This window comes from Paroedura picta, chromosome 3 (assembly GCF_049243985.1).
Source record: "Paroedura picta isolate Pp20150507F chromosome 3, Ppicta_v3.0, whole genome shotgun sequence".
Taxonomy (NCBI): domain Eukaryota; kingdom Metazoa; phylum Chordata; class Lepidosauria; order Squamata; family Gekkonidae; genus Paroedura; species Paroedura picta.
Window position 1 is genome coordinate 66,945,808 of NC_135371.1, and position 52,379 is coordinate 66,998,186.

At 46.2% G+C, this 52,379-nt stretch overlaps 1 protein-coding gene across 1 annotated transcript; it reads right to left on the reverse strand.

Moving 5' to 3' along the window:
• Positions 1-1,906: 1,906 nt before the first annotated feature.
• Positions 1,907-43,559, reverse strand: FAM193B (family with sequence similarity 193 member B). The gene is made up of 9 exons (XM_077326234.1): positions 43,267-43,559; positions 27,553-27,792; positions 26,894-27,110; positions 25,731-26,127; positions 23,274-23,469; positions 22,344-22,580; positions 19,125-20,133; positions 17,647-17,722; positions 1,907-4,027 (listed from the first exon to the last, which is right to left on the reverse strand). Exons 1-9 carry the CDS (start codon positions 43,462-43,464, stop codon positions 3,931-3,933), a joined length of 2,667 nt encoding a protein of 888 aa, XP_077182349.1. The 5' UTR covers positions 43,465-43,559; the 3' UTR covers positions 1,907-3,930.
• Between the last annotated feature and the right edge of the window lie 8,820 nt (positions 43,560-52,379).

Below are 52,379 nucleotides of genomic sequence, written 5' to 3' on the forward strand. Positions count from 1 at the left end.
GTGAACATTTAAGCCTAGTATATGCTGTGATCATAAAAAGTCAAGAATGATCAAAAGGGGACTGAAAATAGTATTGCAAGTATCACCATGCGGTTGTTTGATGGTCTGGCTTCATTTGGACCATTATTTACCACTATGATCATAGAGTATAAAAAGATTCAGAAACTAGATAAATGACCTGAAACTCCAAAGAAAAGCCTAAAATGGTTGGAACTTTTTAGTTTGGATAAAGATAGCTAAGGAGGAAACATGACAAAACTATGGACAGTACTGAAGTAGTTAGAATTCTGCTTCATTATACTAAATTTGGTACACCCAGTAAATTGGCAACAGATTGAGGAAAGGTGAATTGTTCTTTTCTCATATTGTGTAATTTTCGAGCAGAACTCACTAATTCAATGGCCATATCTTTAAAAACAAAACTAGGGCATAGATTTATCAGCAATGGGAATGTTCCTGTTCAGAGGCCATGTACCTGGTATTAACCAGATTCTAGAGACAAATATGAGAAGACTATTGTCCTTCCAATCCTGCTTGGGACTTTTCCAGAAGCATCTGACTGACAGCTACTATAAACAGAATCCTTATGTATTTGATAGACTATCTTCTGAACTAATAAGATCTCCCCCCCCCCCCAATCCATTTCTTCCTTTCGAGTTGCTCCAGCTGTGATTCTTGGCTAAATATATGTAAACGCTATAAACATCAATGTAGTAGATTTACAATAAAACACACAAATGTCCCTTATTCTTGCTATAAAATGTATGTTCCCCTGAAGTTCTGGGTCATTTTTATTTGGCGTGCCAAACAGAAACAGGTCTGCCTATATACTTTCTTTAGCCAAGGTATCAGTTATGCCTCCCTCCTGAAATATCGTTGCTAGTCCCAACTGGATCTAACTATAGGAAAGGAGCTCGTGGTTATAGGATTATCTAGCAGCCCATCAAACTACAAAAGTAAATTAAACCAAAGAGGTTCTTCCTTTTCCTATTTCCATTCTTTTAAGAGCATATGGCAGCTGTTGTGAAAAAGAACAGGATGATTCCCATCTGCTGTATTCTATTCTCACTACTTCATGCTCTTTACTCTGCTGTTCTTTTTCATTGCAACAGGTGTCCACAAAGCTAATAATTTGGTCTAGTAGTAACTAGGAATTCAATGGTGCTAGGAGAGCCATACTCCATGGGAATGTTTGGCTTTATGCAGATCAATTTTTCCAATTCTTCAGAGCGGTTTACGGGAAGAGTGATGCGTTGCTTCACCAATGTAGTACAAGGAAGACCATGCAACTTTTTGCACAGTATAAAATACTATATTACACAATAAAAAAGCAGCCATTCATGATGCACCTTACTCAAGTAAACAGCATCTCAGGAGATAGAAAGGCCTCTCTGTATTTAGGCATTAACAGGACTAGAGCCCATCACACATGAGAGTCTGTAAAGTAGCCACTGTCTTCCAGCAACACAAATAGTTCTATCTTGCTAGAATGAAAGGGAATGAGGTCAGTATAGATTGCAGCCCACATCAGGCTTTCCATTCTGGCAGCTAGTCTTGGGCCGAAGCCAGGCTTCCTCTAGATCCAGTGAAGTTGAGCCACTGCCCAAGTTCCTTGCCTACTGGTGCTAGCTATGGGCAGCACAGTACACACAGCTACTGTGTCCAAATGTCAGTTTATCTTTCAGCACGAAAAATTTCACAGTATCAAAAAGGAAATAATTATGAAGACACCCAGATAAACTAACATGCCTGTGATTCATGGCATGGCTTAAACTAGGGGTAGTCAAACTGCGGCCCTCCAGATGTCCATGGACTACAATTCCCATGAGCCCCTGCCAGCGAACGCTGGCAAGGGCTCATGGGAATTGTAGTCCATGGACATCTGGAGGGCCGCAGTTTTGACTACCCCTGGCTTAAACCCTCTGGGAATTAATGGGCTCGTCTCTACTCCCTGCCTCAGGGGTGGGGGAGAGGGCCTGGGTAGCACCAGAGAGCTACCACAGCTTAAACACTGATGCACTTTGACCTGTCAAGTACATGTCACAAACCATCTTGGGAAGGATATGCAAGAACCCCAAGTCCAGGCAATAGAGTAAGGAAAGAAGGACCGTTTGCCGCTCTGTGTTTCTGCTAAGATGCTGGGAAACCAAAGGCAAACTCCCCTGGAAAGGCAACCAGTACATCAAGTGGGATGGCCCTCAGCTACCGGAGTGATTAGGAGTACTGGGTGATAGTAGAATTCAGGGGAACAGCTAAGGCCTAATGAAGCTCAAGAATGAACTTGACAACACACTTCTAAAGGAAGCAGCCACAGATGTTCAAGGCCAGAATATTGTGGATTCAGCTATATGGACAAATAAAACAGTTTGTCAACAGAGCTCTACCCTTTATCAAGAGATGGGGTCTTCCCTCTGGTCCTATTCATCTTAAACTACCAGGGGCCTTAGTATTGGCACTTTGTTGAGGCTGGGCTGTGATGAATGAAAATTACGACCTTTTAATCAGTACCTGGTTCCCCTGTAATAGCCCAGAAGTTGCAGGGCTCCTCTCAGGCATTTGTGGGATGACAAAGAATCCCTCTAGTAGCAGCAAGGCATTTGATATGACATTTCAAGCATCCAGCGGTACTGAGTTCTGGCATGAAACCAGGCAGAACTGTGACTGCCCCAGCTCTCATCAGGGCTACCAAGCATATCTGAGGGGGGAGAGGCCTTGTGGGTACTCCAGCTGAGGAGATTATTCTGCAAGCAGGCAAGAGTTGTAATCATCTGGGCTGAGGGGAAGAAGAATCACTGATCTGAGATACATGCTTAGGAATGGAGTTAATGGTCAATGTTGCTTGGACCTAGGGTTGTATTATGTGGGAGAAATTTCCCACACAAATGTCATTTCCATTGAAGCAATCATAAGCACAGTCATGTATGAAGCACACAAGCATACATACTACTGCAGGAACCTGCAGCCAATTGGTGACTTTCTGCTGTGTGTAAATACAGGAATATAGGTGCAGAACTCATTCCATAAGAAATGGGGAATATGTAACGCCCTACATGGAAGTGAGATCTGGCTGACTATCTTGTGTTATACAGGCTTAAGCTCTGCTACAACATACCTGAAGTCCACTGTTTGGGGTTCGATTGTTCAGATGTTACAGGGGTTATTGGCTTACAGTTGTGTACTTAAAGAATAATCAGCTCACCATCAGCAAACAGGATCTTGGGAAGACAACCACAACTGCACAGCCTGGAATGCCAGCTGAGATTATAGTGTTCCCTGAGAGGTAGGGTAGTCCAGCTAGGGTGCTCAGGATATGTGCAGTTTTCAGGAGGCCATAGAGCCAATTTCATTACACCCCAAAGTGCTGCCGCCCTGATCATGCAAATAGATGATTAGGTTCTCATACCAGAGTCTAAAAGCCCTGGTAAAAGGCAGTGCCCTGTGCACTTTACAGATTAAGAATATTTGACTTCTGCTAAATTTGAGAATCCACTGGAGTAAGGCTACCCCCCCCCCCCAACGGTTACTGAGTTGCTGCAGTTCGCCACGCTCTCAACTACAAAATACCCCTAGGGACCAGAAAAGGCAGAACAAACAACAGAAAAGTTGGGTTTTTTAAATAAAATAAAAAATTAAAAAGTCCTTTATTGGGTGCAGCCTGGTCCCTGTGCCACGCTGGGCCTTGGCCGATCAAGGCTGCCCCTGGGCTTGGGGCGGCTCAGTCAGCATCTCCCCGAACGTCAAACACTGAGAGGTGAGGGACACAGGGGCCATCCAGGCCAGGCCTATAGGCTAGGAATGGGAGCCCCATGGATGAGCGGGGAAAGGGGAGCAGGGATTGGTGAGGTCAAGTGTCTCTCTATTGGGTTTGGGGAAGGAGAGGCAAGGTGAGGTGTGGGACCCTGCACATACACCAGGGGTGCACTGCACACCTCACTGAGCTGCACTCGAAGTGGTTTTCTTCAGGGTGAAATTGGTCCAGTTCACAGCCACCTTCTGTCGGGTCTGCTTGGCTGAGTCCAGGCAAAACCTACAAGCAGAGGAGGTAAAATAGTGAGAGGGGCAACAGGACTGGGAGCTTATTACATACAGATACTATAAACATTGCTTGTTGCCCATAAGATTACTTTGATTGCTAGCTGATTGGTCCTGATAAATTAAAGTGTTTATGAACATTCTATGTCCTGAGTAACAGAATTAGTTGGAAGAAATTGCCAGTTCTGTGAGAATATATAAGATAAGTTTGGAAAGAAGCTATTTAAAGGGTAATGTGCTTTTGAAAGGAAGGAGAAAAAATGGTGTGACATGTTTAGGCCCTAGTAAAAACTTTTGTTTTGTTCGGTGAACATAGGATATGGTCTCTTGATACAGCTATCATATAAACAATATAAAGTAGCAATGAAATCACAATAACTTTACCTTTTACACCTGGGAGCCAGTGTGACAGAGCTGCTAGTGTTCGACTATGACTGAGGAGACTAGCTTTGTAATCCCTCCCTTACTCAGCCATGTGCCCATTAGGTGGGCATAGTCTAGTTACTCTCAGCCTCATCTTAAAGGGCTGTTTTGAGGTCAAAACAGGAATCTGAAGAACCCTATACATGAAATTCATGGAGGGAAATTAAATAGTTCTGTTTTGGATTTAGTCTGTCATTCTGCTAAGATTGAGAATGTTGTTTTATATGTGCTGCTGTATCAATAGCAAATTTACCTGATCACAAGAAGCTGCCTTATGCTAAATCAGACCATTGATCCATCAAGGCCAGTGCTAACTACTCAGACTGGCAGGGGCTCTCCTTGGTCTTAAGCAGAGGTCTTTCACATCACCTGATCCTTTTAGTCTGAAATGCTGGGGATTGAACCTGAGAATTTCTGCAAGCCGAGCAGGGGTCTTCCTCTAAGCCACAACCTATTTTTGTTTTAATTACTGTTCTTAACTCTTTTTAAACTTGACTTAGGTTGTGAGAGTTGTAGCCTTTAAGTATTCAGTAAAACTAAAGTGTTCAAGGGTCTATCTGTTTCAAAACAATATAGAAATGAAACTGTCATTCTCACTTATTGGCTCATCTTTGAAATAATTTTTTAAAAATTTCAAATAGTTATTGCAGAAAGAGCACTAATTCAACATATTAAAAACGCAGTCATCAAAACTGAAAAAGATCACATTTCTAACTGCACATGGAATAGACTAACATAGAATGGATCAAACACATTTTGACCCTCAATTATTGTGAGGAATGCACTCATGTATAAAATCAAAATCAAAAGGCTTGCTGGGGGGCAAAGAAAAATCTGTTAGGTGCTGCTCCAATTAGTCTTTCTAATGTAAAGCTATCTGATTTGGAGACTGCCTTCTAAAAGCTTTGACAAAGCTTTTCCTGACACATGTGGGAATGCACTGGTGACTGAGTGCTGGGCAAAAGCAGAGAGTAGTGGCCTCTGGAAGTGCATATTTTTGGTGTTTCATCATCTTTTAAATATACATACTTAAATATAACTGTGATTATTATAACAGGAACTGCTGGCAAAATACCTTCAGCTCATCCTCCCACATTGTTATAGAGGCAATGCCCCTTCAAGCAATATGCCATTCCTCTCAACTTCTCAGCTGAGCATAGGAAGGGCGGGATACAAAAATAAAGATTATTACCATATTACTATCTTTAAACTGCCCGTGGTGCCGCGGGCGCCACGGACTAAATAAATGGTTAAGCGGCTCTAAGGCGGGATGTATCCATGATGAGGAAGGGTCCGGATTGCTTTTGCCCAGTCCTGATGCGGCGTGGGCTGCCCTGGGCGGCGGTCTTTTGGCGGCGGCGGCCTGACAAGGCGAGATGCGCTTCACGCTTCTCGCCGCGTTAGGCCGCCGTCCTACAGAGCCCCTGGCAGTCGCGCAGAGCGCGGCTGCTGGGGGCTCCCTGCCCGGTGGCCTGACGCGGCAAGAGGCGCAAAGCGCCTCTCGCCACGTCAGGCCGCCGCCGCCAAAAGACCACCGCCCAGGGCAGCCCACGCCGCATCAGGATGCCGCAGAAGAAACACCGCCGCCCGGGGCAGGCCCCCCCCGCCTCAGCCCGGTGCCGCCGCCGAAAGCCCGCCGCCCGGGGGAGGACCCGCTACCCGACGGAGCCCCCGCCGACAGTTAAGTGCCGAGCGCCCGCTGTGTTAATCATACAGCGGGCTTGATTACTAGTTTATTTAATAAACAGCTCCAGCCATTTTCATTGTTTTCCACCTCTCCAAAGAAGATGCTTGAGGTAACTCACAAAGTAAAGCATTAAAAAAAATCATAACGCAGCCAAAAATAATTTAAAATAGTCCAGCCAATGGAAAATTTGACTCAAGCATAGATGGGACAATGAGTGGACAGCAAAAAGAAAATTAATTCCAGTTTTACTCAGTCTAGTATCTACTATTAACCATTAAACTTAAGTCACCTTATTATAACGGGCTTGTGTAAAAGAAGACCTGTACAAAATGCCAATGAACAACTGCTGTCAAGTTCTTGTTCTCAACACCCCCTCCAGAGAAAAATAATAATAATAATCTGCCTTAAAAGACTGAAGAGGCATAATACTCAGGTAGGTTTAAGTCTCAGAGCCAGTTACTACTGAAAAAGAAGTATCCAACTGCAAAAGGCCAAAGAGATGACTATCTTAAGCCCTGTTATTACAGAAAAAAGAGGGTCTCTGGGAGGATCTAAATAAACCTGAGCCAAGAAACATTATTGCTCTAAATGCAGAGATAGTAATGCACTCTCTTTTCTTTATTACAACATCTATTTGTGAGAGGGTCCAACATTCATTCCCCCCCTTCTATCAAATAGCAAAAAAGAGAGCTGTACTAGAATGCAGCTACTGCAGCTGTCTCTGTCTCTAATATTGGGTATATTAACAATTTTGCTTGCATTGGTATTTTCAAATATGGTAACTATGCCAAGTAGTGCCATATTATACAATGTTATAAAGGTTCTATTTGGTATTGTAAGAAACTAACAAATATAAGCAGCCACAGGAATTAGTTTCAACAATAAAAAATACCATGGCATATCTGGCAAGCACAACTAAATAACAATAGAGAATTCAAAAGTCCATCCAAGGTTGCCTTCTTTTATTCATTGCAAATGTTTTTGTATTGATAAAAAATGCAACTTGAATAAAAGATGACAATTTCTCGTGGACTTTTGAATCCTTTATTATTATATAGTTGTGTTTGCCAGATAAGCCACGGTATTTTCTTTGATATTGTTTGAGAAGTAAAATGTTTAAGCTTGATAAGTACTGCATATATTTCAGTTTTTGCAAAATTTCTATTCTTTTCCTCCAAAACTGTTACAAACACTCCTCTCCACCCCCATGGCTACAAAATTTCCAGAAATGTTACATCCCTAGATAACTGATGCCATTTTACACGTATGTAATATGGAAGGTTCCATTTTGTCCCCCCTGCTTTTTAGCACCTATGTGAAGCTGCTAGGAAAGGTGATCTAGAGATCATGCAGACATTCAGCTTTATCTTTGGATTTTCAGCAAAATCCAAGAAGGCTATCGAGAACTCATACAGGAAGCAGTTTTTGGATAGATTAGGGCTAAGAGAAGAAGAGCTGGTTTTTTTATACCCTTGCATTTCACTAGCCAAAGGAGTCCCAAAGCAGCTTACAAACACCTTTCTCTTTGTCTCCCCACATCAAACTAGGTGAGGCTAGGAGCGCTCTCAGAACTGCTCTGCAAGAACAGCTCTAAGAGAAATAGCCCAAGGTCACCCAGCTGAATACTTGTGGGGGAACAGGGAATCAAAATCCGGCTTACCAGACTGGAAGACACTGCTCTTAACCACTATATCATGCTGGTTCTAACAAACTAAAACTTAATACCTACAAAATAGAGGTGCTTCTGGTAGGGGTAAGGTCTGAGGCAGAAACAGCAATAGCTCTTTTTCTGGATGGGGGTGCACTGCCCTCAAAGAGCAGATTTGGGGATGCCGCTGGGCTTGGGCCTTGGGTCTTCTGCTGGATAAACATGTGGCAATGGTGGCCAGGGGGACCTTTCACTAGCTATGGCCTTCCTGGGTTGGAAAGATTGTGCAGGCCCTAACAACATCTTGATTAGATTGCTGCAATGTGAGGTACATGGGGCTGCTCTTGAAGACTGGAAGCAACAGCTGGTATAGGAATGCTGTGGGTAGAATATTGGAATGGGTTGTACGGATCATATCTCTCCAGTTGTCTTTCATCTACACTGCCTCCCTATTTGGTTCCGAGCTGAGTTCAAGGTGCTAGTATTGACCTTTAAAGCCTTGGGTGACTTGGGGCCAGCATATCTTTGGAGCTATCTACTCTCATACAGAGCCTGCCGGACTGCTCTGTTCAATTTTGGATGCCCAGCTGAAATTAGAGGGGTGGCAACTCAAGAAAGGGCCTTCTCAATCACACAACAATAGAACTCCCCTGGAAGAAATGACCTTTTGTAATGGTGGCAGGGTGAGGGATATGGGCACAATGCCTTTAAGAGGCCCATGTAGCAGCATTCTGGTAGTGTCAAGGCCAGTTGCATGTGTATGGCCAGAAGGCCCCCAACCAGCTTGGAAGAGGGTAGTTATTGGGGGCTGAAGCCCCTCAGACAAGAGACGGCATGCCATTAGACAGGCAGGACTTGTGAGCAGGGCATGTGCAGGTGTCCCACTTGGTAGTCCTGTTAGGGGACAATTTACAAGCAGTTGTGGAGAGAAATTGGGCAGATGAAAGCAGAGTCACATCTTGTACCATGACTCATGGAGGGCGGGAAGGGAGCAACTGAAGGCAGGGAAAGGCAATGAGAGTAATGTCCATGAAACATCTTGAAGGACCTTATAAGCAACTGGCAGAATAAAGGTTCACAAACACAACTTTCCTCATGTGTGCAGGTACAGGCAGCTGCTTAACTTGAAGAGCACCTACAGAATTAAGCTTACAGAAGCTTCAAGTCAAGTATCCTGGAACAGGATCCGGACACTACATCTGTCTGCCAGCAGATGAAGACTTTTGTTTGGTGTTCTCACTAATATTAGCCCTCCTTGAGTGTTTATATTTTCACTAGATCTAAAACCCATTTCACTTTGTAATGAAATGGGCCCTAGATGGCCTGAGAGCAGGCCCACCCCCCACCCGAGGCTCTATTGAGCCTTCTCCCGGCCAGCGGAGTAGCCTCGCCGCATCTGCGACGCGGCGAGTGTGCTCCGGCAGCCGGGAGAAGGCTGCAAGGGCCACCCCCCACCCGAGGCTCTCCCGAGCGTTCTCCCGGCCGGCGCCTACCTGTCCCCGGCGCTGGCGGCTCCCGAGCGGCCGCCGAGGGCAGGAGGTTGCGGCGTCGGCGTCCAGGGGGCGCGGGGCGGCTGTAGTGTTGGCGGCCATCTTCTGTGCACGCTGGGGCCGCGCGTGCAGGGCGTCAGCGGGTAAGTGCATGGGCGGCGGGGAGCGTGTGGCCGGGGCCGTCGTGGAGCAGCGGGCCTGGCTGCAACAGCGTCGTCGCAAGGACAGTGTGCGAGGAGGTCTGGAGGTGGAGGCAGCGGCGATGGGCAGGCAGGGAAGCGTGATGGAGGCGGCGGCGATGTGGAGGCGGCCGGAGAGGTGGCGAAGCGGCACACCGGTGAGTGGGAAGTGGGGGGGTGGGAAGGTTGCGGGCGCTGGTGGGGTGCGAGGGGCATTTGGGGTGGGGATGAGAAGCGCGGGGATGGGTGGCTTGGTGGGAGAGGGCGTAGGTTTAGGGCAGGGGGCGGCCAGAGGGGAAGCAGTTTCCCCCGAGGCCAGCAGTGTGGGGCGAGCCTCCTCCGTGGCGGCCATCCGGCAAGGATGGCGACTCGGGAGGACTGCACAGTTGGAGGCGCAGCGTTTGGGAGACGGGCCAAGTGTCCAATAGGGAGGCGCGCAAAGCGCGCCTCCCAATTGGACACTTGGCCCTTGAGCGCCACTCGGAGGAGCGAATCAGGAGCCGCTTCGCGGCTCCTGATTCGCTCCTCTGAGTTTTTATCCCGGACAGAGCCCGCCCTAACTCCTCCCCACCAGCCCTTACTCTTTTATTTAGTCCGTGGCGCCTGCCGCGCCACGGGCGGTTTAAGATATTTCATATGTTTCATTTCTTTTACATATTTTAAATGCATTTGTATTTTAAATACTTTTTAATAACTCAAAGGTTTTAATGTTCATCACTTGGGGACCCTGAATTGGGTGCAACGGTGGGAAAGAAGTGTTATAATAAAATAATTAGCTATGTTCACTTTAAAGTTATCCATTCCTGTACAAACCCTAAACTTTAGAATGCAATACATATGAAATAAACGTCCTAAGGCAGCAGTCTGCAACCTTTTTCGGACTGCTGCCAAGGGGTGGGGGGAGAGGGTGACAAGGGGCTCCACGCAAGCGCGGCAGCCGCCGTGCAAATGAGCATGCACGTTTGTGCCTGGCGGTTCCACAAATGCGCATGCTCGGCAGTTGCACACATGCACGGGCCTGCCGCACATGCGCGTTTGCACTCCCGGTGGGCTGCAAACGTGCATGTGCGGCGGCTCTGCACATGCATGCATGTGCGAACTGCCGGGTGCGTGCGTTTGTGGCCCCACGGGGCACAAACGTACATGTACGTCAGGTCCGTACATGTGCGGTTATGCCGGCGGCTGCACATCCCTCCCTCCCTCCCCCCGCAGCAAGAAGGCAGCCGATTAGCTAAAGATGTCGTCCTGAGGAGATTGCGGTGCAATCACTGGAGCCTGACAGGAGCCAATTGTGGAAGCAATTGGCAGAAAAGAGGAGGGGTACGCAAACCCCACCTCATTTTTTCTACCCAGGAAGTCCTAGTGAACTCTTGGGGCCGTCCCCAATCCTTTAGGGATTTTATCTCCCCGGATTACAGGCTGTCAGCGTTTCAGGTCAAGAGGACCGCCATATTCTATCTTGGACTATTTTTCTTTCTCTCTCTCTTAAAAGAAACTGCTTTAACCCTCCTCTACAATTTACTGCAAGTGAATGCTGTGGACTGAGGGGAGGACAGCATCTGGTAGCCTCAACGAAAGCCATTAATCAACGCTTCAATAGATAACTGCAAGTATCTCTCCGTCTTTTCGCCTCTCTCTTTCCCTCTCCCTCGCCCTGCCTCATTAGCCACCTCGACTCGAGGCAGGCTAATTTTCTTAAGCAGAAGAAGAGGACTTAGATTAACTAACAATAGCTTTTACTACAATTGTTTTGGTTTCTGGAGATAAGAGCCCTGAATGGGAAGATCCCATGAGAACTCTGCTCCAGAACGAGACTATTGGCTTCACTGACTTCAAAACGTCATCTACTAGTGCCAGGAAATCTTGATGTGCGACCACCTCATAAAGGACACCTTGTTTGGCTATACTAAATGCAACTTGCTGAAAGTGCTTTAGTTCTGAATTGCCCTGTTTTTAAGAATGTTGGAGGACAAAACAGACTTTCACTTTTGCCTAGGACTGTATAGAACCTCTCCTGGCTATTTGCAATATTGTCTGAGATTGGCTGCTGACTTATAAGCCTAAAACGTGTCTATGTTAAAAAGAATGGCCCATCTAATAGAGAAACAAACCCAAGATTTGAAAGCATTTACAGAAGGATTGCTTAAGAATATTTCCAAGGAGATCCAAGATGGCAAGGAAGAAGTTTCTAACAGGAATGATGGATCAATAACAGTGGTTGATGACAGCACTAAAACAAGGTGGGAAATCATCAGCAGAAGAGAAATTTGAAATTTTGGAGATGGAAAAGGGGATGTCGGAGCCTTGCAGCCTAGATAAGGACACCCTTCTTAAAAAGGCATACAGCCATTTCAAAGCAACAGTACACAAGAATCAACCAAAAGATACATGGATCTGTTTTGAAAGTAATCTATTTAAAGGAGCTTCTCAGGAAAAAAATTGTACTGATATCAGAGTCCAGGAGGTGCAACTGCCTCAAGATTCATCGGTGAATACTCTGCGGAAAAGAGTACAACTGCACTTTCTACGCCAAAGTCTAACTGGACAGAATATAAGTCTACGGGAACAACAAGATGCAGCAAGCCTCGATATGAGACCCCCTTAAGAAGACCGGGGAAGGGAAAGGAGAAGCAATGTTTGAAATCTTTTCTTTATTCTTCTTCTGTACACTTTTAAGGCAATATAATTGTAAGTGCTGGAAACGTCATGATAAAGTGGGGGGGTTTTCCCCTTTCTTTCTTCTTTATTAGTGTATTGTTATAGGGCCAAAGTTCATACCGTTCTACAAAAAATGTTCAATGTTAAGCATTTAATTCAAATCTGAAAATATGGTGTTGAATATCTGTCAGGATGGCTCTTAGACTGTGTCAAGTATAAAATGTTTTATAGGTGGTATGTGACGCTAAAAGTGACTGTTAAAATTGCTAAAAACTATGTTAACAAATGTTGGGAATGTAAAAAGTAGGCTTCTTTTCCTAAATGTGGTGGAAATGTGAAAAAGCTTATAGGTTTTGGGCAAAAGTTCATACCATTGTGTAGTTAACGTGAGGTCTTAGATTTCCTAGGTAAGCTGAATCTGTATTATTATTAAATATATCTCTGCAGTGCCTCCCAGCCTAAACTCAAAGCGTAACTAAAAGGAGACACTTAATGGAGTGGGTTTAAGTGTAACAAATGAAGACTATATTTTACTGTTCTTTGTATTATCAACTTATACTGTATTGTTTCTATATTTCTATCTTTATGAAAATAAAAAAATATATTAAAAAAAAAAGAAGGTGGCCGATTTGGTCGCGGCCTGGCGAGTTTCTCGCTGCGGGGGAGGCAGGGACAGGGAGCTGCAGCCCAGCACCGGGCCATGGCCCGGGGTTTGGGAACCACTGTCCTAAGGTATACATTTCACATATATACTAGTTCTCTGCCACCATAACTCCCCTGTCCCTTTCTTGATTGAAGTCTGACACCCAGCACCACCATCTTCCTTACTGAAGCACGGGGTCTGCTACCAGAGAAATTGTGGAATTAGAGGGAAATATGGTTCTCTTCGTTTTCACTTTGTTGGGTATTGGTTAACTTGGGTTTTTCTAGAGTTTTATTGATATAAATTCTTACTGTATTTTAACCTGCTGCAAGCCAGCTTGCCTGAGAGCAGTGGGCAATAAATTCAAATAATTAATTAATTTTCAGCTGGCTCGTTTTCAGGAAGAATGCAGGATTACACAGTTTTATGTTATTGTGATTTCCCCCCCAACCATTTAGAGGCCTTTCATACTATTGGGTTAAATGTTATTATTGCCCTAATAAGTTCATGGCTTTATATTTGCACTGCATGTATTATGTAGTAAAATAAATCTATATTTAACAGTGCTGTAAATAGAACACCAGACAATGATTATTCTAGATTATTTGGCCTCAATACTTGAATACCTGGGACTTAAAATCCTATTGAGTTTAAACTATTACATTTAGGTTAAGATCATAAGAAGACCCCTGCTACATAGTCCAGTAACCTGTTTCACAGAATCGGTGGCTGTGGAGGACCAAACGGCAGAGACGTCAAGGCCTTCCCTTGATGTTGCCTCTAAGTATTGGTACCTAGAGGTCTGCTGCCTCTGAAAATGAAAGATACTATCCTGAAGTCACTTTCTTGGAAGTAAATACCATTGAACTTACATGAGACTTCAGGGTATGGCAGTGAGTAGTGGTTCTGTAATACCTTAGGACTGCTCTCAAAATAACCTTTAAGCACATAAAATTTACTTAGGTTTTTGTTCTTCCAAGTTGACATAATAGTCCCTTCCCCCACAGATTGCCCTATCTCAGGCTTTTGCCCTGAGACTAAAATTTTGGGGCTTATTATCAGAGTGGCAGGTTGACATCTCAGCTTTTAAGGCTCATTTCATGGCAGTTCTCAGGTAGCCCAAACACTGAGATGGTATACATATCTAATACAACCATACTCGAGCCCCCTCCAGACTCTGCCCCATCCCTCGTGACACTAGGGTGGAGGCAAAGGTAAACAACCCGCCTCTGACACTGGTGCTGTGCAACGGCAGGTCAATAAACAACAAAACCTCTACGCTGCAAAACCACTTTGTAGAGCAAAGAGCGGACCTGGCGTGCGTGACAGAAACCTGGACCAGGGACGGGGAAATGGTTGCCCTCGAAGATCTAGCCCCTGCTGGGTTTTCTGTGCTCCACCAGTCCCGGACAGCGGGGCGGGGAGGAGGGGTGGCAACCCTAACCCGAGAGGCTTTCTCCTTTAGAACCCTTCCTGCGCCGTCAATACCAGGCATTGAATGTGTTGGCCTCTGATGGGGATCAACCGAGAGCGTGGCCATCTGGCTAGTGTACCACGCGCCCAACGCACCGCCAGATGCCCTGCCTGCCCTGCTAGAGGCGGTGGCGGCCTGGACACTACAGTTCTCCAGTCTACTAGTCCTGGGGGACTTTAACGTCCATGCTGAGCTACTATCCTCTAGAACTGGACAGGACCTAGTGTCATCCATGGCAACACTAGGGCTCTCGCAATTTGTTGTTGGCCCCACCCATCAAGCAGGTCACACCCTGGATCTTATTTTCGGCGCAGGTTTGGATGTGGATCTGGTCACAACAACAGCCGTGCCATGGTCAGACCACTATGCTCTAAAGGCTCGGCTAAGGCTCCCACCACTTCCTCAGTTGGGCGCCGAGCAAATTTTAGCTCGCCCACAGAGACTTATAGATCCAATAGGATTCCGGAATGCTCTACGGGAACCAATGCCTCCTGGCACTTCTCTCAATGGCCTGGTCAGTGACTGGCATAACAGACTGCTGACTGCCATTGATGAGATACCTCCGCAACACCCTCTCCAGCCCCCGTCTCAAGCGAGCTCCCTGGTACAGCGAGGAGCTTCGCAACAAGAAACGGGAACTCAGACGGCTAGAGCGAGTTTGGAGGAAGACTTGTGACGAAGCCTCGAGAACATCTTATAGAATGCAGATGAAAGCCTATGAGATGGCGGTGAAGTCAGTAAAACGCAATTTTTACTCGGCTACCATCGCATCTGCAGACTCATGCCCAGCTCAATTGTTTAAGGTAGTTCGATCCCTCACTGCCCTGATTGAAGGGCAACAAAACAGTAGCCAATTGGACATCAGCTGTGAGGCATTTGCGAGTCATTTTGCGGACAAAATCTCGACACTCCGCCACGACCTCCCTCCAACCTTAGATACAAAAAGTGAACTAGAGGCCCCTTGGCCGTCTTTGGAGAAAACTATGAGTAACTTCAGACGACTCACGCTGACCGAAGTGGACAGGATTCTAGCAACAACAAGACCAACTACATGCCCACTAGATCCTTGCCCATCCTGGCTCTTGAAAACAGCTGGCATAAAGATAATGGGCCCCCTCCGGGAGATAATCAACCTATCACTAACAACAGGAGAATTCCTGGAGGGTTTGAAAGAGGCTGTGGTACGTCCACTGTTGAAAAAAACATCTCTAAACCCACAAGAGCCTAACAACTACAGGCCCGTCTCGCACTTAGCGTTTCTGGGCAAGATGATAGAAAGGGCAGTCGCAAACCAACTGACAGAATACCTGGAAGAAGCTTCGGTCCTAGACCCATCCCAGTCAGGCTTCCGGCCTGGCCATGGGGTAGAGACAGCGCTAGTTGCCCTGACGGACGACCTCTGTCGCCAGTTGGATCGAGGCGGGTCGGCACTGCTGATATTATTAGACCTCTCAGCAGCGTTTGACACAGTCGATCACGAGCTTCTAGCTCGCCGCCTCATCGATGCTGGAATACAAGGGACAGCCCTTCAATGGCTGATCTCCTTCCTCCAGGATCGTGGACAGAGGGTTGCAATAGGAGAGAAAACATCAGGCCGCCGGCAACTTACTTGTGGAGTCCCACAAGGAGCGGTCCTCTCTCCTATCCTATTTAACATCTTCATGCGCCCTCTCGCACAGCTGGTACGGAAGTTTGGGCTGGGTTGCCATCAATATGCAGATGACACCCAGCTCTTCCTCCTGATGGATGGCCGCCCTGACTCTCCCCCAGAAGCATTAGCCAGCTGCCTGGAAGCAGTGACAAGATGGCTCAAGCAGAGTCGTCTGAAGCTCAATCCTTCAAAGACGGAGGTCCTGTGGCTAGGTAGGAAGGGCCCATGCGAGGAAGCGCGCCTGCCTACCCTGGATTGCGTGCAGCTCTCTACGGCTCACTCCGCCAGGAACCTAGGCGTAATTCTGGACACTTCCCTCACAATGGAGGCCCAAGATCACAAAGGTAGCGCGGCTGGCATTCTACCATCTCCGCCAAGCCAAACTACTAGCGCCCTACCTGGCCCCGGAACACCTAGCCACAGTGATCCATGCGACGGTCACCTCTAGACTGGACTTTTGTAACTCGCTCTACGCAGGCCTGCCCTTAGCCCTGATCTGGAAACTACAACTAGTTCAAAATGCAGCAGCCAGGATCCTCACGGCAACACTGTGGAGGTCCCATATCCGGCCTATTCTCCATCAGCTGCAATGGTTACCAGTTGAATTCCGGATCAGACTAAAGGTTCTGGTAATTACCTTCAAGGCCATACGCGGTCAGGGCCCAGTGTACCTGAGGGACCGCCTCCCCACCTATGCCCCCAAAAGAGCTCTACGCTCTACTGCCTCCAATCAGCTAAGGATCCCTAGCCCTAAAGAAGTCCGTCTGGTCTCGACCAGGGCCAGAGCATTCTCTGTTGTGGCCCCTACCTGGTGGAACGAGCTCCCAGAGGAGATCAGGGCCCTGACGGAGCTTAAACAGTTCCGCAGGGCCTGCAAAAAGGAGCTCCTCCACCAGGCATTTGGCCGAGACCAGACGTAATCTACAGACGTAATCTACAGCGACCAAGGGCCCCTGCTCCCACCCACCCCTCAGAATTCAATCAATAAGCCACCCCCCTCAGAATCCCATCAACAAGCCCTGGACCTGTTTGTATTATGATTGTTTACTGTTATACTGTGTTATGTTTGGTTGCAATTGTTGCTTATCGATGTACATGTTCTACAGACTGTTTTATGTATGGTTCTGTTATAATGTAAACCGCCCTGAGCCTCCGGGGAGGGCGGTATAGAAGTATGATAAATAAATAAATAAAATAAATGTTTAAACTGTAAATGTTTAGCTGTTAAACACAGTATCTCTTTAAAGCTACAAGATTTCCACTATGCGCTTTTGCACCATGTGATATGAATACAAAGCAATGTGGTAACTGCTACCATTAATACTGATAACTAATGTAACTTCACTGGTCTCCGACCACCACCACCCATGATATCATCATGCCTTGGTCAATGAATCTCGGTGTGTGGGATTACGAGGACCAGGCCTTCTCCTCCAACTGCGTTCCTGCCCCCTTTCCATGCAATTTCTGGCTATGGGATCATCCCTTAGACTGTGTCAAGTATAAAATGGTTTATACTTTGTTTTAAAGCGGTAAGGGCAATGCCCTAGGAGTTGGCACCTTCTCTGCTCAGTAGAATTATTTATCTGATGCAACACTCCAGGAGCCACAAGCACACAAATGTAAGCGGAAGAGACATAGCGACCATAATTACCTCTTTCCCATGCCTTCTGACCCACACTTATCCATGGGCAACATTAATTCTCTTTATGTACAAAGCCCAGGTTAAGAGATACAGTAGTCCATGTGGCCAACCCTTACCTCTTGAAGTACTCCACTTCTCTGTCAGTCTCATCCATTTCTACACCATCCACATCTTTCGGCAGGAACACATCATCTGACACAACAGCAAAGGAATTAGTGAGCCTCCATGCAAGAAGTGGCAGTGATTAGATAACCTCCCCTTCTAAACCAAGAATGTCCCTCATACCATTCAAATCCCTGTGCCTAATCTAGGAGGCCAAAGCAGAATGGACCCTTGGATGTGGCCCCTGTACTCTACTCCAGCTTTTTCATACAAAAGCAGTGTAGAATGGGTTCAAAGGAAGTTTTGAAGTAATTACAGGCAGATACCACAAAACATGCAATATTCCACATTCTTGTCAATCTCAATTTTAATAAAAACCAACCTACATTTAACTCTCAACTAAATAAAAATACAACTGGGGGGGGGGGGGTTGGCTTTGTTTGGACTGTAACTTTCTAAGGCTCAGACAGCTCCTTCCCTTCATTCAGCCCATGACCAAATTCACCTCTCATCACTTACAAATATGTCTCCTTCCCCATAACAATCCTTTCCAAACTAGTCACAATTCTATAAAAATAATTTAATTTGCATAATTTATCCCAAGTAGAACAGCAGGCTATACCTGATAAAGTAGTGTGTTAGGATTTCCTTTTTTCTAGTGTGAGCCCATCCTCTGATTGTAGCCAATGAGTCCGATAAATGTGTTATACACATAACCTAGACAAAAGCTAGCTGCTGCCCTCCTGCACCAGTCTTTCTGATGGCACCTCAAACATATGAGCAGGCTACTGTACACTATGGTTGTGATGGGCCCTAAAGAGCATAAGACGTATCCCAGAAACCTCTGTGCCCTGGACACTTAAGTGCTCCATGCTGTTCCAAATAAACAGCTTATCTGTAAACCGTTCTGCAGGAGTGGTAGTAATAAAGCGGTAAGGGCAATGTGGGAGGAGAAAGGGGCGGGGTGGGGCGAGTCCAGGATAAAAACTCGAAGGGGCCAATCAGGAGCCGCAAAGCGGCTCCTGATTGGCCCCTCCAAGTGTCAATCCAGGAGGTGAGGGGGCTGGGGGAAGAGCCTTCGCCGCCGGGAAAGGAGCAGGGCTGCCGTGTCAAAGATGCTCCTTTCCCGCCACTGAAGCCGGGACACAGGCTTTGGGGCCTCGGGGGGGAGGGGATTGGGAAAGGCCTGCTCTTTCCCCCGGGACGAAGCCGGGGAATCGGGGGGGGGGGATGGCTTCCCAGGACAAAGCCGGGGCCTCAGGGGGGGAGGTGGGGGAAGGGGGTGGGGGGAGGGGAGTGCCTAGCCCGGAGAGGAGGGGGGCCCTCCTGCACCCAGCCGCCTGCCCGCTAGCACCCGTTGTATTTGGCCTACAGCGAGCCTTAAACCTAGTTTATTTATAATTATAATAATCTCGGCCCAGTGGTCCCGGGGCAGTGGACATCACAGCTTCCAAACTGCACAGACTCCCTCAGCAGGGAGGACAAGACTCACCAATGGAAGGGCTTGCTTTTTCCATTTTGTTCCTGCTCTTCTTGCCTTTGCCCTTTGGCTGGGGCAAATCATCCAACGCAGACGTGTGGGGCAGATGCCGCTCCCCTGCCCCTGAAGGAGCAGACTCTAGCTCTGTCTGGTCAACTCTGCCTTCGCCTCTCCGGCTTTTCCCGTCAGTGCTCTTCTCCTTATCTCCTTTACAGCTGCTGCATCCCCATCCCTGGCCCTGGCGCAACCCTCGGGAGTAGTCACCTTGCTCTGTGCCGTTGCTTCCTCTCTGGGTTTCAGGAGCTGTTCCCCTGGGTTGGTTCTTTGGTCCCGTCCCCTTGGAGCCAAAATTATCCCCAGCAGTAGCAACAGACTCCCCTTTCTTGGCTGGGCAGCCCTGACGTTTCCCCTTTCTCTGCTTCCCTGGGGCAGACACTGGCTCTTGCAGCTCTGCTCCCCTGCCTGTCACCACCTCCTTAGGCTCCTGGCTGGCCCCACTCTCCTGGGAAGAGTCTGTCGGCTTGGGCGACTGAACCCAAATCATACGGGAGAGGTTGGGGACAGCACTGAGTCGCTTCACCACACCATTCTCAGATACTGGTGGTGGCAGCAGCCCCTCTCCAGGACTCTCTGCCCATCGGGGGCCTACATCACTCCGTAGCAATGTATGGTTATGTGGGGCACCCAGGCTGAGGGGGGACAAGTCCAGGTCAATCTCTTGCAGCTCGGAGGAGCCATTGAGGTGGGAAAGCAGGTTCTTCTGTTCAAGCACAGCTGCCTTCTTGGGGAAGTCGTTGACGTCCAGATTGAGGTCATAGACGCTGAAGCTGGCCCGGATGGAATCCTTGATGGTGTTCTTGATCTCCTGCAACCGACTACTCAGAAAGCTATTCACCCGCTCCAGCTCGAGCTGGGGCCATTCTAGGAGTTTCTCTTTCACCAGCTCCTGGTCTTGACCAGTCGGTGGGGTTCGGTCCATTCGCTTCTGGGCTTCAGCTTCCAACTGAGCCTTCTCCTTCTCCTACAACACAGGAAATCAACATGAGTGTCACAGTCCTAGCAACCCGCACCCACAACCAGTCACTAATGAAAAAAAAGAAACGCAAGGAGGAAGAGTGGCTGTCAGCCTCTGGCTGAACTGGATCAAGAAGTCCCCTCTCCCTGCCTTCCAGTTTCTCACAAGAACTTCTTTTCTGCAGCTGGATGGCCACTCCACACTGTGCACCTGGGAATTACTGTTGGGAATCAATGAGAAGGCACCTACAGAGTCTGTGCCATGGTAACAAACCTCAGGGAGAAAATTTATTGCCAGCCATTTTCCCTGTGCATGCAGGAGCCAGCAGAATTACCCATATCCTAGTCCCTCAGCTCAGCTAACAGCACTACAGCATGAGGAAAAAGAAGGAAGAGAGTGAGTGGGAAAACATAGGGATAAGCTTTCAGGCTGCCTGGCTCAACTCTGTTGCAACTCAAAAACCCAGGTGAAAACAATTGAATGGCTTGTTTACAGATCAGTTATCTACAGATAATAACTCCTTAACCAACTTCAACTTCTGATTTGTTTACACATTCCAGAGCATGAATCAGAATATGCAATGTGTCAGGAAAGAGAAAAGCAATCTGTGATGAGATCAGAAACATAATTAACCTCTTTCCTCCCCCTAGATGGTTGTTGCATGTTTGCAAAGGCAAGAGAGACACTGATGCATACAGATTTCAGAATTCCCAGAGATAGCAGGTAAGGTAGTACACCTGAACATATTACACAGACAAGGGCTGTTGATACAGATTAACAGCCAAACCCTTTGGAAAACTTCAGCAGCCAGAGCTATAGCTCAGGTCTCAGTTTCTGAAGTCATCAGAATTTGCAGGGCTGCTGCTAAGGTATATGCAATTATACTACATGCATTATACAGGAAGTGGGACAAGTACAAGGTCCATTTAATTATAGTTGTATTTATTTATTTGTTTCATAATTTATTGCCCTGCCTTTCTTCCTGATGGGGATCCAAAGCAGCTTACAGGAACATCTAGATCAGTGGTTCTCAACCTGGGGGTTGGGACCCTTTTGGGGGTCGAATGACCCTTTCACAGGGGTTGCAGCAGGGCAAACAGCTTGGCCGAGGGTGGGCACCATCCACACAACAGCCTGGTGGGGTAGATCAAGATAGAGCATTCATCTGTCTGGAGCAGTGGAAAAGAGCGAGATCGGTATGGTGGAACAAGTGGCAGAACTGAACTGAGAAACCCCAGGGAAAAAAAACAATTTACATACAATCATGAACAATGGATCTTCACGCCATTGGTCACTTTTGGTTTAATTTCTGTGAAAGAACACTTGCATAATTTTATGGTTGGAGGTCAACACAACATGAGGAACTGTATTAAAGGGTCACAGCATTAGGAAGGTTGAGAACCACTGGTCTAGATTTTAATTGACAGCGATATTAACAATAAACAGATGTAATCAAAGAAAACAACATAAGGATGCATCCGGAGCAGTCTCCGAATCCTGCAGGTTGGCTTATTACACAGTGGCTACAAGCAGTGATCCCTTTAGCTCTTGTCCCTTGATTCACATCAAGCTTCTGGCCATGCCAATCAGACAGGAAGGCTGGCCTAGATCCAACCTTTGGCTGGAGGCACTTCATCCAGTCTAAGGAATGGAAGAGCCACTGAAGTAGTGGAATAGTGGGACATACACTCACATTTATCCTAGCCCTCTTCAGTGCTGTCCTCAAGGCAGGTAGAATAAAGCTTGAAGGTTATATCAAGTCATGTCATTTTTTAGAATTGGTCCAAGCCCATAAAAATCTAAACACGGACCCAAGTGGGGGGGAATTTGTTATCAAATAGATTCAAGTGTGTAGCCGTGTTGGTCTGAAGCAGCACAACAAAACAAAATCAGAGTCCAGTGGCACCTTAAGACCAACAAAGATTTATTAAAATAGTTCATTTTTCTTTTTCATCCCACTGTCTCCCCCCCACACACACAGGAACAGAAAATAACTGCTCCACTGCTTTGTGAAAAAGCTGTATTCAGATAGCATCTAAGCAAGTGCTCTCCCAGCGCCATCACTAGCTGACGCCAGCACATTATTGGAATTCACATTAGCCTTCTACTAGGGAGTCCTCTTCCCAAGGATCATGAAGACCCATATCCTCTCCCCCTTTATCTCCTGGAAGCTCCAAACCTGTGTGTGCGGCCCCTCATACATGCACACAGCCCACCTTCTTCTTTTGCTTGTGGCGTGCACGTTTGGCAGCCTTGGCACTGTTCAGCGGCTTCGGCTCGGTGCTATTGATATAGTCTAGGAGTTCGTCCACATCCCGGTGGTCCACGGCTGGCTCTCCCGAACTACTGCTATGCCCCAGCTTTTGAGGAAGCTCCTCTTTCCTCTTGGTTAGCCGCGAGCGTAGCTTCTCCCGGATCTCAGCGTAGTTCCGGCTTGTTGGAGCAGCTGGAGGCTGTTGAGAAAGTTGGGCTATTGACTTGAAACAGGTACAGCAGACTGGATACCATGAGGCTGCCACTATCTCAAACCACCGGAGTGCTCCCAAAGTCATTCCATACTTTCTCCATCGCCACCCACTAGGACAGATAAGCTGCTAGTTCTGATCACACAAGCTACTGCAGAGGTCCAGGCTGAAACAGAAAGCCTGCTGGCCTGAGTGTGACCACAAGGATTTATCTCAACTAAGGATCAGAAATTATTGGGCAGAACTGTCAGGGAGTTCAAAGTTAAAATACTTGGGTGTGCTTTAATGTCAAGACTTCAAAGGCCAAGTAATAATACAATTTTATTTTTAGCCCACCCTTCCAGTATTGCTCAGGGCAGGTAACAGCATTAAAAACATCATGCAAAAGGTAAAACATTATTAACTAACTAATGCACACAACTAAAAAATGCCAAAAAAAATGGTGGGAGGTGTTGGTGTCAGGAGCTAGTGTTTCCATCTCTCCCACTCTCCCTGTGGTGAGGCCAGCATTTATTGGCAGATGACATTTTGGACCCCAACCGTAAGCCTGGTGGAATAGCTCCATCTTGCAGGTCCTATGTAATGGATTAAGTCATACATATGCTGTCACACTGTGATCTCCCTTACCCACCAACAACTAAAAACAACTACAAGTGACATCATGGTAATGCTTCCACTTACCGCATTGTGGCCAAAGAACTCACAGTAGCAGCAGTCACAGAATTTCCCATCTTTCTGAGTTGTGGAGGATGAGGTGCAAGAGCTCCTCTCGGAGCTACTATCCTCATCCTCTCCCAGCCCCTCGTCTGCCTCACAGGACTGTGGCGCATGACAGCTTGTACCGTTTGGGAACTTGTGGCCTTTGCAGGCAGGATCCCTGCAGAAGGAAATGGAGGCAAGGAAAGGCAACTGGGTGAGACGTATTCTCAGTGAAATCTCTCCCACCTCAAAACTGCCATCCAGATATACAAGAGACTTTCGAGAGAGAGGCTCCAGCACAGGGGAACCCCACATCAACATGGGAACTTGACCTTTCTGAGGCAAAAATGTTCCAATGCTAAGATATAAGAGTTTTATAGGGCTGAAGATATATGAAGTAATGTAAGATGATCAAGCTCTGCAGGACTTCCTGCCTGGCTGCCCAGGAGATAAAGCACTCTTCAAAGAAGGCCAAATTCATTAGCCTGTGATACTTGGAGTGGGATGAAAAATGTTACATCTGAATGCAAAATCCCTGTGGACTGAATTTGCAAGAAATATCCCCAAATAAGTTCGATTCCTACTCACAGATCTTTTCAGCCCTAGTATTCAGGAATGCTGAATTCTGAATGTAACCTTTACACCTAGATGCTTCAATGGATATTATTTTGTAAGAGAAAAACATTGTGTCCAAATGCGCTCCGTGAAGTACATGAAAATCCAAATGTCGGTGCCATGTTTATTGACCATACAATATTATACAGAGCTGGCACCTCTACTTGAACAACTGCTCCCTATCTAAAGGACCATATGAAACATTTGGTTCATTCAGATCATCATGTGAAGGTTTATCTACAGGTCCTCCTAAATCCACACAATTAAAGGGTATATTGTAAGTCCAATGCTAGGAACTTCACTGCAAGGCACATATGGACCCAATTTTGATCAGGACCACAGCACACAAGAGAAAGGGCTTAAATTCCCCCATCAAAAGGCCCAGAGAAATACTATTTTCCCTGGTGGGGTCTTCATATGCCCTGATGGTATACACCTAGGTGATAGGACAAATAGCACTCCTTAAGTCAGCCTTTCTCAATATTGTTTACCATTCTTCAGGCTTCGCGAAACCCCAGAAGTGGCACAATCATGCAGAATATGGTTGGGAAGCTTAGCTGTGTACACACCCATCTAGGCCCCCTCCCCTCCCCACAAGGGCCATCACTGGCCATTGGGGGGCATGCAGGTTATTTATTTATTTATTTATTTTATTATATTTATATATACCACCTTCCCCTGTGGCTCAAGATGGTCTACAATGAAAATTTTTCATAGTACCATACAAGGAACATCATCATTGGCAACATAGAACATTTCAAATTGTGGAATGTATAACAATAAAATATTCAACACAACATTTAATATTAGAACATTTCAACTCCGTAGCTGAGTAGTTGTACATTGCTTGCTGCTCTGCAATTTCAATTTTCCATCTATGAGACATAGTAGGTGGTGGGAGGGAGCATGTAGTCAGACACTAAGGCTTTGCTCTGGATGCCTCCACAAGCAGAGATTGGGTAGAGGGCAATCCCAGGCATCCTTCCAGGAGAGGGATGTTCATGTACTTAAAGTATTTATATGTCCACGTTTTTCCTAAGCATTGCTATATACAATGAACAGAATTCTCTCTCCCAAAAACATTTTACTGCTATCGAACTCTAGCTTTGGAGACATTTTAATGTTCTCAGACATTTGCTAGTTGATACTTTATTTTGTTGGGCTGCTCTTCCTCTCTTTGCAACTGATTTTGGGCTTAATTTTACAGACTGTTTTAATTGAAGATTCTCATTTTGTAGATTGCCTTATGAAGTTCTTGCAAAGCCAAAAGGCAGGGAAGCTATTTCCTAAATAAGTACCTGTGCATTGGTCCTTATTGGTTTGACAGATCCCATCTCAAAATGGGTCGTAGTGAGTAACTTTGAATTCCAAAAAGGAAACACTCAGCCCTCCTCTGCTTTGACAGCAACCCCACTTGTGTACAAGAAAAGAAAAATCACAGACTATCTCAGTTCCAGTTCTGGAGAACCAGAATGAATGCAAGGCTCTTGTGGAAGCCACAGTTTCTAGCACCAAGCAGGGCAAGGACAAGGCACTATATAGCACAGATATTTATTTATTAGATTTTTATACCATTGTCACATACGGCTCAGGGCGGTTTACATATAACGCAAGGTAGTACATGGAATGACCTAAGTATATGGAAGGGGACCAACTTTCAGTTTGCATGGGAATTCTGAATTGATGTAACATTCTATAGGCTCTTACTCTTAAGATTACATCTTCAATCTAACAACCCAGTATTGAAGAAAGCAAGGCAGCATTAACTGATATATAGTCCCAGTGAAGCACTCCCATTTGGAGACCAGAATCCCCAGTAGTCACCTGTTGGTGCTGGGCAGTTGATGTGAGGCAGTAGGAGGACCCAAGGAGCCACTGCAATGGCCGTTGCATGGGTGAGTGCAGCCTACAGGAGGTGGTATCTTCAGCAGCGGCACATTGGCAGTGGGTAAGTGTGGACTCTTACAAGATCCGATGGGAGGGGATTCCGCTGCTGGCTTTGGGGCTGCTGCGTGTGGGCTGAGGGCTGGCGCAGGAAATGGAGCTGCCTGTGGTGAAGAGCTCAGATGGACGTGAGGAGGGGAGCTGAAGGGCCCGGGGTGGGCAGGCATCTGCTTGGTAGGAAGGAGTGCCGGTGGTTGCGAGGGAAGGCCTGTGGGGCTGTTGGGAGGAGCAGTGAGGTCCACGTGCCGGTGGTGCTCCGCAGAATGGAAGGCCTCTCCTGCATCCAGAAGGGAACAGAGAAAGGTTAGATGGACTCCCTAAGATCTGAAGCTTCCACATACTAGGCATATTGCCCCCCCTTCCTTGTAGCAGCTAAGCCCACACAGTGCATACTTGCCCCCACACACTACCATTTCCTCCTCTGAAAGACTTCCCCCTCCTTTAATACCTCCCAGACTGTAACACCGTTCAATCCAATCTCATGTGTTGGCCATGTTCCCAGCCAGAAGACTTACTTTTAACTGTGGCACTTTCTGAAGTGTCATCAATGACATAAAATGTAAGGTTCCCTCAAAGCATTTTAGGAAGTCCAGCCCCTATGTGCTCTGTGCTCAGCAGTATATTTCCCTAATCCAAACCCAGGGAGGTAACTCACAGGAGGGAGAAGAAACTGACCCCTGGCCCTTTAAGATATCATGCTGTAGCCCCACATTCAGCCAAAGACAACAGCACCGGCGGTGGGGGGGTGGCTTGATTGTGAATACAACAAGGGTGCTTTATATCCTGCGGATTTGGTCTGTTGGCCTTACCCAGGCCCCGCACATACAGACCTGGCGGGGTGGGTCTTCGGCACATGCTCTTGAACTGCTTGGGAAGCATTTTGCAGAAGTCGAGTGAGGTAGGCAGAGGTGAGCCTGGGGTGCCGCTAGGAGCTGGGGAGAGCATGTGGCTGTAAGGACAGGCTTTGAGCCCACCTCCCACAGCAGGGGCCTCCACAGCGAAAGAGCGAAGACAAGAGCTAAGCTAGGGCAACTTGAACTCACCTGGTACAACAGGTGTCCCCCCAAGGGAGCTCCCATGGCCTGCCCCATTGACATGCTGGGAGTTCCAAAGCCCCGAAAGCTTGTGCGCAGACAGGAATGAACTGGGGTCCCAGTCTCCTGAGTTCCCGTGGCACGAGGATGAAGAGGACGAAGACGAGGACGAGTGGGAGCCTGCCCCGCAGGACTGTGACTTACAGGCCGTATGAGACAGAGAGACCTGAAGAGAGAGGGCTGGTGACTCTAACAGCAGATCCAAAATACCAAATTATCCTATTCTTTCACACATGACAAGCCAACCTTTGTCCCAGAATATTCTTACCCTGGTGGGCACAGGACAACTTCTGAGGAGAAGGAAGAAGAGGGCCTATCTACTATTGCTTCTGTTCCTCTTCCTCTTTCCCACACCCACCAATTGGGGGAAGTGTCAAGGAAGCAAAGACCAAAAGGCCCCAGCAAAGAATACATTCATCAAGGCCGTAACTGACAGGTCTCACAGCCTGAAGGCCAAAGCTATATAGGTGCAGCTGTCTGACTGCAGAAAGGCTTCCTGAATACAAGCAGAGATACATTCCCAGCAGGCAGCTCTCTTTGTCCAAGAGCACTTCCCTTGGAGTAAGCAATGGTCTTACAACACGCTCTACTCAGGGATGGATGCTTACCGCCAGCGCCTGCTCCTGGACTGCCCTCCTTTCTTCCTCTTCCACGCTCTGTCGACAGCTTTGGCAGATCCACAGTGGCATCTCTCCCAGCAGGTTCTGCACCAGTGCTGGCAAAAAGTCTGGGGGCAGCCGCTCACCTGCAGACACCAACCCATTGTGGGATGGCCCTCCCCAGTCTTTGCGCTCCCGGTGGCACAGCAAGCAGCACGTCTGCACAGACTGGTTGGAAGTAGGCAGCACCTGCAGAAGCACACACGGACACATAACCACTTGTTCACTGGGAGACAGACATTTGTCAGGGGCTGCCCTTTAGACAGCCCTTTACCCAAGTATGTACAGTCGTGGCCTGCCTTGCATCTCCATCAAACTAAGTGCCAGGGCTATGCTAACCCATGCAACCCAATGGGCACATGGGAGAGACAAACTATCCAATTACAACTCACAGCAGGCAGCAAGATGTTCTAGTTTGCCTAATTCGGCCTCCTTGGGCTATACAATACCATTCACATAAACTAACCCTGGGTCAAAACCCTGTTAACATCTACTTGCAGAGCAACAGACATCAAAATGAGAGAAAGAGCAGCCTGTGGGAGCAGAGTGTGTGTGTGTTACCAAGCAGGGCATCTGCTTCCTCTCCCAGTGCTTTCTGGGTATTTTCCTGTTCTCATGCTCTCTTCCGCCCTCCGCCCCCCACCCCATCCAGCTTTCAATTTAATTTTGCCTCAGTCCAGCAAGCAGCTTCTTCAGCCCAATACACACAGCACTACTCCAACATCCTGTGCGCTCAGCAGGCAAGCAACCTGTTCCCTGCTCAACACTTGAAGTGGCTGTGGAACAGCTGCAGCTGCTGGAGGCACAGCTCATCTCCCTGCTGCTCCTTTCTTCCCACAGAAGGAGGCACAACCTCTATAGTTTCCTTCGTGACTCTGGGGCAGAAGACAGGCAACAACCCAGCTGGCCAGAGCACTGCTTAGAGGTTATGACAGGCATGAAGAGTTAAGGGCAGGGTTGCCATAGTCTCCCACTGACTGTGAAGCCCAGGACAATGGGCTGCATATTTAACTGCTGCTGCAAAGCAGATGGTCTCCCTCAGCCTCAAGGTGAGACAAAGCTGAAGGGGGCAAAGAGGGCACTGGAAGGAGACAGAAGGAAAACTGGGTTGCATTGCTCTTAGTCACCACAGGGACAGGCATGCTCAGGGGTAGGGACAGACAAAAGTGACAAGGGAAGACTGTCACAATTTGGCTGGCAGTGCTGGGTCCCACGACTTTCACAGAATCAGACACACCCAATGGGGAAAGAAAAGCAACAATTTGGCAGTACTGAATGAAGAGGAGACAGCGAAGTTAAGAGATATGCCTGTCATCTACAATTCACTGGATGTTGCTTTCTACGCTAAATAATACACTTGAGGGCCAACACACTTTTTCTGAAAATAGTTCCACAAGCATCACCCTACATCCCTGGAACTTAATCCTTAAGTTCCTCTAGGTATATTTAGAAATTTACAAGGGGGAGAGCTGCAAAGATCTTTTTTTGGCGGGGGGGGGGTCTCATTTCCCACTATATCTCCTCTATATTTCCATCTTTACCCCCTCCTGGCAGCCCCTATATCTCTTCTCCTCACTTCCATCTTTGTTTCCTATTCCCCAGCCAATCTAACTTTTATCTGCCTTGACTTCTGTCAGTAAAAGGCAGGAAGGGGGCAATATAAGGACATAAAATTTTTTAAAGCCCTGGGAAGGGCACTGCCCCCCCCCAGTCTTTTATTGATAGACACTAAGGCTTGAAAGCTGGCTCTACTGTTGTGCTTCTCTAGCAACCCCCACAATGGCCATTGCTGAGGGCATCTGTTTTATTAAAGGGCAAGTTCCACTTTTATTCTTTTGGGTGGTTTTAAAGCCCCCGAATCTTATTTTTTTTAGATTTCAGATTTTTCTTCAAACCTGGGGTTTTGTAGAAAGTTGTTTTGGCTCCTACGTCCAGATATATGTTTGTATGTATGGGGCTATGTTGTAAATTGGTTATTCCAGTTTTTCTCTCCAAAGTGGCTTACAGCATAGTTATCTCTATTTTATCCTTATAACAACAACCTGCTGAAGTAGGTAAATTTAAGAGAGACAGACTGAGCCAAACTGTAGACAAATCCTGGTCTCCAGGATCCCAATCTAACCAATATACCATGTTTTCACACACTAAAATTCTACATCAATGAGTGAAATCCTTACAACAGGAACTGACAAAAGCAAAGAGTAGATTCAGATCACAGACTGTACCTCCACTCTTTCTCCTTTATATATGTACTAGGAATAAAGCCCATTTTAAAGGGGAATAAAATGGGCGCTAGGGCGGGCAGGAGAAGGCTGCGCAGCTCCCCCCCCCACCAGCAGGTCTTCCGGAGGCTTCTCCTGGCCGCTGGAGTGGCCTGGCTGGGGAGGGCCGGCGAGGCTTCTGCCGAAGCCCGGGCGCTCCTCCGCTGCGCTCCTCCGCTGCCGCTACCTGTGTCTTTGTAATATAGATATTCTGCGGATTGCTACTGCTCCTGAGTTAGTATATAGGCCTCTAAAACTGGGATGAGGCCACATGCAGTTCTTTGAGCTAGTGGAAGGAAAAGCAGGAGATAAACATGATGAATAATTATGAACCAGAGCATAATTTTTAAATCAAATCTCTCTCCTGGATGCAATCTTGTTTCCTGAGGGGGCCATAACTCAATGGTAGAGCCTTTGCTTGGCATGCAGAAAGTCACAGGCTCAGCCCCCAACATCATCAGTTTAAAAGACCTGTGTTTAGGTGATATGAAAGACTTCAGCCTAAGAATCTACAGAGCTGCTACCAGTTAGAACAGACAATACTGACCTTGATGGAATCAGAGTCCAGTAGCACCTTTAAGACCAACAAAGATTTAATTAAGGCTACTCATTTGAATCTGACCTTGATGGATTCAGTACAAGGCAAATATGAATGTTCAACTATCACCACAGTGAACTTTGATGTTTAGTTATACTAGAAGAGGATCCAAACAGTATTTTAGACGTATGTGTGAAGGGTCACAGACTTAGACTCTTCTTTGTTAACAGAACATAAGAAAACAGGGTTCTCTGTGACTGATGCTTTAGTTGCCATGACTGATGATGGGCCCAATCTCTAACAGAAGTGAGAGTGATCATGCTCACTCTACTGACTGGGGTGTGAATACAATATATCCACTATATTCACTAAGGTTCATGTGGCACCATATAATTACTGCATGTGTGTGTGTATGAGCACATCTCTGGGGGAAAATAGTTCTTCTCCTGTTCTGATAATTTCACAGCATCAGTCTTTTCTATGTAATGACTACCAGCTTCCACACAAGCTCAGTTCCACCAGTATTCATTCAACATTGCCAAATTTCTAGTTCTTGTGCTCCTTTCTGAATCGAGAGGATCCTATGTCACATCAACATGAAAGTAGAGATTTGCTGTCACTGAATAATGACACAAGAAAATTTGAGTACAATAGAACCTTTAAGACCAACAGAGATTTATTCAAGGAGTGAGTTTTCGAGTGCATGCACTCTTCCTCAGAAAATAGAACAAGGATCATAAGAGTACAGATATAAGGCAAATTAGTATCAAGTTAGTAAACTGTGTCATAACATCTGAATTACGCAGTATAATTCTTTGCTAAAAAGGTAATCAGTCTTTTGGGTTCAGTTGCAGTTCACAAAAACATTGGAGAAATAAAAAATGTCAAGGTTAGTAATTAATGGCAGACACTTTCACAGTTGTGAAAAGAAATAATTGAAAGATGAGTTGCTTGGCCCATCTCCACCCAAGCATGGAAGCATCCCCACAAATGACAAGCCATGGTAGTTTGTTACCTTATCTTGAGACCAGACAGATTTTAAATTATATTGCATACTACTTACATCTTATTACAGTCACATCATCCCAAATAAAATAAGAGGGGATTGTAAGGAATGTGGATATAAAAGTTGAGCGAGGTAAGCATTCGTAGTAAGATAAGAAATCAATGTCCTTGTTGAATCCTGGGCATTCCATTGTTTTGAGTGTTGTAATAACTTGCATTTCTGCAGTCTCCCTTTCCAGTCTGTTCTTGAATAATGCCAGTCAATTTTCTTTTTGATCCTACCTACACTGTTCAAGTCTCAGAGCATGCTGCAATCTCAGTTTGATTATGGGTATTGCTAGTACTCAGATGTATTTGCAGTTAACATGTCATATCCTTCCCACAACTAGCTTCCTCCCAGTATCACAAATAGGCAGTCCTACACAAGTCCTACTGAGTTCACAGGAGTTTACTCCCAAGTATGGACACACAGAACTGCCACCTCATTCTTCAAACATTAACTAGGATTCCAAATTTGTAGATATTGGCCTCATTATCATGGACATCAAATCTACAATTTATATCACCTTAAATCTACACCACACCCCCAATCCTTAGGGTCTGTAATACATTTGATAAGCTTTCTGCAAGACAGTCTATTCTTACTAGCATCAGCAACAACAGCAAAGTCTTGACCACATGACACAGGTACCCTAGAATAACCTCAGGTTGCCCAAGGCATGTCTTTAATTTACTACATGAAATACAGACAAAGCCCAAAGGGCAAAGACTCCCAGAAGCATCAAAATCTCTCACAGAGTGACTATGAGAAAAAATCTACTACTATAAGCCTGAGCAAAAATTAAGCGATTTCACTGAACAGCACATAAAAACAAGATGTTCCAAGGAATATCATGTTTGTGCAGGCACATCTTCAACCAGCTCCAAGTTTCTTCTTACCACCTCTGCAACAAGACAGAATATGGTAATCCAAAAAACAAAACACACACCACTAAAAAAAAAAGACAAACGCAAACATATCTTGGCGTTATTTTCCAGGCAACCTATTCAAGATCTGCCCATATTAATAACATCTCTTTAAAGTGCAGATGCAATTAAAAAATTCTTCTGGCAGAAAGCAGGCTGCTACATTCCAGCAGCAATTAACATCTTCAAGGCTAAGACTCTTGCTCAGCTAACATATGGGGCTCCAATTAGTATAATGGGCAGATTGGGCAGTCTAGAAAAGGTCCAGTCTAAATTTCTGAGGACAATTCTGGCTATACCAAACAACATCTCAAACGTAGCAGTTAGGATTGAGACAGGTATGGTCAACATTCAGTCCAGGCTTTGGATAGCTACCTTTACATTCTGGCTAAAACTATTTTTCCAACAGCAAAGTCTTGCAAGTCTAATAGTGATTGACACATTCGTCGCACCTTGGCAAATTGTACTCACTAAAAAGTTGTGCTACTATGGTCTCTCATATCAATTGTTTTTGTCTATGGGTTATGACAAGGCTATAGATCTTGTTAAGTCAAGAGTCATAGAAGTAGAGAGGCAACATGATCTCAACAATATTCAGGACCCACTTTTTAGGAAAGATCTCCTAAACAGGAACACCCAGATGCAATATCTAAGAAAAGTGGTAAATCCTGAGCACAGGAGATCCTTTACCCTCCTTCGTCACAATGCCCTACCCTCTGCTTACTTGAGTGGGAAATTTGATGGACTCCCTCTCAAGGATCGACTCTGTATCTGCAATGAGGGTCAAATAGAGAACACAGAACACATCTTATTTGAGTGCAAGCTGTATAATCATATTCGCACAGGTGCATTAGTACCAATGCTTAAAGAATGTCCCTCACGACCTGAGAAAGCATCGCCTGCAAATATTGCTATCAGATACAGATAATTTGTTAACTAGCAAAGCAGCAAAATTTGCGTGGCTAGCTTTAAGAATTAGGAAAGAATGGGTCACTCATGTATAGCCATAATGTCCACAGAACTTCTTATGTTTTTGGGTTAGTAGATGTATCGCACGATTCTTAATCTTGTCTTTTGTTTTATATTTTAACAGCTTTATTAGTTTTACTAGAAATAAAGCCCATTTGTAAAAATGGGCAAGGGAGTAGAGGGTCGGGGAGGGCGGGTGGCAGTGCTAGGGAGCGTTGGGTGGGGACGGGTCGGTGCGGCGGCGGGCAGGTGCGCGCATACAGGTGTGGGGTGGGGGGGGTTTCGGGGGGGATCCAGACCTGCTGTGGCAGCGCGGCGACTACTGCGGTTTGCCGGGGGTGTTGGGTGTGCGACGCGGGGAACAGGGAGAGGGGAAACGGATGCGCGGCAGGGCACGTATGCGTCGTGGAGGGGGGTGGGGCAGTACTGGGGCAGGGGGCTGGGCAGGGGAACCAGGCATGCACGAGAATCCGCGCATGCCTGGCTCAGTCTAGGGCCGTGGTTGGGGCCGGGCGGGGTGCGCGGCCTAGGCAGAGGGATGTCCGGGAATGGGCGGCAGACGAGAGGAGAAGGGAAAGGTAAGGAGGCGCAGGGTGATCGGTGGGGTAAAGGGAGGGTTGGGGTGAGGGTGGGAAGGGCGAGGATGTTCGTGGAGCGGGATGGGCAATGTGTCGGTCGGTGTCTGACGGCATGGCGGCGTGGCGGGGAGGGTTCTGAGGGGTGAAGGGGGGTTGATTGTTCGATGCGTGGGTGGGAGTGTGTGTGTGTAGCGGACGGAGCGGCGGCGGCGACGCGGGAAGGGGCCTTGGGGCGAGGGAGAGTATTCGTGAAGGGCTGTGTGTGTGTGTGCGTGTAATGTAGGAAGCGGCAGCGTGGCGGGAAGGGGTCTGTGGGGCGAGGGAGGTAGTAGGGATTGTGCTGGAGGATTTGTGGGGGGTGGGAAAGGAGCAGGGATGCCGCATCTTTGACGCGGCGTCCCTGCTCCTTTCCCTAGGGTGAGGGGAGGCGGCCCTGAGGACTCACAGCGTTGTAAGGCCGCTTGTCCTTCAGCGCGGGGAGTCCTCTGGCAGGCGGGCGAGGCCGGGCCAAGCCGGCAATGGGGAGCCACGCTTCGTGTGGCTCCCCATTGGCGGCTTGGCCCTGGATGGACATTTGGAGGGCCCAATCAAGAGCCGCTTCGCGGCTCCTGATTGGGCCCTCCGAGTTTTTATCCTGGACGGGTCCCGCCCTAAATCCTCCCCAACAGCCCTTACTCAATTATTTAGTCTGCGGCACCCTGCGCCGCGGGATGGTTTAAAGATTGCTTTTATGGCTCATTTTATCTGTGTAAAATAGTTAACGGCGGTTAATGCTTCTAAATGTCGCAGTTGCTCCCTTTGCTGCCGGCCTGACACGTCGGAGGCGCAAAGCGCCTCCGACACGTCAGGCCGGTCGCAAGGGAGCCCCCGGCGGCCTGACGCAGCGAGAGGCACAAAGCGCTTCTCGCCGCGCCAGGCCGCTGCCTGAGGGAGCCCCCGGCAGTCGCGCGGAGTGCGGCTGCCGGGGACTCCCTGCCCGCCAAATGGCCGCCGCCCGACGGACCTCCCACGATCCAGTAAGTGCCTAGAGCCCGCTGTATTACTCATACAGCGGGCTTGATTAATAGTGTGTCTAATATTTCTGTTGTTTTAAAAAAGTCATTGCAGGGCTGATTTATCAGAAGCTAACTTGAATACATGTAGCTCTGAACTACTTTTGTTAATATCCAAGACTAGGTAAAGAAAGATATGCTAAACAGCAGAATCTTAAGAGACCTTTTTTAGATATTAGGGAATAGAGCTGAAATGAGTAGCAGTACTGCTCTGATTCTTGCTGCTCTTACATGCGCTTTTAGTCATGCAGGTTTCAAAATAAGAGCCTCCTTTTCTAAGCTGCCAATTACAACTGAAACCTCTCTACACTACAATCAAGTTGGTGAGTGTTACCTTGAAATACATTAATCCCTGGGCCTTTGGTTGACTAGTAAGGAACTAGTTTTCCCATACAGAAGATATGGTTGTGTTTTCAATGCCAGACCCTAAACTCATGATGCATAAATGACGATGGGACTGATTCTGAATAATTTCTGATATGGCTATAGATTTGCTGCTGCTCTCTTCTCAAGATATTCACATTCTTGGTCCTCTAGGAAAGTGAGATGACTTCTTTCCCCTCACCTGCTGCTTTGAACATGAGAAACAGGACACTAGGATCTGGTGGACTCTTCTCTGATGGCTGTATATATCTAATTTAAGGCTAAAGCTGATCAACTGATGACCCTATGAATTAAAGGCTGTTGGATATTCTTGTCATTGGGATTAAAATATTAGACACTCCTAACAGTGACTGGTATTTGCTCATTAAATAAATTACCCTCAAGATCTAAAAAAAAACAGTTATACCAGTGGAACAGCACATCTGGATCAAGCACTTTTGTGGGTTTTATACCTTGCTAGAAGCTGCTTTGAGATCTTTAAAGCAGATCACAAATTTTTACATGAACAACTGGACCAAGTCTCTACTTCTTTGTATTACAGGATAATTTGTTTGATTCAATGTTATTTTTAATTCTGAAGTAGTTCTGGCTGATACTTCTGCATTAAGTATAGTTTGGGCTTTGCAAGGGGACATAGAGGAAGGCAAAATTGTGTTTTGTTTTTAACAAATAATAAGGAGGCAGTCATATGTAGTACCTGAGCAACTCAAGCCTAGGTAACAAACTAGTTAGTAGCAGTGCCTTTCTTCACAGTGCCTTCAAAAGCCATTGCTTGATGCTCTTTCCTATCACTAGATTGCTCTGTTGCCTGATGACATCCCATCAAAGCAAAGGGTTGGATTGGGAGGAGGATTGAAGGAATGTCTTAAAAGCTCTTTGAGAATGCCTTGTACCTGGTCCTATGTTGAACTCTCATTTCTTGTCTGAAACGGTAACTTCTAAGGCTTACTAGAATTCTCCTTTCATAGTATCTTACAACATACCTTTCTGCACAGGGATCTATGAAACAGGTAAGCAGTTGATAGGACTATGTTTCTCAAGGACTTGGAAATGTGAATGGATGTAATGCATAAACAAAGGAGAGGGGGATTTAACACTAATTTGTAGAAGGTTTTATTTCTGGGCCTCTCTCTCCAATCTGGGCTATGATCCAGAAGTGTGTGCAGTTTCCTTACAGCAGACATCTACCAAGTACCTGTGTTTTTCAGAACAATGTGATGCTGAAACCTGTAAATGCATTTTGGGAAAACTCTCTTCTAAAAGTTATTAAACCAAACCCAACCTGCACTGCTTTTCCAATATGAGTGTTTTAATATGATTTGGAACGTTGGCTCTGCTTCAACCACTTTCCAGTCCTGTGTGTTCTCCATGTAGCTCCATGGGCAAGTGGCTGTCCAGATCCAGTAAACAGCACCGTGACATGAATATCTCTGGGGATGGGGAGAGCAAGATCTTCAGTCACCTTTGCTTGGCTCTGTTATCTACATAAGCAGTATATGTGGGGTGAGGGGAAGGAATATGATAACTAGAAGATCAACCCTTTATCCGATGTCACTATGTACTATATACAATTTAGGATAAAAGCAGCATTTTGAGGATAGTGTACTGAGTAAAAAACTACATGACTCCTGAATTAACTTCTCCTGATAATTGCAACATGTTGCAGCAAAACTTTTTCCTTATCCTTGCTGCTGCTCTGTATACCAACTTGCTGTCCATATCTGATTGATACCCATTGACTCTTCTAGCTACGTCAAGAGTAGCCACTACCCCAGAGCGGCTCACATATGTATCCCGTCCTACTGAGTGGCTAAGAATACAGTAGGCTATCTTGTTCAACTGCGTAGAAGTAGAGAAGGGGGATCCCAACTGGCTTTAGGAGATGGCAACAAGAAATCCATCTGCCTGATACATTTTTCCCTTTGAGTATCTGTGTGTGTTTGATTTTTTGACTAAAGGATGGTTGACCAGAGGTAGCTGGCTCTAATCCCAAAGTCTCCAACTGGCCAGACCAAGTTGAAGCACACTAGAACACCAGTAGCTGTCTAATGCTATGAAAGGGGAAAAAGCCATGTATGTAACCCTAGTGGTACAATGCCAGGGGAAAAAAACAGTGCCCCAATATTGATGCTTCAGGCATTCTTCATTCACATGCTCACTATAGCTTTTACTTCCATGGTTTTGCACAATAGGCTCTTGACTGCTAAATAGCAGAAGGGCACAACCAGCCACTAGAATGTGGGTTTGTTCTAAACACAGCAGTATTGCAGCAGCCTCAAGCACTGCTCTTTTGCTGGAGTGCAGCTGCCCATTTGGGTACTTACTTGGGGCAGTTGCCAACTACAAGACTGACTTAGTACAACAGCTGCTGCAACACACGCACCACAAAAATAACTCTAGTTGATGCACCTCTGGATCAAGTCCCTAAGCAAGGTTCAACTGTTACTTCAGTCAGGGAAAAAGAGATCTGTTCAACGTTTTGTTTTAGTGCTCATTGAAAATCTGCCTGGCAACCCTAAATCCAAGTTAGGTCTAGCGCAATGAAATATTTTGGAAATTAGCAAGTGTTGGACAAAGACAGCACAACATATGCAGAAACAGCTATCTATACAGGTAGCCAGTTGTAGAAAGGAACTGGCAGTAATAAGGGCCTGTGCAGGTAGGAAGCTCTATGCAATGCTTGGAATACAATGGCAAGTATTTACTGTTTTGGAGATCTTGGAATCTAATGGCTGACAGCCCTGTATATTAAGTGCAGAAATCTATAGTTAGAATGGGAATTATGCTACTGCGTGTTATATATCAAAGCTGAAGTGGCTGACCGCACTTTGTATTTACTAACCTATCCGAAATTATAAAGGAATCTTTTCAGTAGGCCTGCCTCATCTTAAGAAGCCATGGGCTAAATTAGAATCCCACCTCGTAAATCTGAAGCGTTGGTACTAATCTGTTTTGAATAACTTGCATTTTATTAACCTCAGTGTACTAACAGCATATTTGGGTGTTTTCTCCCCCAATTCAGATCCAACCTTCTTTTTAGTGACTTTAATTTAATTATACTATCATAAGTCATGCTCCACACAGCTTGCTAACAAATACTGTGTAGGTTAGCAGTGGTCCCCAACCCCCGGACTAGGGACCGGTAGCGGTCCGTGGTTCAGTCGGTAACGGGCCGCAGCTCCTCCTCATCCTCTTTCCTGGCTGCTGCCTCAGGGGCTGCCCTGCCATTCTGCCGCCGGCTCACCTTTGGTGCTCTCCAGTGACCCCCATGGCTGGGGCTCCCCCTCAGTGTGGCACTGCACAGCTGCTGCTGCTGGCAGCACCCCCCAGCGGGCGGTGGGAAAGCAAGTGGAACAGGGGCTCAGGCGGCAGCGGCGTCCCTAGGCAAAAGGCTACCCGCCCCCCGGGCCTCTAAAATTGTCAAGCATTGACTGGTCCCCAGTGATAAGAAGGTTGGGGACCAGCACTCCCAGTGTATTCCTAACTGGTTAAATGAGAGGACATGAGACATTTGCCTCATCGTCAGACTAACTCAGTGGATTCCCGTGCCCTTAAATGATTGCAACACAATACCTATGTGTAGTTTCCCCAGTAGAGAGGGATGCAGTGAGGGAAGTTACAGTTGCTGATTTTTCAGCTTGCTGCAAAAATCTCTGAATTCCAAAGGGGACAGTGCTTTCATGAGGCTGTGTATGTGGCCAATTACAAATGCGCTCATTTAAAACTTGATCTGTGGCTCAGAGATAAGTGAATAGAAGGAGGGAAATGCTGTCATAACTTCTAGCTAGTCTGCAAAGTGAATGCCTGCAGCTGAAATTCACTTTTGCACAGCAGTTGTAGTACCCATAAGTAACATGCTACTTTCTATTCATTCATCTCCTCGAAGCTGCCTGCATTTCTGCCTTGCTCAATCGAGTATGACTCCTTCATTAAATGAATAATTCTTGGTTAGAGTAAATTAAGCTGAAGGGAAAACCCTTTGAACACTATTCAGTTTTATTCTTCCTAGCACTGTTGCTCCGTCACTGTCTGTATGTTAGGTCAAGGACTGTATGGTTCAATACTATAAAGATAACGTACAAATCTATTCTAAGGCACTCAATACCTCACTTTCCTCTCTTTGGTCATCCAGCACAGGAACTGTACTAGGAAGCTCAACAGCCTGTGAGAATTTCCAAAGTTGCCCATCTATCATATATTAATTTCCTATATAAAATGGGTGATCTTCCATTCTTGGATAGAAGACAGGTTCACCTAAGAAGCAGAGAAGATGGTATCTAAGCCAAGTGGGTCCCCTATATTTCTTCCTCCTGGGTCAAGCAGTGTACACAGGAGGGCTAATCTATCTCCCTCCGTGGGAGTTTAGCTATATTGTTTTTTTGCTCATTTAATTCATTACGAAAGACAATGCAACCAAAAGTTTCTAGCCATCTTTGTTTTCAGGCTATTCTTATGGCAAACTGATCTGTGTTTTCCAGCTTCCACTTGGGTTTATATCCCACTTCATTTCACAGGGACACAATGCTACAGTTCTGTCCACTGTAATGATTTGTGGTTAAATCAACATCTACCTCAACTGATCAGAGACTTTCAAGTTGAAAACATAGCAAAGATGGAAAATTGAATATAGAGATTGTATTTCAAAATTAGAAAACTCAATCAGGATTACAGTGATGTATAGTGATCATAATACATATGTACCCCTGTTCTCTTTTCAAAGATTTCTATTGCAGTACTTCCTTAACAAAGATACACATATGAACCTGCTAATCTCATTCAGTGTAACAACTGGCAGAGATCTTCAAGTATTCGTGTTTAGCCTTTTGAATGGGCCAATTTACAGGTTTGCTCAGAAGTGACTTTTACAAAAGCATCTCTGCCAGTCAGTCATTGTCTTGCAAATGTTCTAAGTGACCCTCTTCTTTTGACAAGCATCATCCAGGCTGTAACCTCCTCAGGGCATGGATCATGACATCTTTGCAAGCAGTTTCACTACAGTTAGAAGATGCAGAAGAGATCAGGAATGACCAACTTCTTCAGTCCTAGGAGACAGATGCCCTTAACCTACTACATCCTCTTCTACTCATTAGCTTGGCTGAACAATCCCCTCCTTCTAGTCTTCTCCCCCTTCGTAAAAGAAAAGACCACAGCCACCTTTCTTCCTTTTGACTAAAAATATGACTGGGAAAGAGTTGCACTATGGTTTACTTTGTGGCCACCACTCTCATGAGGAATCTTCTGAAGATAAGGTCACCCACTGAGCCAAAAGCTGTGGAGTAAATTGTGTGTGTGTGGGGGGGGGGATCTCAGAGGCCAGATACAGCCTATCCACTGACTACCCCTATGTTTGCTGAGGCAAACCAATTCCATCCCCCTCTCTGACGTACAAAGGTGCTGTGCTATGTACTAACTGACATGTCCCAAATTTCTATTTGTTGGACATTCTTAGTGGCTGCCTCTTAAGTCTAGTTCTCGGCAGAGAATTACGACACAAGAAGCAAGGCAAGTCTAACCAACTGGCACCCCTGCCCCACTATACAGGATACCTTAACAAGGAATTTATTTACATGCTTCTCATCTGCCATTATCTGAATTATGAAGGTGGCATATTATACCAGGGGCTAATTATTTACTGTACAAACATTCATAAATAGTAGCTGCAGCAGGTTCAGGAAGCTGAAGACAGAAATGCTTCAGCATCATCATCAAGTGCTAGTAAGCAAGCAGGGGGCTTGCTTACTAGCACTTCTGTTTGATTAGTGCAGTTTAAAAAAGCTATAACAGCCAAATAACATTCTAGGTGTACTATACCCTACCATTATATATGACTGCCTGTCTCATCTACATATCCCCACAGAACTGGCAAACTAGAAAATGTACACATGTATAAACCAGAACAGCAGCCTGGTTCTTCATAAGGTTGAAAACCTCTTGAAGCCTGGCACAGGCTGCTGAAAAGTTCCCTTTTAAATATTCTGTATAACTCTGGCTGAGTCTCCTGCGGGTCCGCTGACTGCCAACAGCCGCCCAGCTTCCCAGAAGGCTAATTCCACAATCCTTAGTTAACACAAAGCTGTCCTGGGGATTTGCCACCTCAGTGTACAAGGCTGACTGTAAAGAGCTAGAAACAGTTTGCCCAGTGCCATGAATGGACAAACTAACTAGAACCAGTCCTAACATGCATGCAGGACCAGCTTCTAAACCTCTGTCCATACCAGAGTTCTAGTTCTTTCCCTGACTCAAACTGCAATTTGCTTGCCACACAGCTCTTGTCCAACTGCCCCAACAGTAACTAGACATAGCTCTGCAAGTGCACTATAATGCCAAGGCCCAACTGGGGAACTCAATTCCTCCTAAAGATCATACCATCACAGGCTACCCAGTGACCTTATGTAGCATGCTGGCTGCTGTTGTCTGCTGTCAGTTTCCTGATTCATTAGCCACATATCTCCCCTTACCTCCACCCCTGAAAAGCCATTCTTTCACTAACAACGTCTCTTCCAAAAACAAAAGTAACTCGTTTTACTTCCATAAAGAGGGAAGAGCATTTTCTTCTCTTTTTTTAACTAAGTGGAAGGAGTCTGGACTACACAATGATCCAGGTGACAGCCAATATACTGGCGATAAGTCCCCACCCTACCTTATGGGAGGGGATAGATGCATGTACCCAAACGAGACCTCACTCAATTTTTTTTGTTCCATTGAGAAGACATGCTGAAAGCACAAATAGAAGGTTGAGCTATAGGTGCTGAGCATTAAATGATTTTCAAGGGGAGAAAGGCCTGTCTTTGTATATCTGAGAAACCTATGTAACCAGGAGAGTGAATAAATGCAGTATATAAAGGATGAACTGGTGCTATCACAAGAGAAGCCAGTAATGTGGAATAAAGTACATCTAACATATGGAATGTACTTCCCTAACGAAACAAGGAGACACAGGAATAAAAGAGCATGCAGCCCTTGGCATGCTGGGTGAACTGGCGCAAAGTGGTAAGGCAGCAGACATGCAGTCTGAAGCTCTGCCCATGAGGCTGGGAGTTCAATCCCAGCAGCCGGCTCAAGGTTGACTCAGCCTTCCATCCTTCCAAGGTCAGTACAATGAGTACCCAGCTTGCTGGGGGGTAAACGATAATGACTGGGGAAGGCACTGGCAAACCACCCCGTATTGAGTCTGCCATGAAAACGCTGGAGGGCGTCACCCCAAGGGTCAGACATGACCCGGTGCTTGCACCCCCTGTGCAATACCTTTACCTTTTAACATATGGAATGGTACTTCCCTAAGGAAACAAGGAGACACAGGAGTAAAAGAGCATGCAGCTGGGTGAACTGTATGCACATTTAGTGCTGCATGCAAGTAAGGAAGTGGATACCACATGTAAAAAGGAAATGTATAGGTGCTGCACACAGAACTGGGCTGAAATGGAACAGTAGCACATTTAGAATGCAGGTTGGAGTGCTGTTTCAATAAGGAACTGGATAGAGGCAGGCAGCATAGTGAGCAGGGTGGCAGATGCAGGGGGAGCAGGTGGCTGTAATGGAGTGGAGAATCGGGAGGGAGTTTCTGTACTGGGTCATGAACTGGACAGCCAGGATTCAAGGTGGATCTTGAGATGACTGTAAGGTGCATAGTAGGTGCTGGATGCATCACGACTCTAGCGAGTGATCTAGCAATGTGCTGCAGGAACTAAATCCCAGGACCATCATGGGAGGTGGTAGACTAGGGGGGCAAAAAGGTACCCGGGATGGATGAATGCAGGCGATCGCAAACAGATGAGTGTGGCAGGAATCTGGGTGAAGGGAGGATCGCGCTGCAAATGGATGCGTGGTGTGCGATCTACCAAGAGGAGAGGGGTGTGGATGCAGGCTCGAGTCTGGGGGCAGGGCGAGATGTGGACGCGCGCTCTCGGTACCTGGGAGGCTCTGCCCTCCTCCGCGCTACTCGCCGCCGCTGCCGCCGCTGCTGCTGCCGCCGCCGCCGCCGCCGCCTCGGGAGTCTCCGGCAGGCCGGGCCCGGCGGGGGTCGCGGGAGGCTCCGGGGGGGCTGCTCCTCCCGCCCGCTCCCGACGCGCCCCAGCCGCGCCCACCGCCTTATTCCGCCTGCGAGTCATGCCCGACTTGCACCCCACGCCGCCGCCCTCTCGCCGCCGCCCTCTCGCCGCCGCCGCTGTTTTTGCTGCTCCCGCCGCCGCCGCCGCTGCTGCTCAGACAGGACAACAGCCAATATGGCGGCGCGGCCCGTCCGGCCCCTGCCCGCGGGGGGAAGCCTCCGCCGCCATCGCCGGAGCGGGCAGTGCCTGGGCAGCGCGCCCCCCAGCGGCCGGAGGAGGCGCCATCGCTGCCGGCAAGCGCGTGTTCGAGCGAGGGAGGCGCGGAGCCGCCGGGGATGGTGGACATGGCCTTTCCCGGGGTCTCCTTTGGGAAACAGGAGGCAGAAAGCGCCCGTCGGAGCCGCTCTTGCTTTGTGATGCTCTAACCTCCGGCCGCGAGGCTAAAATTACCGTTCGGGAACCTGCGTGGTGGAAAGTCCCCCTCCAGCTTTCAACACTGATCCGCTTGTCCTGAGCCGCCTTTGCAGGTTTCATAGCAACTACAAAGTAACAGCGGCCTGTTTTTACTCCGGAATCCCATGCCACCACTCAAGAGGCCGCTGCTGCTTCTTGCTCCCCTGCTGTTTCCATCCATGGAAAAGTGTGAAAAACTGCTTACATGAACACTATTCTACATTGAGATGATTGTTGTTGTTATGTGCGAAGTCGTGTCCGACCCATCGCGACCTCATGGACAATGATCCTCCAGGCCTTCCTGTCCTCTACCATTCCCCGGAGTCCATTTAAGTTTGCACCTACTGCTTCAGTGACTCCATCCAGCCACCTCATTCTCTGTCGACTCCTTCTTTTGCCCTCGATCTCTCCCAGCATTAGGCTCTTCTCCAGGGAGTCCTTCCTTCTCATGAGGTGGCCAAAATATTTGAGTTTCATCTTCAGGATCTGGCCTTCTAAAGAGCAGTCAGGGCTGATCTCCTCTAGGACTGACTGGTTTGTTCGCCTTGCAGTCCAAGGGACTCGCAAGAGTCTTCTCCAGCACCAGAGTTCAAAAGCCTCAATTCTTTGACGCTCGGCCTTCCTTATGGTCCAACTTTTGCAGCCATACATTGCAACTGGGAAGACCATAGCCTTGACTAAACGCACTTTTGTTGGCAGGGTGATGTCTCTGCTTTTTAGGATGCTGTCTAGATTTGCCATAGCTTTCCTCCCCAGGAGCAAGCGTCTTTTAATTTCTTTGCTGCAGTCCCCATCTGCAGTGATCTTGGAGCCCAGGAAAATAAAATCTGTCACTATCTCCATTTCTTCCCCTTCTATTTGCCAGGAATTGAGAGGGCCAGATGCCATGATCTTTGTTTTCTTGATGTTGAGTTTCAAGCCAACTTTGGCACTCTCCTCCTTCACCCGCATCAACAGGCTCTTTAGTTCCTCTTCACTTTCTGCCATTAGAGTGGTATCATCTGCATATCTGAGGTTGTTGATATTTCTCCCTGCAATCTTGATCCCAATTTGTGACTCCTCTAATCCCGCATTTCTCATGATGTGCTCTGCATACAAGTTAAATAGGCAAGGCGACAGTATACAGCCTTGCCGAACTCCTTTCTCAATTTTGAACCAGTCAGTGATTCCATGTTCAGTTCTCACTGTTGCTTCTTGACCTGCATATAAATTTCTCAAGAGACAAATAAGATGTTCTGGTATTCCCATCTCTTTAAGAACTTGCCACAATTTGTTGTGCTCCACACAATCAAAGGCTTTAGCATAGTCAATGAAGCAGAAGTAGACGTTCTTCTGGTACTCCCTAGCTTTCTCCATGATCCAGCGTATGTTGGCAATTTGATCTCTAGTTCCTCTGCCTCTTCGAAATCCTGCCTGTACTTCTGGAAGTTCTCGGTCCACGTATTGCTGGAGCCTAGCTTGTAGGATTTTGAGCATAACTTTGCTAGCATGAGAAATTAGTGCGATGGTGCAGTAGTTTGAACATTCTTTGGCATTGCCCTTCTTTGGGATTGGAATGTAAACTGACCTTTTCCAATCCTGTGGCCATTGTTGAGTTTTCCAAATTTGCTGGCATATTGAGTGTAGCACTTTTACTGCATCGTCCTTTAAGATTTTGAATACTTCAACTGGAATGCTGTCACTACCACTAGCTTTATTGTTGCTCAGACTTCCTAAGGCCCATTTGACTTCACATTCCAGGATGTCTGGCTCCAGGTCAGTAACTACCCCATTGTGGTCATCAGGGATGTTAAGCTCGCTCTTGTATAGTTCTTCTGTATAATTTTGCCACCTTTGTTTGATCTCTTCTGCTTCTGTGAGGTCCCTACCATTTTGGTCCCTTATCATACCCATCTTTGCATGAAACATTCTCTTCATATCTCCAATTTTCTTGAAAAGATCTCTGGTCCTCCCCATTCTATTGTTTTCTTCTATTTGTTTGCACTGTTCATTTAAGAAGGCATTCTTATCTCTTCTAGCTTTTCTCTGGAATTCTGCATTCAATTGGGTGTATCTTTCTCTTTCTCCCTTGCCTTTCACTTTCCTTCTCTCCTTAGCTATTTGTAAAGCTTCCTCAGACAGCCATTTTGATTTCTTGCATTTCTTTTTCTTTGGGATGGTTTTAGTTGCTACCTCTTGTACAATGTTGCGAACCTCCGTCCATAGTTCTTCAGGCACTCTGTCTATCAGATCTAATTCCTTAAATCTATTTGTCACCTCCACTGTGTATTCGTCAGGGATAAGATTTAGTTCATACCTGAGTGGCCTAGTGCTTTTCCCTACTTTCTTCAATTTAAGCCTAAATTTTGCAACAAGAAGCTCATGATCTGAACCACAATCAGCTCCTGGTCTTGTTTTTATTGACTGGATAGAACTTTTCCATCTTTGGCTGCAGAGCACATAGTCAATCTGATTTCTGTGTTGACCGTCTGGTGATGTCCATGTGTAGAGTCGTCTCTTGGGTTGCTGGAAAAGAGTGTTTGCTATGACCATTGTATTCTCTTGACAAAATTCTACCAGCCTGTGCCCTGCTTCATTTTGTACTCCAAGGCCAAACTTGCCTGTTATCCCGGTTATCTTTTGGCTTCCTACTTTAGCATTCCAATCCCCCATGATGATAAGCACATCATTTTTGGGCGTTGCTTCTAGAAGGTGTTGTAGGGCTTCATAGAACTGATCAACTTCATCCTCTTCAGCAGCAGTGGTTGGGGCGTAGACCTGGATCACTGTGATGTTGAATGGTTTGCCTTGGATTCGAACTGAGATCATTCTGTCATTTTGGGGATTGTATCCCAAGACTGCTTTTCCTACTCTCTTATTGATTATGAAGGCTACTCCATTTCTTCTGCGAGATTCTTGTCCACAGTAGTATACCTGATGGTCATCTGAATTAAATTCACCCATTCCTGTCCATTTTAGTTCACTGATTCCTAAAATGTCGATGTTCAGTCTTCTCATTTCTTGTTTAACCACGTCCAGCTTGCCTTGATTCATGGATCTGACGTTCCAGGTTCCTATGGAATAAAAATCTTTACAGCATCGGACTGTCTTTTCGCCACCAGTTACTTCCACAACTGAGCGTCCTTTCGGCTTTGGCCCAGCCGCTTCATTCATTCTGGCGCTACTCGTACTAGCCGTCTGCTCATCCCCAGTAGCATATTGGACACCTTCCGACCTGAGGGGCTCATCTTCCAGCGTCATATCGTTATGCCTATTGGAACTGTCCATAGAGTTTTCATGGCAAAGATACTGGAGTGGTTTGCCATTTCCTTCTCCAGTGGATCACCTTTTGTCAGAGCTCTCAGCTATGACCTGTCCGTCTTGGGTGGCCCTGCACGGCATAGCTCATAGCTTCACTGAACTACGCAAGCCCCCTTGCCACAACAAGGCAGCGATCCTTGAAGGGGGATTGAGATGATGCCTCAGTTCAAATTCAAACACGAAGAAGAATTGGTTCTTATATGCCGCTTTTCTCTACCCGATGGAGTCTCAAAGCAGCTTACATTTGCCTTCCCTTTCCTCTCCCCACAACAGAAATCCTGTGAGGTGGGTAAGGCTGAGAGATATTACTGATATTGCTGAAGAAGAACTGATTCTTATATACTGCTTTTCTCTACCCAAAGGAGTCTCAAAGCAGCTTACATTTGCCTTCCCTTTCCTCTCCCCACAACAGAAATCCTGTGAGGTGGGTTATTGGTTGCATGTGGGGGAGTGCAGAATCAAACCCAGAATAGAAGTCCACACTCCTAACCACTACACCAAGCAATATTGGAAATTATTTCAGGGCGCAGGAGATGCTTACAATCCTATCTGACTGCAAACTGTGCCTTTTTAATGTGGATGCTAATCTTTCATGCATTTGAAGTGGTAGTACTGCTCCCAACAATAAAAGATGGGGCGGATGTCCATAAACTTTGGTATGAAGTTGATAAGAAAAGAGAATAATAGGATTTAATGGTATATTTATACCTCCACAAGAGAGCCTCTTGTGGTGCAGAGTGGTAAGGCAGCCGTCTGAAAGCTTTGTCCATGAGGCTGGGAGTTCAATCCCAGCAGCCGGCTCAAGGTTGACTCAGCCTTCCATCCTTCCGAGGTCGGTAAAATGAGTACCCAGCTTGCTGGGGGGGTAAACGGTAATGACTGGGGAAGGCACTGGCAACCCACCCCGTATTGAGTCTGCCATGAAAACGCTAGAGGGCGTCACCCCAAGGGTCAGACATGACTCGGTGCTTGCACAGGGGATACCTTTACCTATACCTCCACAAATTGGTTAAGGGTAGGTCATAATGGGGAAGCCACTATATTGGGGATGCCAATCAGTAGCACCATTAAGACCATCAAAACTCCCCAAGTATAAGATTAAGAGAGTCAACATTCCCTTTGTCAGATGTCTATAAGAATGGTGGACCCTGAGCCTAGATGGATGTAAGTGCTCATGTTTCTTAAAAAGAGAGCTTTTTCTCATGAAAGTCTGTTCCCTGGAAATCGTGTTTGTCTTTAAGGTGCTACTGTAGTTGAATCTTGCTTTCATGCAAGTCATTGTATATACTTTAAAATAATTCTAAAGTTTTAACTGGTAACTTAAAAAGCCAACACATCTGAATTCCTGAGTTTTGATTACCTTTCAAAGGGGAACACCAATGGACATCCACAGACATAGGACGAAGTTGCTGCCTGTGTTTAGAATCCAATGACTGCTGGGTATGCTATTTCTCTGTATTGCAGTATTTTCTGTATGTGTATTTGGGTGGAGATGAGTGGAGAAGCCTTGAAGCTGCAGTACTGTCTGATTTAGGGGAGTGTTAGCATTAGATGGCTTAGGGGTGATGTTGCAATAGGAAGGAGATATGAGTGGCTGCCATGACCATACGAACATTTTCTCCTCCTTGTAAGAGCCTGTAACTACCCAGGTTTTGGGGGAGCTCAAGTGCCAGTGGAAGGAATATAGGGATACTAGCCTCCAAGTGGGACCTGGTGATTCCCCAGAATTACAGCTCATATCCAGACTATGGAGATCAGTTTCCCTAGATAAAACTGATGCTTGGGAGGGGGGGTGGACTCTCAGGCATTGTATCCCACTGAAGTCCCTGTCTTCCCCAGCTCCATCCCAAAAATCTTCAGGAGTTTTGCAAATGGAGCTGGCAGCCCTACCTCCCCCCCTCCCTGCCCCAACCCCCCATTAGTGGCCAGGGGAACCTGGTAACCCTAAGGGAATCTTATGTTGAATTAATGAATTGTTAATGTGTCCTAGAGCTCATTTTAGAGGCCTTGTCATGACTGTAATGACAACAAAGAATTTTTCTGCCTCCACTGTTTCATCTAATAGAGAAAGTCTGAGTAGTGAAGAGATGGTTTCAAGCTGGTTCTTGGTGGATGCTATGACTAATATGGAGAACATTTGGTGAATTAAAATCAATCATATTAATTCTGTACTCCAGAAGGAAGCATGGCTTGAGAAAAGAAGACTGCACCTGAAGGACTGCCTACTCCCTTATGTGTCCTGGAAGGCATGCTTTGGTGCCCCCACCGTCTGAGATGAGGCATGTGGCAGCTCAAGAGAGGGCCTTCTAACTTGTGGCAGCACAATTCTGGAATGCTTTTCATAGGGAGATTTATCTTTTCCCTTCTCTTGCCTTTTTTACCAGCAAGTGAAAATTTTGTTTCAATTAGCCTTCCCTCCCTCAGTGATTCCACCCTTATTATTAATGTATATTTTTACTAGTCTGAAAGCCCATTGCATCCAGGAATGCTACGGGCGCTAGCGGTGGGTGCCCTCATTATTGTTTCTATGTCTTTGTACATATTTTAGCTCTGTTTTAATTGATGTGATGTTTTAATAGTTTTAAAATGTGATTTTTATTATGTATGTTTTAATTGTTTAGCTGCCTTGTTGGTCCTTGTGAGGAGAGAAAAGCAAGACAGAAATTTTGTAAACAAATAACATTTTTAATGCAAAAGATTTTGGGTAGCAGGTGCTGGAAAATAATTTTTTCCTCTGATCCAGCCCTAGAGATCTACTCTCAAACAACTTGATGGACATTCTTAGTGGCTTTGATACAGCAGACAAGCAGCATTTAATATATGTGCATATGTTCAAATTTAACACAGCTCTTGTTCTGCATGTTCCTCGCTTTCTGTTTGTCAGGTTTTCTGGGTTAATTTTCACCTTGTGCAACCTGTGTATGTGAGCAGAATCCTTAGAGAGGTGAGGCTAATCACTTTAATGTTTGTTCCTTGCATGCTCTGGCTTGGCGGATCTGTCTACGAGGACTAGACTTGATGGGGAATGGATATCATGAATGGCTTGTTGAAATAGGTTCATTCCTGAAGCATTGAAAAGTGGCCAAAGTCATCTCTTCAGGAAATATTCACTGGACCCGTGCTGATTTAAATAACTATTAGCCAGCCTCTGAAATGCCAGTTAGAATCAAGATTTTAAAGCTCATAATTATGGTCCATGTCTAGGTAATTCTGAATTTGATTCATTTTCTGGTTACATTCCATTTTACTTTTCAGCTTGTTTTTTTAAATTATTATTATTATTTATTTTTATTATATATGAAGCATTTACAGAAAGATGAAAAAAGAAAAGAACGACCAGCTAGCAAAGTAATTATTGATACATATGAGAATATAGTCTGTTATTATCTTAAGTAGCATATAGTCAGTTCCTATCGCATGTTAGCCCTAACCTAAAAGTTAGTGCTGTCTTTCTTAAGAAAGTCCAGGTAATTGCTCCACTGTTCGTCATATTCTTCAGGTGGTCGAAAAAAAATGGAATTGTGCTCTTTTCCATAATGTATCTGCTGGTAAGTCTTGAAAGATTTGTGCTTCTTGATCCACCAATTTCAGCGGTGTCTCCCGATGCTTTTTGAGTAGATTGTTCCTTGCAGCCTTGCTGTCAAAGCTTACAAAGATGTCTCTTGGTTGTTTCTTGCGTGCGGCCGTCTTTGAATAGATTCTGTATAGTTTGTCAATCCGGATCTCTTCCTCCTCTAAATAGTTTTCCAGGCTTTCGGTGATTTCCTTCCTCAGGTCTGTTAACCCAAATTCTTCCGAAACGCCTTTGATTTTTACATTCCTAGCTTTAGATTCTACTTCCAGGACTTCGAATTTGTCTTCTGCCACTCTCTCCTGCTCCTGTTGATTAGCTTCCAGACGTTGGATTCTCATTTGGTGTGTTGTCAGCTGAGTTGTGTTCTCATCAGCTATTTTTTTCAAACCATCGATTCTGTCTGAGAGCTCTTTCTTGGTGTCTTGAATCTCCTTTTCAAACTTTTTGACTACTTCCAATATCTCTGAATTGCCCTTGCATATTAGGCTGCCATGACCATACGAACATTTGTGCATTGGTTAGGTTTTCCATTGCAGTATTCATCAACTACGCAGGATGCATACACCACCATATAATCACAGATCACGGACAGGGCGTCTCGCGAGAGTTCAGGAGAGAAGGATTTATCAGTTAGTCAATCTCTGTGTTCTGTCAACAACTCCCACTGGGCTCTGGGTCGTAAGATCTTAAACTCTTTCTTTTGTTTATTTTTACGAGTGTATTTAGCTGGCTTGCCTCCCGTCCGAAGAAAGAATTCCTTTGAGAATTGGTTAGGGGGGGGAAGGGGGGCTAGTGCCTGGCTTTAAAGAAAGAGAAAGCGAACAGAGAACTCACAGTCTTTATGTTGGTAATTCGCCAGACTGCCGCTCCTTGTCTTTTGCTGGCAGGGGCTCATGGGAATTGTAGTCCATGGACATCTGGAGGACCGCAGTTTGACTACCCCTGTTGGATACTCAGTAGTAGTGAATGGAAATGCATTTTTCTAATTCTTTTTTTTAACACATTTCTTTCTTTCAAAAATAAAAACAGGGGAGGGGGAGGGGGAGAGGAAATAAGACCAGACTTGCTGTCTCGAGAGATCTGCTGCCGACCTAGTGTATGTCAGAGAACAGCTGGACAGGCACATCAAGCCCACAGATCACTATCCCATCTTTTTCATCCATGTTCTTATTGTTGTTAGGTGCAAAGTTGTGTCCGACCCATCATGACCCCATGGACAATGATCCTCCAAGGCCTTCCTGTCCTCTACCATTCCTCGAAGGGCTATGACCTATTAGGAATCACAGAAACTTGGTGGGATAATACAATAGGAATACTAGAATCGAGGGGTACAATCTATTCAGAAGGGACAGACAAGAAAAAAAAGGGGGGAGGTGTAGCAATATATGTTAAGAATCTTTATACTTGTGAAGAAATACAGGTACCCGAGCATGAAAGTTCAGTTGAGTGTATTTGGGTAATTTAAAAGGAGTAGGAAATGAGGGTGGGATTATTGTGGGAGTCTGCTATAGACCACCAAGCCAGTCATTCGAGATACTGGTAGACAAAATCACAGTTTTCAAAGAGGGGGGAAATTATTCATGGTCATGGATGGCTTCAATTACCCAGATATCTGTTGGAAGGCCAACTCTGCTAAAAATACAAACTC

What these genes read in the sequence shown, in the direction of transcription:
- FAM193B (XM_077326234.1), bottom strand. Translation starts at nt 43,464, where the DNA reads ATGACTCGCAGGCGGAATAAGGCGGTGGGCGCGGCTGGGGCGCGTCGG. An exon ending in GGGGACACCTGTTGTACCAG is followed by an intron (nt 26,128 to 26,893) that starts GTGAGTTCAAGT and finishes TTCTGGATGCAG; the next exon opens with GAGAGGCCTTCCATTCTGCG. An exon ending in AGTTCTTTGGCCACAATGCG is followed by an intron (nt 22,581 to 23,273) that starts GTAAGTGGAAGC and finishes CTTTCTCAACAG; the next exon opens with CCTCCAGCTGCTCCAACAAG.